Source organism: Eumetopias jubatus, unplaced genomic scaffold, assembly GCF_037043125.1.
Source record: "Eumetopias jubatus isolate StellerSeaLion01/CBP00866 unplaced genomic scaffold, mEumJub1_p1.0 scaffold_4, whole genome shotgun sequence".
NCBI classification, from domain to species: Eukaryota; Metazoa; Chordata; class Mammalia; order Carnivora; family Otariidae; genus Eumetopias; species Eumetopias jubatus.
The window spans coordinates 122,702,367-122,774,455 of NW_028274810.1; the positions used below are offsets into that span (position 1 = coordinate 122,702,367).

General features: G+C 40.1%; 2 long non-coding RNA genes across 8 annotated transcripts; one reads left to right on the forward strand and one right to left on the reverse strand.

Annotated features, from left to right (window-relative positions):
- Window positions 1-15,214: 15,214 nt before the first annotated feature.
- On the reverse strand, window positions 15,215-51,200 carry LOC114211139 (uncharacterized). 7 transcript variants are annotated; one of them, XR_003609665.2, is made up of 7 exons: window positions 51,078-51,200; window positions 49,949-50,078; window positions 48,441-48,581; window positions 27,059-27,204; window positions 19,756-19,878; window positions 18,979-19,121; window positions 15,215-18,834 (listed from the first exon to the last, which is right to left on the reverse strand). It is a non-coding gene; the product is annotated as an uncharacterized LOC114211139 (long non-coding RNA). The 7 variants fall into 7 exon arrangements; XR_015768085.1 differs by lacking the exon at window positions 51,078-51,200 and adding an exon at window positions 29,110-29,335 and having other exon boundaries at window positions 49,949-51,066; XR_015768084.1 differs by lacking the exon at window positions 51,078-51,200 and adding an exon at window positions 50,907-51,064.
- LOC114211140 (uncharacterized) lies at window positions 30,495-50,172 on the forward strand. Its single transcript, XR_003609669.2, has 3 exons — window positions 30,495-30,710; window positions 41,538-46,170; window positions 47,929-50,172. It is a non-coding gene; the product is annotated as an uncharacterized LOC114211140 (long non-coding RNA).
- Window positions 51,201-72,089: the final 20,889 nt, after the last annotated feature.

Genomic DNA, 72,089 nt, shown 5'->3' on the forward strand with positions numbered 1-72,089 from the left:
CACCAGAACAGAAACAATGAAGCCAGCCATAGTCTCTAGTTTCTGCAAGAATTCCCCCCTTTAGAAATATTCAGTCCAAAATTTAGATTTAAAGGAGGGTGTGTGTCATCCAGATTTGTTTGCTATACACAAACCTAGACAACCAGGCACATTCTACTAAAAGCATTCCTTAGATAAGGATTCTCCTGTTTGATTGACAGGAGGTCTAGTATTTGTGGGTTAAAAGGCAATTAGATCAGGTCACAAGGTTTCTTTCTCAGGAGTGTCTCTTCCCAGTTGCCACTCCACCACCACCTCCATAAGAGGAGTAAGTGGGTTAAGGACTTGATGCTCTTCTCCTCTCTTCCCAGCAGTCAACATGAAATAAATTTTATCTCATGAGGGCCACGATCCCATTCAGTTCTAATTCAGCAGGTGTAGAAAGAAACTAAATTGTTACTGTTTTTTTTAATTCTTTCCTTTAATTTTAAAATTCAAATACAAACCACAGAAATAGAGCGGTTGTTGAGAATCATTCTTTATCTACAAAGGACATATTTTTCTTTAGTTCACCTTTTTTAAAATATGTTTTGCTAAGTATCTAGTTGGCTACTCCCTCCCAACATACTATGCCATTAAACGCATGGGATCTTAATTATTATAATTTCACTCTCAAAAATTAAGGTTTCAGTGTTTAGTAAGTAGCACATTTACACAGAGAAAAACTGGTAATTCTCATATGGTTTCATTCATATGTGGAACATAAGCAATAGCACGGAGGACCATAGGGGAAGGGAGGGAAATCCAAAGGGGGAGAAATCAGAGAGGGAGATGAGCCATGAGAGACTATGGACCCCGAGAAACAAACTGAGGGGAGGGGTTGGGGGGAGGGGGTAACAGGGTGATGGGTATTAAGGAGGGCACGTGCTGTGATGAGCACTTGGTGTTATACATAACTAATGAATCATTGAACACTACATCAAAAACTAATGATGTACTATACAGCGGCTAACTGAACATAATACAAAAAAACCCTGGTAATTCTCAAAGTCAGATGTAGAAAAGTTTCCATATTGTTTGTCAAGTCCTGTCCTTTGATAGTGCCTACCTGGGAACACTCTTGAGAAGAATTCTAAAGTTAGTTATAGATTTAACATCAACCAAAAATCTCTATGGTTTATTAGTAATTTTGGTCGTGGGAATGGATCTTACTAGTCATGATCTATGCTATCATTAGACATAGCAATTTATAATTCAGTTGGAGTGAAGAATCTGAGAACAGTTTTGATACGGACTGATAACATGATGCTTTTTGCCTGGGACAGTTGCAGTCTTTGTCTGCTATCCAGTATAAGTTTTCATAGTAATTTTTAGTATCTTTCACTCTCAAAGGTGTCCTATGAAGAGACTATGTTGCATGGTTGCCCTGGTGATAGAACACAAGAAACTTAATGAGGCGGCCTTAGACTGAGGGTCCCGTTAGGAATCTAAATAACAGGTTACAGAAAATAAGATTTAATAAGGGACCTGAGGGACAGTCAAATGTGGAGAGATACAAGGATTATTGTGGTAAAGGATAGCCTGCATGAGTCTTAGGTCCCCTCAAACTTCAGATCCTCGTTTAAATATCTTATTTCTTTCTGATTGGGTTACCAAAATCTAGAGAATGAGAGTTTAATTGAATTACTCAGTTGCACAACTTGTTTTTGGCACATCTACTGATTCCCAGATCAATGTCTCTTTCACATACAGCATGCTTGTAAGGCGATTTTTTTTATCATTTATCTTAGAACAGCTGTGGTGGGTTGATGAGTATCCCCCGGAAGTTTGTGTTCACCCAGAACCACACAGGATGACCTTATTTGAAATAGGGTCTCTACATACAGATAGTTAACACACACATGAAAAGATGCTCAACATCACTCATCATCAGTGAATTATAAATCAAAACTACAATGAGATGTCACCTTGCACCCGTCAGAAAGGCTAAAATTAACAACACAGGAAACAACAGATGTTGGCAAGGATGCTAAGAAAGGGGAACCCTCATGCACTGTTGGTGGGAATGCAAATTGGTACAGCCACCCTAGAAAACAGTATGAAGCTTCCTCAAAAGTTAAAAATAGAGCTACCCTACAATCCAGCAATTGCACTATTAGGTATTTACCCAAAGAATACAAAAATATTGATTCAAAGGGATACATGCACCCCAATGTTTATAGCATCATTATCAACAATAGCCAAGATATGGAAAGAGCCAAAATGTCCATCGACTGATGAATGGTTAGAGAAAATGTGGTATGTATATACAATGCAATATTACTCAGCCATAAAAAAGAATGAAATCTTGCCATTTGTAACGACATGGATGGAGCTTGAGTTATTATGCTAAGTGAAATAAGTCAGTCAGAGAAAGACAAATACCAGGATTTCACTCATATGTGGAATTTAGGAAATGAACAGAAGAACATATGGGGAAAAAAGAGAGAAAGAGAGAGACAAGCCATGAAACAGACTCTTAACTATAAAGAACAAACTGAGGGTTGCTGGAGGGGAGGTAAGTGGGGGGGTGGGCTAACTCGGTGATGGGTATTAGGAGGGCACTGGTGGTGAGTACTAGATATTGTTAATTAACTGGAGTGTAAATAAAAACTTGAAACTAAAGCAAGCAAACAAACAAAAGAAATAGGGTCTTTCCAGATGTAATTAATCTCAAAATTAAATCAGCCTGAGTTTAGAGTGGATCCTCAATCTAATGACTAGTGTTAGAAGAGAGAACACAGAAAGACACAGACATAACGGGACAATGCCACGCGACACCCAAGTGAAGATCAGGATGGTGCATCTACAGCTGAGGAATGCCAAGAGGGGCAGGCAACCAGAAATTAGGAGAAAGGCATGGAACTTATTCTCCCTCACCAGCCCCAGAAGGAACTGGTCCTTTTAATGCCTTGATTTTAGACTTCGGGCCTCCTAAACTGTGAGGGAATACGTTTCTGTTGTTTTAAGCTATCTGGGCTGTGGTGCTATTACTGCTTATTACAGCAGCCTTAGGAAACTAATATACCAGCTCTCCTCATTCACATAGATTTCATAAGGTCATTAAATTGTAATTTTTAGAGGGCAGGGATAAGATTATGTTGGTTCATGTGTCTTTTCTATTATAGAGGAATGAATTTCAGTAGTTTCTTGATGGTATGGCTAGAAACCCAGTAAAGCCCAAATCCTGCTGCCTTATTTATCTCCACTTTCTCCATCCCCTCTCCAGCCTCAAAAACCTCCACTCCGACCAAAACCAATTTCTTGGAGAGCTATATATAAGGAGCCATGGTCACATAGAAAACAAAGCACTACTTTATTTAGTGGCATAGCACTGTGTAATTCTTAGAGCAAAGCTCTGGTAAAAATTAGACTAAAGTGTATATATCAAGTTTGAGGCTTAGGTGGGACCTTCTGGTTCCTTCCTTAGTTTAAGTCTTGGGATGGAAAGAAGGCAGACAAATTATAGACTGTAATTGAAGGAACACTTCAATCAGAAGGGGAATTAAGTGGAAAGAGATAGAAGCTTCCTATCATGGAAAAGAATACAACAGTGTTTTTTTTTTCCCTCTGTTCTCCAAATTGAACCAGTGTCTTGCATGTAGTGGGGAACTCAATAAGTGTCTTTTGAAATGCCAAAATCAGCTCAAATGATGCAAATAGATTATGTTACTGTTATCAATTTAACGAACCTGGTGTTGAGAAATCCCAATGTGTTTTTATGTCTGTTTATTCATTTAAGCATATATAAAGAGACTATTAAATTGTAAGAGTTTTTTTATGGGCCCTGGATATCCAATGTAATTATCCAAGATTAATGTAAAAATAGTTTATGGAGGTCAGAATCCAATGGAGATTTGTATAGAAAAATAAGCAAAGGACTCTGATACTTGTGATAGATGCTATCATATGGATATATTCAGACTTCCACAAAGGCACAGGGGGAGATATATCTAACTCTGAATGTCCAGGGAAAGAAGACTGGGAAAGGTGAAATCTGAGATAAGTCTTGAATGATAAATACAAAGTTTGATCAGAAGAATAAAGGACATAACGTAGAATATTTGAAGCACAGAAGAGAGTTTGCATAAAGTCTCGTGGAGATGAAACAGGGTTGGGTAGAGAGAGGAGCCACACACAGTGTAGACTTTCTGTAGCACTGGGTGTGGGTAATAGACAAAGTTAGAATGGCAATCAGGGGTGCTGCCGTGGAGAGTCAGGGGAGGCTGAACTGCGTATCTAAAACGAAGATTCATGATATCCGTGGTGATGATGGCTCTTCAAGCAAAGGCTAGATGAAATCATGTTTAGCATATTCTGATGGAAGAAGATTCACTTAAAAAGTACAGTGTTACTCAGAAAGTTAATTTATAATAAATTTTTATTACAAACAAACTATACAGAAATAATTCATCTATTTTATTAATTAAATTTATATTAAAACTGATATGTATGACTAATGTTTGAAACACATTTAACAAAATATTCTCTCTCATAAAACAGTAATCCTCCAAGGTAAAAACCATTATTGTCTCCATTTTACAGATGGGGAAGCTGAGGCATGGAGAGGTTACATATCTTGCTCAAAGTGATACACCTGGTCAGGCCAGAATTCTAACTCAAGCTGTTAAATCAGGAGTGTGTTCATTTATACCAGTGCATTACCACTTAATTAATGACAGACCGCCAAGACATGCATGATGTGGGTGCCCCACAGATTTTGGGTTCAATTAGGGCTGAAACCCAGGATATAAAATCAGGGGCGGTTCTACCTGGGTGCGAGAAGTCCTAAGTGAAAGTCACACATGAAATAACTTGTTTTCCTCTGCCTCTACTTGTTCTGTTTTCTGCATAGCCTAATCCAAATACCCTGCTCTTGTCATATTCCTTGTCACTTGCAGACAATTTGGTGGTAGGTATAAAAACCTCATCTTGGTAGTCACTAGATGAATGGTTCCTTGCTTTTTCAACCAGTTTACATTGCTTATGAATTGCCGTATCATCTTGAACTGGAGTCTGAGTTCTCATGCCTCTCATAAACAAACTACTCCAAGTGTGTGACTCATGAATGAACAGAGTCTAGCCGAGTTCTGATTGGCTGAAATCACTTGTGGCATGATAGATCTAAGCATATGGATATCACATGCTCTGTAGAGCATATAACAGCTTTTATGTGCTCTATGTGAATACCTGGCAATACATCTTTTAAGAGATTCTGCAGATGCCATACCCCCATGTGCAATGTCTTCCCTTACAAACGGCCCAGGCAGTCACAGAGAAATTGAGGCTGAGGTCTTGTTAAAGGCTGCTCAGCTTCAAATTTTGGCTCCACTGTGTTAGCTATTAGCTCTGACAAGTCACTAATGTTCCTAAGCCTCAGTTGCCTCCTCTGAGGATGATAATTGTGCCTAGGGATTTTTTGAGGATCAAATCTAATAATGCATGCAAAATACTTACTGTAGTCCCTGGCTTATCTAAGCACTTCACCAACATTGGTTACTATCATCATCGTTATTATTATAAGTGGCTGAAATCCAAATACATTTATAGTATGTTGATTATTAGTCTGCACTTAGGGCTGAAACAAGAACATAAAGTTTTGCAACGATGGAGTGTGAAAAATTTCCAAGTAAGCCAGTGGGCGTTTATTATAGTTTGGTTTGCAAAACTGGACATGCAGCGGTTGGCTCTCACATGGTGGCAAATCTTGTAGGTTAGTTTACTTAACATCTATTCCCGACTATACCCTCTTCCATCATAGAAGGTGAGGGGACTAATACTTTATTTTCTTAGCCCAGTGTTGAGATTGAAATAAGAGTCTTCTGGAAAGAACTTCCCTTCCTAAATGAAAAGACAAAGCCCACTTAGTGCCCAGATCTTGGTTTCTAATGCCATTCTCCAATAAAAGAGACCAAGGCTCCTGAGAGAAATGGCCTATTCTAGGATTGGAACAGGAAGAATACAAGAAAAACATGAAGAATCTTGTACCAAAAAGTAAGGAAGTGCTCAAAACAACAACAATGAGGGCATATCAAAAGGGACACAGGAGCGAATTGAAGAAGCTCCCAATCGTCAAAGCTAAAACAATTTGAGCAAAAAGAATATGTAAGGTAATATTGGATTATAACCCAAAGCATAGAATAAATGTCAATAAATGTATATGAACATAAATAAAGGACTGGTTATATAAATGAGTGGGAGAGGAGAGACAAATCTTTTGTGTAGAATCTAAATAATGCCATTGTGCCTTCAGCGATAGGCTTTCATTCCATAACTATTTATGCATTATTATTCATGACAATCATGGTGCGATGCTAAAATTGGTCCCTGTGTCAGCCCAGTTCTCATGTTGAATCAGCTCATACCCACCAAAGCACAGTTGCAGACATATTTCTTTCCATACATCCTCCATTCATCAATGACCAGGGCTCACCCTCTCTCGTGCATTTAGGAGAACTCAAGGACAGTGAGGGTGGTTGTTCCATAGGGTAAATCAGTCCAGGACCAATCAAAGGGTAAGACAGACGTGGGTATCTGTCCACAGGCCGTTCTGGCTGTGCTTTGGACACTAATGACAGCATCATGAGTGTAGCCCCTCCTCGGAACAAGGACGGTGCTCACTCAAGAGAAACCGAGCCTTCCTGAAATGCTGATTCTACTCCTCCTATACAACCCTTCCTGTTCTGGTACCCTCATCAGGGGCCACACAGTTCCCTCCCCCTTTGCACATGGTCTGTGTCCCCTTCCTCTCAACAAAGCCTGGGGAAATTATTTTCTCATGTCGTGGATGGAAGCCTTGCTCCTCTCTTCATATTTTCCTCAGTGTATGCCTTGAGTTATTTCTATTGATCATGTCTTAGGACTTTGAATCTCAAAACCATCTTTCTGCTACTAACTCCTTTATTCAAGACACTCAATGAACAGCCTAGCTTAAAGAGAACCAAAGGATGACAGGGCTGGAAACAAAAAAAAAAACAGCTATTTCAAAAACATTCCACTTCAATCTCTCTTTCCTCCTTCTCCGCCCCAAGCCCTTGAAACATCCACATATCCTCATAAACATAATACAAGGTAGAAAACCCCCAGGGCCTTATGGCAGGCACAGATGAAGTGGAGATACAGAAGAAGGAGAGAACAATGTCAGATAAACCTCGAAGGATGGGGAGTTGGACACACAGGACTTAGGAAAGGGCCCTCCAGGCAGGAAGCAGGGGAACGTCCATTCACAGCAACTGTAGTTATGTATGGTCAATGTGTCTGGGCGCAGGCCAGAAATTTGGACTTTGCTGGCAATGTGAGGACCTGCTGAAGGTATCAGAGCAGAGGAGGGGTGATAGAACGATGCTTTGTAAAAATGAACCATTAAGTATCTGCAGGACAGACAGGTGGATGAAAACTGAATATGGAAACAGCAAGACTGGTCCAAAAACTGTGTTACCACATGAGAGGTGACAAAGGGCCTAAGCCAGGGCTATGGCCATGGAAATGGAGAATAGTGTGATCAACCTGAGGCTCCCTAACAGCTGGACCTTCTTGCCCATTCACTGTGTGCCAGACACAAGCTTCAGGTCTTACCTGGACTATTTTGTTTAATCCTCATTACAAGCCAGACTTACATTATTATTACCCTATGTTACAGATAAGGAGACTGAGGTTGGATGACAAGCCTTAGAACAGTCCTGGGCTCTATCTCTTCTCCTACTGTAATTATTGAGATAGATTCTCTCTGAGAGGGCCACCCACTGTCATTCATTTCCTCCTGAATATAAGTGTCACTTTCCTACCAAGAGGTAGAGTCTATTCATCTAGCCCCTTAGCTCCAGGCTATGCTAGGACTCCTTTGGTCACCGAACATTGTGGATGTAGCACCCTGCCATTCTAGGCATCACCTTTGTGCAGACTTGCAGTTGCCACCTGTGTCTCTTAGAACAGTTGTTTGTATGGATGCCCCTTCTCAGAACCCGGCTCCTATACTATGAGAAACCCATGCCACGTGAAGAGGCCTGATGTGCTCAGGTTGACAACCCAGTGGAGGTCCCAGTCAATAGCCAGCATCAACTGCCAGTCATATGAGGCGTCATCTTGGCCATCCAGCCCAGTCAGGCCTTCAGATGACACCACCCCAGCCAAAAACCATAGGAAAGACTACAAGTGCAAACAACCCTGCCAAGCTTGGTCAACAGGAGAATGGTGAGAGATACTAATAATCCCTGTTGTAAGCCACTAAGTTTTAGGGTAGCACGTTCCACAGCAGTAGATAACAAAAGCAATTACTGATGGCACCCCTTTTGTCTCTCAGAAGTGCTCTGCTGTGTACAACATATTTCATGGGTAACCTGCATTAACTGGGAAACCAGACTCAAACCCAGGTCTGTTTGTGCATCAGTTCACTATGTAAGAGAGTAAATGGTGTGTGGGTTTTCAACTCTCTGAGAAAATAAGATATTTTATTAATCTCTTCACACATCAGATTACCAGGTGCTCTGTAAGTATGGAATTTTAAAATGTCTGTTAAGTGAATCATTAAATAAATGAATGGGTTAAAGAATGGATGAGAATCAACAGCCTTTAGTTAGTTGATAAGACAGCTGGGAGAACATCATACACTTTTTTTTTTTAAGATTTTACTTACTTATTTATTTATTTGACAGAGAGACCCAGCGAGAGAGGGAACACAAGCGGGGGGAGAGGGAGAGGGAGAAGCAGGCTTCCCGCCGAGCAGGGAGCCCGATGCGGGGCTCGATCCCAGGACCCCGGGATCATGACCCGAGCCGAAGGCAGATGCTTAATGACTGAGCCACCCAGGCGCCCCCATCATACACTTTTTTTGCAGAAAAATAAACCAGTGAATACATTTATCAGCTCACAACATGGTCCCACTGTCTGTTCTTCAGCCTAAGCTTTGACCATTGTGGCGAGGAAGGGGTGGGGGAAAATAATCTAGAATAAAACCTAATATGAAGTTTTAGTAAACTCTAGGGTAGACCTTTTTAAAAGAATGATCTGATTTTTTTTTTCTAAAACAGAAATTATGCCTAGCTTTTATAATGGCTCAGACCTTCCTCAAGCACTTTTCTCATAAATTTTAACATTAGCATCCTTGGTGCTGCTAACTGCAGGTAATGTGTTTTTTCCACCATACTCTTCGCCTAGCGCTCATTAAAAGCTCTCACTCCTCTAATGATTTCTGGGCTTCCAGTCAGACTTATTAGTGCAAAAGGAGCAATAGATGCCTAAATGTCAGGTCTATTTACCAGCTGAAAGGGCTGTTACTGGAGAGGCATTTGTCTTCTGTGGGACGTGCTGACTGTGGCTAGTTAATTCCAGCCTTCCTGATGGGAAACGGTCCTCCTGAATCCAAAACTATTTAGCCCAACCAGGCTCCCGCATGGAGAACTGCACTCCGCGTCATACAACTTCTCAGTGTGTTTTTAACTGAAGGGGTGATTACTGATGTTGCCTCAGAAACTTCCCAGCAGGCCAGGAATGCCTCCTGGGCAGGCACTAAACCTGCATTTAGCATTTATCCCCCAATATAAATATGTATGGTGCTGAGGGTAGCACCAAGAAGCAACATAGTTCCTTGTACGACTGAGGTCCTGCAGCAGATCCCATTGCCAAAACAAAAGTTGAATGAAACATCGTAGATGTAGGAAAAAGTACAGTATAAAAGTATATAAAAATCTGTGCACTCAGCACCCAGTTTAAGACATAAATAACTACATATACCTAAAATAGATTTTTTTTAAGGGTCGAAAGAGTCTATACATTCAAAATGTTGCCTGGCTGTTAAGAATTTCATTAAAAAGCACAACACACGGCTTAATGCAATAAACATCCATTCCTTTCTCTTCCCCTCCTTGCAAAATATGTAAACAAGCTCTCTGGCAGTGAGACTTCCAGATGGAAAAATGTGTTTGTGGGTACGTTTGGGATGGTGAAATTGTTACAAGTGAATAAAGCAATTACTACTGTTGTACTTTGCAAATGAACTAATGTATTCTTACGGGAGACTTATTTTCCCCTTTTATAAGTAAAGATTTTGTACTTAAAATGCTTTAGAAAGCTCCCAGGGATAATTCCACTATTCAAGTACAGTTTTACAGATTCTGAGGGCGGAGAATGAATGATAATTAATTCCGTTCATTGTGGAGGTTTTTTGTAATCTCATGTTTTCGTTTAAGCATGGGGGGAACTTATGTCCTTGTGAATCTAGAGAAATTAGCCAAATGTGTAAAATCAACAAAACCAGGCAAGATAAATAAAAAGAGCATAAAAGGACATAACAATAATAAGCTACTTTTACTGACCAACTCTCTGGTGAGAGTCATTGTGCTAAGAACTTTACAGATATCAATTTGTTTAGGCTTTGTAACAACTTGGGGTGTTAGGGATTGAGACCCATTTTTTTTTCAGCCAAAGAAATCAATCACAAGAGAGATTGAGAAATGTCTGGGATCACGGAATTGGGGATTTCCTATAGCAGGGTTCAAATCCCTGTTTTTAACCACTGTGCCATACCATGCACCGCTCAGAATATATTGCCAAAGACACTCATCTAGGGAACAGCTGCCTAAGAGATTGTCCCTCCACTCCAACCTTTTCATTTTACAGGTGAGCAAACTGAGGCTAAATGGGGCAGCACTTCTGCAAGATTGCAGAGCTGAGGCAAGGATTCTGATCCTTGAATCTGACTCAGTTCAGGACGGTGTCATTTCTTCTTTTTCGTATGTCTGAAATGGAACGGATCTTTTTTGCTTCTGAAAGCTGCTTCCAGACCCCATGAAGTCCCAGTAGTCTCAACCCTGGCTGCCCTGGAGCGTCATCTGGAGAAGATTTAAAGCAAAACAGAATAGAAGTAAAACCAGAGTATCACCCAGGAGATTTTTATATAATCTGCAGGCACACCGCGGCTCTCTTCGTTTCTATGTCCTCCAACGTGGATCCGACACTTCTGCATCTCAGAAAATGGCACAGCCAAGTTGTTCAGGGTAGAAACCTGGAATCTACCCTTGATTCCTCTCTTTCTCTTTCATCTACAACCAAACCGTCGGCTTGCGTCAGGCGTTGGGTAAATGTTTGTTAAATGAAGCAATCAGACCATTTATTGTGTGGGTCTTTGTTTGGAAGGGCAAAATTTTTAAAATTATATATGTCTGTGGAGGTATACACAACACCTTTTCCAGACTGCCTATGCATCTCCTCTCTGAGAGGATCCTCTCTGAGAGGATCAGAGGGGAGATGCATAGGCCCTGTCAAGGCAGAGCTGGTCCTCTGGGTGACACCCTGACTCCATGGCTTGGGGCACTTTTGAGCTCTGACGTTTCTTAGTTTTATTTTTCTTACCCATCACTCCTGCCATTTTCATCACTGGCATATACACAGGTAACGTGTGTGGCCCTGAGCATTCTCTCCTCTGCAAAGAGCTGACAAAGGTTCTTTAAAGCAATAGTCTCCACCATGTTTTAGTCAAGCAAGCAATAAAGTGTTGCCAAGATTGATTAAGCAGAGAAGTCAAGCAGAGGCCTCTCATCAGTCATGAGGGCTGTCTGTCTGGAAGATATGCTACAGAGAAACAGTGATCACTTCCTACCCTAGACCTGCCCTCACAGACCCTAGGCTCTGACGACGCACATTACGGAGAGTCAGTGACAGCTAACAGGGTAAAAGTCAGAAAGCCAAAGAAGGATATTTTTCTCTTTTGGTGTTCATGCGAGCACATTGCAACTACAGTGTATCGAAGTTTGTGCCTGAGAAATAAAAAATTACCAGGGCAGTACTGTCAAATAGAAGCAAATATGAGCAACATATGGAATTTTAATAAATATATTAAAATATTAAGAAATAATATTTAATAATAAAATAAAATATAAGATATATTTTATTCATCTTAATATATAAAAATTATCATTTTCTCAGGTAATAAATATAAAGGATTATTAATGAAATATTTTATAATCTTTCCTTATAATACGTCCTCTTTTCCACATGTCCAAAATGGAATGGATTTTTTTTTGCTTCTAAAATCTGTTTGTCCAGGGGCGCCTGGGTGGCTCAGTTGGTTAAGTGTCTGTCTTTGGTTCCGGTCATGATCTCAGGGTCCTGGGATTGAGCCCCATGTTGGGCTCTCTGCTCAGCAGGGAGCCTGCTTCTCCCTCTGCCTCTGCCATTGCCTCCCTGCTTCTGCTCTTTCTCTCTCTCTCTCTCCATCAAATAAATGAATCAAATCTTTTTTTAATTTAAAAAATAAATAATTAAAATAAAATCTGTCCAACCATATTCCAGATTCAGTGTGTATCTTATGCTTGTAGCACATCTCAATTTGGATGTTAAATTTTCAAGACTCTACGTGAAATAGAATCCTACTGAAACAATAGTTATATTTAATGGAAAAATATTTTAACTTTTAAACAAAATTAATTAAAATTAAATAAAATTTGAAATTTAGTTCCTTGGTTACACTATCCACATTTTAGGTGCTTAAAGCCACAGGTGGCTTATAGCCATTGTATTAGACAACACATGTCTGGAGACTAGAATATGGTTTTTACTCTTCTATGGTATTCACAGGACCTTTTAAAGTATTCAGTCCTCTTTAAATGTTACTGACTGGTTATTAGCTAATAAAAATATAACAGATCACTGAAAGAAAGAGAGAGAAAAGAAAAGAGAAAAAGAAAGAGAAAGGAAACAGAGAAATAAAACTCAGAATACGAAAGAAGAGCAAGTGTATTTTATATCTCATAAATTCGATTTCTGCGTCTGTGAATGATAAGTGCCATGGCACCTTCCACAATTCATCTGTGGACAAATGATTCCAGAGCAAGCGAGTTTGGAAATGCCGCGTAGCGCATACTAATCCATTTTACTGGAGATTCACAAGGCAGGTTACCATTCTTGTTTTCATTCATGGATCAGATATATAAAGAACAATCCTTGTTTCATACTACACTTACGTCTTTGGTTTACAACTATCTGTTTCCCTTTCTCTCTTTCTCTGAGCAATATAATAGGCATGTATGAGCCTACCACCCAATCACAAATCCAGAGCTTTTGTGGTAGCTGACCTCCCTCATCTAAGATAGTCATCATCCCGAACTCTGTGCTCATTATTCCCTTGTTTTCACTTGATATAGTTTATATCACATACTATGTATGATTAGAAATGTTATATATAATTTACTTATACATATAATCATGGTATAGTGTATACATACAATGGTATAGGTATACATACAATAATTTACATACACATATAATCATGGTATAGTGAGTTACATATACATATAATCATGGTATAGTGAGTTGCCATGCTATATAAAATCTAGACACTTGCCTAACACTGAGTCCGATTTTAAAGTCTACAAGCCATCCCCTCCAACGTCTGTTCAAGCCCTTATCATCTCCAAAGGGGTGATTTCATTATTTTTCTAAATACATTTTGCCGAACTTCTCTTTCCTCTCTTCTATCTTCACACTGCCCTCAATCATCTTTCTAAAACACAAACTGATCATATAATTCCCTCCTATTAATACATTTCAGAGATGCCCCAAGCACTAAAGGATAAAGTCCAAAATCCTTGTAAGGACTGCGGTAGATTGTTTAATGTCCCTAACCCCTCCTATCTCAGTAAAACACTGTACTACAATATGACTTTGCCTTCTCCCTTGTCCAGCTCCGGAGTCTGTTTCTCCAACCTCTCAAATCGAGGCTAGCCTATAACTTGCTTTGCCCAGTGGAATATGGTGGAAATGACATAATGTAACTTTTGGGGTTAAGCTTTAAAAGGCCTTGTGTCTTCTATTTCTCTTCTCTCAGAAAACTTCCCTGAGACAGTTAGGGAAGGCAGCTGAACTAGCCTACTGGCAGATGAGAGGCCACATAGAGAAAAACTGAAGAATCTCAGCCAAAAGCCAGAACCAATGGCCAAACATGTGAGTGAGGTCATTTTGCACCTTCCAGTCCAGCTAAATCTCTAGCTGAAACAACACATATGCAAATCCGGGCAGAATCAGCATGGGACTCTCCAAACTAATGATCAGACATATTACAAATCATGATTGTTTTAATTCACTGGATGTTGGTATGGTTTGTCGTATTGCAAAGGGTAACCGTAAAACCTTTATTAAGATCTCATGTAATACTGAAGGTGGTGCATAGTAGATGCTCTCAGGAAGATAAAAGGTCTGACCCTCTGCATCCTCTTAGGGAGTCAGAATTAGAAGATCTGACTCGAAAATAATTACGGATGCAGCTGTTGTATCGTAGAGTGAAACTTTCATCAACTCCATAAAAATCCCATGAAATTTTTAAAATTTTATTTTATTTAAACTCAATCAATTATACAGTGTATCATTAGTTTCAGAGGTAGAGTTCAGTTACTCATCAGTTGCAGATAACACACAGTGCTCATTATATCACGTGACCTCCTTAATGCCCATTACCCAGTTACCCCATCCCCCACCCACCTCCCCTCCAGCAACCCTCAGTTAGTTTCCTAGAGTTAAGAGTCTCTTGTGGTTTGCCTCCCTCTCTGATTTCATCTTATTTTATTTTTCCCTCCATTCTTCAATGATCCTCTTTTGTTTCTTAAATTTCACCTATGAGTGAAATCATATGACAATTGTCTTTCTCTGATTGACTAATTTCACTCTGCATAATACCCTCTCATTCCATTCACATCGTGCAAATGGTAAGATTTCATTTTTGATGGCTGAGTAATATTCCATTATATATATATATATCTCACATCTTCTTTATCCATTCGTCTTGTCAGTGAACATCTGGTCTCTTTCCATAGTCTGCCTATCGTGGACATTGCTGATATAAACATTGGGGTGTAGGTGCCCTTCGAATCACTACGTTTGTATTCTTTGAGTAAATACCTAGTAGTGCAATTGCTGGGTTGTAGGGTAGCTCTATTTTTAACTTTTTAAGGAAACTCCATACTGTTTTCCAGAGTGACTGTACTAGTTTGCACTCCCACCAACAATGTAAACCCACAAAATTTTTGAGACTCATATTAGTGAAAATGCTGGCAATTTGAATTAAAAGGGATTTTGTCAAAATGGCCTCCCAGCTTCCTATATTCAGGAAACAGGCTACAAAGAGCTAAACATCTGCAAACATGGGCCAGTTGTCTTCTTTTGTTTTAACAGCTCTCTTGAGACATAATTCACATACCATAAAATTGACTCATTTAAAATGTACAATTATTTTTATTTACAAATCTGAAACCATCATTACAATTTTAGAATATTTTTATCACCTCAATTGAATAAAAACATGTGATTTAGCTATTACCTCCCATACCTTCCCCCCTACCATCCTTTCCAGCCCTAAGCAACCATTAACCTATTTTCTGTCTTTTAAGGTTTTATTATTACAGACATTTCGTATAAGTGGATAATACAATATGTGGTCTTCTGTCACTGGCATTTTTTACTTAGCATAATGTGCTGAAGGTTTGTCCATGTTGTAGCCTATGTCAGTACTTCATTCTTTTTTATGGCCAAATAATACTCCATTGTATGGACAGGTCATATTTTGTTTATCCAAATATACAATTGATGGGCTCTGGGTTAATTCTACCTTTTGGCTCTTATGAATATTGTGGAGTAACATTTGTGTTCAAGTTTTTGTGTAGACTTAAGTTTTCATTTCTGTTGGCTATATCGCTAGGAGTGGAATATCTGGATCATATGGTAAATCTACATTTAATCATTTGAAGGAACTGTCAGATTGTTTTCCAACGTAGTGATTTGGCTTTCCCACCAGCAGTCCACACGCGTTCTTGTTTCTCCCCATCTTTGCCAACACTCGTTATTATCTTACATTTTGATTCTAACCTAGTGGGTATGAAGTAGTAGCTCATTGTGGATTTGATTTGCATTTACTTGATGACTAATCAGCAGCAGCATATCTTCATATGCTTATCAGCCATTTGTATGTCTTCCTTGGAAAAATGTCTATTCAGATCCTTTGCCCTTTTGAGTTAGATTATTTGTCATTTTTATTCCTAAATTGTAAGAATTCTTTATATATTCTAGATATAATTTCCTTATCAGATATACAGTTTTCAAGTATATCTAGTCTTTAGGCTGTCTTGCCACTTTCTTGATAGTATTCTTTGAAGCACAAAAAATTTTTTTATTTAAATTCAGTTAACCAACATATAGTACATCATTAGTTTCAGATGTAGAGTTCAGTTATTCATCAACAGCATATAACACCCAGTGCTCATGACATCACGTGCCCTCCTTAATGCCCATCACCTAGTTACCCTACCCCCCACCCACCTCCCCTCCACAGCCCTCAGTTTGTTTCCCAGAGTCAAAAGCCTCTCATGGTTTGTATCCTTCTCTGATCTCTTCCCATTAGTTTTCTCTCCATTTCCCTATGATCCTCTGCACTCTTTCTTATAATCCACCTATATGTGAAACCATATTTGATAATTTTCTTTCTCTAATTGACTTATTCACTTAGCATAATACCATCCAGTTCCATCCATGTTGATGTAAATGGTAGGTATTCATCCTTTCTGATGGCTGAGTAATATTCCATTGTATATATAAACCACATCTTCTTTATCCATCCCTCTGTTGAAGGACATCTTGGCTCCTTCCACAGTTTGGTTATTGTGGACACTGCTGCTGTGAACACTGGGGTGCAGGTGCCCCTTCTTTTCACTACATCTGTATCTTTGAGGCAAATACCCAGTAGTTCAATTGCTGAGTCATAGGGTAGCTCTATTTTCAACTTTTTGAGGAACCTCCATACTGTTGTCCAGAGTGGCTATACCAGCTTGCATTCCCACCAACAGTGTGGGAGGGTTCCCTTTTCTCCACCCTCTCGCCAATATTTGTTGTTCTCTGTCTTATTAATTTTAGCCATTCTAACTGGTGTAAAGTGGTATCTCATTGTGGATTTAATTTGTGTTTCCCTAATGACATTAGGAGCATTAGCATTCCCTAATGATATTAGGAGCATTTTTTCATGTGTCTGTTGACTATTCGTACGTCTTCTTTGGAGAAATGTCTGTTCACGTCTTCTGCCGATTTCTTGACTGGATTATTTGTTTTTTGGGTGTTGAGTTTGATAAGTTCTTTATAGATCTTGGACGCCAGTCCTTTATCTGATATGTCATTTGCAAATATCTTTTCCCATTCTGTAGGTTGCCTTTTAGTTTTGTTGACTGTTTCCTTTGTTGTGCAGAAGCTTTTTATCTTGAAAAGGTCCCAATAGTTCATTTTTGCTTTTGTTTCCTTTGTTTTTATAGACATGTCTTGCAAGAAGTTGCTGTGGCCGAGGTTGAAGAGGTTGCTTCCTATGTTCTCCTCTAGGACTTTTATGGATTCCTGTCTCACATTTAGGTCTTTCATCCATTTTGAGTTTATCTTTGTGTATGGTGTAAGAAAATGGTCCAGTTTCATTCTTCTGCATGTGACTGTCCAATTTTCCCAACACCATTTATTGGATATTGGATATTCTTTCCTGCTTTGTCAAAGATTAGTTGACCATGGAGTTGAGGGTCCGTTTCTGGGCTCTGTATTCTGTTCCATTGCTCTACGTGTCTTTTTTTGTGCCAGTACCAGGCTGTTCTTGATCATCACAGCTTTCTAATATAGTCGGGCATTGTGATGCCCCCAGCTTTGGTTTTCTTTTTTAACATTCCCCTGGCTATCTGGAGTCCTTTCTGGTTCCATACAAATTTTAGAATTGTTTGTTCCAGCTCTGTGAACAACCTTGATGGTATTTTTGATAGGGATTGCATTGAATTTGCAGATTGCTCTGGGTAGGATAGACATTTTAACAATATTTATTCTCCCAATTCATGAGCATGGAATGTTTTTCCATCTCCTTGTGTCTTCCTCAATTTCTTTCCTAAACGTTTTGTAGCTTTTAGAGTACAGATCTTTTACTTCTTTGGTTAGGTTCATTCCTAGGTATCTTATGGTTTTTGGTGCAATTGGAAATGGGATTGAGTCCTTAATTTCTCTTTCTTCATTCACGTTGTTAGTGTACAGAAATGCAACTGATTTCTGTGCATTGATTTTGTATCCTCCTACATTGCTGAATTTCTGTATGAATTCTAGCAATTTGGGGGTGGGGAGTTTTATGTGTTTTCCACATTAAGTATCATGTCATCTGTGAAGAGTGAGAGTTTGACTTCTTCTTTGCCAATTTGAATGCCTTTTATTTCTTTATTTTGATGAAGCTCAATTTATCTGTTTTTCCTCTTGTTGCTTAAGTTTTGGGGACATATCTAAAAACCCATTGCCACTTCTGAAATCATAAAGATTTACCTCTGTTTTCTTCTAAGAATTCCATAGTTTTAGCTCTTACACATAGATTTTTTTATCCATTTTGAGTTAATTTTTTTAAACATTTTACTTTTTTTTTAAAGATTTTATTTATTTATTCATGAGAGACAGAGAGAGAGAGAGAAGCAGGCTCCCAAGGAGCAGGGAGCCCGATGCAGGACTCAATCCCAGGACCCTGGGATCATGACCTGAGCAGAAGGCAGACACTTCCAACCATCTGAGCCACCCAGGCACCCTGAGTTAATTTTTATATAGTGTGAGATAAGGATCCAATTTCATTCTTCTGCATGTGACTATATCCAGTTGTCCCAGAGTCATTTGTTGAAAACACTATTCTTTTCCCATTGAATGGTCTTGGCATCTTTGTCAAAAACTAATTGTCCACAGACACCTAGACACACAACTCTTATTGGAGTCATGAGAAGGAATGGACTGGGAGTCTTATATAAATTGTATGGAGAAGAGTGATGCCTCTTTTCAGTAAGTCCTTTCCTGAAACACAAAAGATGGGGGGGACTGATTAACCATCACTGTTTTCCAGGAATACCGAGCTCAGGTAAAGTCCAACATTGTCAATCCCTCCTTTTGCTCAATATGAAGGAATATAGTAGGTTTCTGAACAACTAAAGTACAAACCTCCTGAGTGAGACAAGGCAGGATCTCTCTAGGACTTTTGTTGGTGTTGTTCCTATAAAATAAGTTGAACCGTCAGCTGAGAGGTTATAGCTAAGGTCAATTGTTTCAGAATCTTGAAGTCCAGACCTTTTAAACAGGGATACCTGAAATGAAAAAGAGAAAATATTAATATAAAAAATTGAATTAAAGCAAATAACTAGGAGTCGACCCTGTGAGTCACAGGTTTAATGGATTCCAAGAGGCTGGTGGAAGAAAATCTTTCGATTAAGCAGTACTGATGTGGAAATACATGAAGGCCACCCAAATGAGAATGAGCAAAGACTATTTATTCAGAGCTTGCTATTGTATGGGAGTCAGCCACCATCACTTACACTTGGCAGAGACTCAACACAGGGAGATTAGTGGGCGAGCCGTATAGTAGACTAAAAGGGAAGAAGGACTTTAGGTATGCCCTGATAGGAAGCTGTTGGCATGAAGAAGTCGGAATGAGACTAACTAGAATTAGGGCATGCTATGTAACAAATTAGGGGAGCATTTTTGGCTTTTTATAGTTGGTCTTAAATTGGAAATGAGAGATAAAAATTTGGGAAGCAGGCAGTTATTAACCAAGATCTGACCATTGGGTCAGTTGCTGCAGAGATGGTGATTTGGCTACCAGGTTAATTGCTACTGAGGCTGTGGATCAGAACTCTATTTTTATAGATAGTCTGGTTATTGCCTATTTGCATATTCAGTCACCTAGTTCAACCATTTCTTACTTTTCAGCCATTAACTTACTTGCAATAAGTTGACCAGTTCAGGGAAAGCTAGTGATCCAGATCTTCACTGCTCAGAGATTGTTAGTTGCCTCCATCGTCAGCCACATGAAAGATCTTCCTGATCTTTCTTCATTGGGATTATCTGATGAAAGAGCAGCTGTGTGAGAACATTCAAGGTTCTGGATGGAATGCAACAGATCAGCATAATGGCCAGATGACAAAAACAAGAACAATTAATAATCCCTTATAAAATGCTTCAAAACAAATCCCAGTTGCCCAACCCAAGCCAAGAAAACAAATACCATCAGCCATGAGGACTGACTTTAGAAAGCCAAATAGCTTTCTCCCTAAAGCAATGTATAGCCTGTTCCACCCTGACTGCTTTGTTAATCCTAGTACAGCAAGAACTATTAGCAATAGCACAAGTACCACTATTACTAGCCAAAAAGAAATTTATAGCAATGCAATTGTCCATCACGCCAATGAGTTGAAACTGATCTGTGTTCCATCTAAGCAAGAGATGGTATCATTAATAAGTTCTGCAAATTAGTGCTAAGTTTCTTTTTTTTTTAAAGATTTTATTTATTTATTTGAGAGAGAGAATGAGATGGAGAGAGAGAGCATGAGATGGGGGAGGGTCAGAGGGAGAAGCAGACTCCCTGCTGACAGCAGGGAGCCTGACGCGGGACTCGATCCTGGGACTCCAGGATCATGACCTGAGCCGAAGGCAGTCGCTTAACCAACTGAGCCACTCAGGCGCCCCTAGTGCTAAGTTTCTTACACCTTTTTCTATTTGTGTGATTCCCACTGATGGGAATATTATCATGAACAATGATTCAGTAATTCCTACAGCCATGTCCTGAATAATCAAAAGTGGCTTCATTTTGAAGGTTTTGTCCGAGTTGGAATTTCTAGCTGCAGTGATTTATAGAATTAGGGTTTCTCTTTATAGACACATATTGGACTACTATTCTTAAAGGCGTTAGTGTGAAACAGAGTCAGGTTTCCTGGTCACAAACAATGTAGCACCAGTAGGGACACATGAGATCTAGGGGAAAAATGACTTATACATGTCACAAGGTCAAAACAAAGGCCTTATATCATTTGGGTTACATATTTGGATCCCTGTTAATTTCATCCCTCTGGCAAGCATTTGGTCCATTGCCCTGAGAAGATTGTGGGAAATAAAGTTTAAAATTATGTACGGTCTGGTTAATACATTGTAATAGTTGGTGCTTTTTCACACATAGACACTGATAAAGTCACAGGCTTATTTGTTTAAGGTCATTTTTCCATGTAGGTGGAAATAGAAACATCATTCTGTATAGTCTCGTTAGACCGTTCCTCATGGTCCCATTTGGTGAGACTGGAATTGCCCAGAGGTTTTATAATGGAATGCAGCGATAGATGGCATATCCAGCTGTCAATAAGACTGAAGGCAGTGGCTACTGTTTGAGATAGTCTGATGATGGCATTAGAATGAATATGTTCTGACCTAACAATTACATAAGGAGAGGAAAAAAGGAGAGAAAAGGCCATTATGTGGGAATGACAACCAAGACTCTATAGGATAAAGATAATGATGATTAGCAGACAGATAAAACAGGAATCAGACAGGTCTCGGGCCAACACTCTAGGCAGAAACTACTCATTGTCTGAAGCCACCTGCTTGTTCCAAAGGTATTCTGCGAGCTGTATCCTTCCCAAGATCATTTGGTCTACAAGATCTCTGAGTGTCCTCAATTTGAAATCCCCAGTTAGAGTAACCTTCCAATGGTGTGGAATTCTTAATTGCTTCTTTAATTGTTAAACATGAAACCAAGCATTGACTCTCTGGCATTTCACTGTTTAATTTGTTGTTAATAGTATCCGATAAAGTTCCTTCCACTGAGATCAATGGCAGTGGTTTTCCTCTGATGTATCTTCCAATAGAAAAAATAGCCTAGTTGAACATCACGAAGATTTGGAAAAATGTTTTGGGGAGGTACTCTTAACCACTGGTGATAGAACTGGGTATCATATAAGAGTCCTCGTAAATCTTTTGCCATTTCACCATGCAGTAGGGTGGAATCTAATATCGGAGGTAAAATTCTCAAATGTGTTTATCTTGCAGTTACCAATTCACATGGGGATAACTGATGTGTCCCTAAAGGAGTGAATTGTATGGCCATAAGAGCTGCTAGTGAGAGTACTTTTGGCCAAGAGAGCTCAAGGATTTCTGAAAGTTTCGTTAATTAAATTTAAGGATTTCCACCAGTCTTTTCAACCTTTTCAGAAGATTTGTGGGTGATAAGAACGGTATGGTTTGTTTTTTTTTAATTAAAAAAAATTTTTTTATTATGTTAATCACCATACATTACATCATTAGTTTTTGATGTAGTGTTCCATGATTCATTGTTTTCGCATAACACCCAGTGCTCCATTCAGTACGTACCCATCACCAGGCTAACCCTAACTTTTAAGCTAGGGTAACATCTTATAGAATTTTCTCACAAGGTTGTCAGTTAAGTGTGCATCCTGATCACTTGATATAAAAGTCGAGATGCTCCAGGTTGAAAACACAAAAATCAAGCAGTTTTTTAGTAACCATAAGGCCTGTAGCTTTTCAGCGAAGAAATGCTGCAGCTCATCCTGAATATAGATATACTAAACCATATTCAAATCCCATATAGGCTGAAGCTAGTTAAAATCCATCTGAAGGTGTTCAAAGTGCCATTGAGGGTCCCGGCTGGGTCTCCCCTTTACCATTTTTCCAGGATTAAGTCGTTGACAGGTGACTCATGACCTGAAAATAACCTCAGCTGTCTTTTTAAAGTTTTCTCACCGGTATTAAGATAATAATCAATTCATTTATTCCATGATGAGTAGTTTCATGAAGAAATTTAATTAATATCCATTTGAACTTATCTGATTTAACCAGGTGGCCATCTTGAGAGTGCCAGAGATTATCTGAGTAAAAGATGCAACCAGATCCTTCCTTTTCAAAATCAGATACTATATATTGATATTTTTAATGGCCTTTTGGAAACCCTCCAGAGATATATCCTTTGACGGTTTAGGTAGGATCATAATCTTGGTTAAGGCAGCATTTTTAGCATAATGAGATGCTAGAGCATTTTCTTTAGCTTCTGTTTTTATCTCTTTTTTACATGGGCCTCAATCTTTATAACAGCCATCCCTCTAGGAACCTAAAATTTCCTTAACTTGTTGTCCATTTTTAGGAGGATACCAGCAGAGCTGAGAACCCCCTTTGTTATGATTAAAGGATCCCAGAGTCTTGTGCTACTCCAAAAGCAGATCTGCTATCTGTATATACGTCTATTCTCTGACCATTAGCTAGGTGAAAAGCTCTAGGAAGTGCAGTAAGTTTTGCCATCTGGGCTGATTTTACTTGAGGTAAAGGACTATATTCTAAAGAACAATCTTCTTAAGTCACTGATAGCTTATCCTGCTTGATAACCTCGTCTCAGTTGAGGAATAGTCCCTCAACAAATAATATTAGGTCAGATTTCTCAATGGGATCTCTAATACATTGCACATCTGCAAAGTACAGAAAGATCCCTAACTGAAGTAAGACAATTATCTTGTCGCCATTCTTTTAGAAGCAGGAGAGTGGCAGGTTTCAGGTTGTTTCAGGGATGAAGAGTAATGTGAGAGGAGAGAGTAACAGAATCTCTTAAGACGTTAACCAGTTGGCTGAAAAGTGCTGCGTGTTCTCAGTCAATAGTAATGTCTGTGTTGCATGAGGAACCATGAGGTTAAGTAGAGAGCCTAGAACTAGTTCAGCAGAAGCATCGACAAGTTTTGCCATGACACTGATTACCTGAAGTCAAGGGGTAAAAGCCTTTACAACTGGGTCAAGGGTGAGTCAATAGTAAGAAACTGGTTTTTGATGATTCCTATGAAATTGAGATGAAACCCAAAGGGCTTGTTCAAATTGTTCCTGCATAATTCGATGAAATGGCTTTTGTAGTTAGGAGTGCCTAAGGAAGGAGGTTATTATAGGGCCTTCTTTAGGTTACAGAAGACCTGTTGAATTGGCTCCCAGATCAGAGTCTCTTACTGAAGACTCAGACAATTTATAAAGAAGTGTTGCAATCACAGAAAAGTTTGGTACCCGTTGCCTTCAATTTCCAGTTAAGCCTAGAAATCCTCCCAGTTGTCACCTTGAAAGAGGTCCAGAATAAGTTTGGATAGTCTTTAATCTATCAGGAGAGTGTTTCCCTTCCTTAGCTGGGTCATTTCCAAATAAAGGACTGTGTTGTGGAACATTTGTAATTTATCTTTTGAAGCATCATGTTCCTTTCCTGTTAAGGCTGACAATAAGCAAATGATCCTTTTTACAAGCTTCCTTGTTCCCTGAACAAAGTAAGAGATTTATATTAATTATATTATATATTATATTGTGTCAGAACTGAATCACAAAGGAAATTTGGATCTTATAAATCCTGATTAAGGACCTGAGAAAAATAGTGGAGGGCTTCAGTGCACCCCTGAGGCATGACTGCCCAGGGATGTCGTTGCCCTCCTTGGTGGAAGGCAAAAAGGTGTTGACTCTCTTGATCTAGAGACATGCTGAAAAAGGCAAAGCAAAGATCCACCACAGTGAAGAAAGTGACTGTAGGCATAATAGATGACAGTATGCTATCTGAATTACATACTACACAGAAACAAAAGATAAAAATTTTGTTGATGGTCTTGAAGTCTTGAACAATTTATATCTTCATCCATTTGGTTTCTTTTTTGGCAGGATAAGAGTGTTACAAGGGCTACTACAGACCATAAGAAGATTTTTGAATATATGGTTTTTAAATATAGGTTTGAGCTCTTCCTTTTTGTTTGGCCTTAAAGAATATTGGGAAAGTTTGGGTGACGGTTTGGTAAGATCTATTTGAATTTTAATATGTTCTCTTCCAATTCCATTCCAATTCCGATGCTGGAATTTTTATCCCATAAAGTGTCAGGTATGGTGTCAATATCTTTATCAGAGGAATGCATTAAATATTATTTAGAAGGTAAAGGTATATCCAGAGCAAAAACAACTTGATTATGAATAGAGGAGTCCTCTCAAATCCCAAGAAATAGTTCCTCTCATGTGCATTTGCAAAGCCCATTTGCAAAATATATATCTACTTATTAACTACTTATTAACTCTGCAAGGGTGGCATCACAGAACAAAACAAGGAATGTTTTTCAGTCAAGGATACAAGGGTTACAGTTAAGGGCTGTGGATTATTTAAAATACCTTCTCCTGTGTGCTACGTTTTCTCTGAGGAAGAGTTTGAATAATGGTGGTAGTATTTAACATAGAAAGAGTAGTACCCATTATCTACCAGGAATTAGTGAGGTTGGCCATTTATATTTGTAATTCACTTTGTTTGCTTAAAAGTAATCCAGAATATTGAATGCATTTTCCTTCCTTATTGATCTAAATTGAAGGGGGGTTTTTTTGTTTGTTTGTTTTGGTTTTTTCTTTTGTTAAGATGAGACGATTTTTTCCAGTGCCCCTTCTTTTTACAAAATCTACAAGTGTCCCTATCAATAGGTGCCTGGTTGGGAAGTGATCTACTTAGCTATTTGATCTTTAGGGCCACAAGTTTAAGTATTGCCTCATTTTTATCCTAAAGCCATTTCAAAATGTTATGTCAGGTGTTTTAGTTCAGATAACAGGGATATTTCCTATTCTAATTTCTTTCTTTGAATTAGGTGCCCAGTTTCAGGTTCAGCTCCATTGACAAAATGAGACGAAAGGGCTGCTGTTCAATCAGCATCTTCTTTCACACCCACATGGTTTTGGAAGATATGTGTTTTAGTCTATCCTAAAAAATATCCCATAGTTTCGTCTTAACTTTTATTGCATGATTAAATGATGGCCCAATCAATGTTTATTAAGAATGTTTCATGTATGGTGTTCAGGAGATTTTGCCCTGCTTTTGGAGCTCCTTTTTGACTCTCAAGCTTATTGTGGAAAGAGGGATCCTGTAGGTCACATTCTGGGTAGGTCCAATCAGTTTTGCCATATAGGATTCAGCATCTGAGCTTCCAACCGACATGTGTACAAGTTAATATAGGTCAAGTAACTCTGGGTTATATGCACCAAAAAGAATTCTAAGTTCTTTTATGAGTATTTACTGGTCTTGTCTAGGTTTAGAGAAATCGTTATAGCTCTTAATTCAGCTTGAATCCAAGGTTTAGATTCCATAGTTCTCTGCATACCTAACATATGGGAAGGATGCATTTTTAGAGGCAACTGGCTTTGTTGGTTTTAGAAGAGTTGGGGAAAGGTAAAGGGTCTGGATGAGGGGAAGCAGATAGAGGGTTTGACAGAGCTGTGGAAGGAAAGAGATTGGAAGGATAAGAGGGAAGAGGGAGAATAGAATATAGGGAAGCAGCTAAAGGACAAGGAAGAAGAGGGCTTACTAGGGAAATTACTTTGTTGCTTAAATTTGTCAAATTCCTCATAGCTTTGGTCAAAGAATGAAGTAATACTATTTAAACTTTCTTTGGAGGCCTCTGCATACCAATCAAAAAATGCTGCCCATGTGAACTGAGAAATTGTATTCCTTCCTTTTCTAAGGAACCTTTCAAAAGAACAATTTTGTGGAAGCCAAATGCCCCCCTCACCCCAAGTGCCCACTAAAGGTTTAAATCGTACTTGGGAAAATAATGTCATTTGGAAAGATAAGTACTAGAGTAAGCACTGTCATGAGAGTAGATACATGAAGCAACAGTTTCCCCAGGAGAAAACTGAGATTTTAGATGATCCCATGAAAGCTGGCAGTGCTGGTAGAAATGAAATAAATGTTTATGCAGCGCACATCTCAAACCCCAAACTCATGATTGGTCACCTCCAAACATAGACTCAACAATCTGTGCCTCCTGGCACATGGAATACCATAGAGAATGCTCTCTCTGAATCAAAAAAGGAAAAAAAAAAAAAAGCCCTCAGGACCAAAACTTGATATGGAAAGAGAACCTCATCCAATTTTACTGGTAACTTACAACAAAGTTTGTCCAAATGGGCAGTTGTGGTAAGAACAGCAAACTCATTGGTCTGTGAGGCTGCCATGAACAATAGGCTTTGAAGGCATATCTGTGTTCTATCATATGATTCTCCTTCTTATGACATGGCACTTTTAGGCAGCACTCCACAGAGCAGTCACACAAATGCAACAAAAAGGGATGAAAAGAATGGCTTGATTCCACCAATGATGCTAAACAAATGGGTGGGCACTGATAACAAAACCTGGATACCAAACTCAGAAGAAACGACCAAAGAACTCAACCGGAAGAGAGTGGAGTTCAGGTCTCTGCTGACTTACCACTCACTGTGGACTTGACAAGCAGCGAGCAATAAAACACAATGGGTTCTGGGTGCCCAGTTGAAAACTGGAGGCCATGGTGATGGTCAATGCAAACTGTGTGTTGATGGAAACTCTGAAAAAGCTGTGGTAATAAATGAAGATCACTGAAATGAAAACAAACAAATGTTATTCAGACCTGAGATGAGCAGAAACTCAAATGCAGGTAAAGTAGTGGAAAGCTCTAGAGTGGAAAAAGGGAAGGCTTCAGGTGTGCCCTAATTGGAGATGTTGGCTTGCAGAAGCTAGAGGACTAACTAGAAGTGGGCCATCCTATGTGATTGGTCAGGAGTACATATTTGGCTTTCTATGGTTCATCCTAAGTTAGAAGTCTGGGCAAAAATTACGGAAGTTGGCAATTATTAACCAGGTCCTGATTTGGGACTGATGTTGAACAGGTTGTATTTGTCTTCTTAGACTAATTGCTATAGAGCCTGTGGGTCAGAGCTCTATTTTTGCATATGGTCTGGCCATTGCTTGCTTATATATTCAGTCCCTTACCACTCATTGAGTTTTTTGAAGCTGAGATGTCAATTGTATCAGTGGTGTTGTCCATGGCATTGGTTACTACCCCAATAAGGATGGATGACTTGAGAATTCCACCAGATGTGCTTGGTAGTCCAAACAGTGGCCTATCTGGGGAAATATCTAGACCATGAATGGTCAGCTGGGATGATTAGTCCTTCTAGTTTTATAAAAAGTTCTTAGGCTTGAGCTTGCGATAACTTTTCAGATCTTGGAGGCAAAAACGAGTTACAAGGCAACTTTAGAGTCCCAATAAAAACCTGGCAATCAATTTGTAGTTCTCAGTAACTCCAAGTCAAGAAGGAGGCAGAAAAATTGGAAAGCTTGTTTAGAGGCTAAGATTAGTTCGTAGCCAAATATCGAAGGAAACTGGAAGAACTGAAAATTTGGTAAGGGTTGACAAGCTGTGCAAGGTGAGAAAATGCAGTCTAATTTAGAAGTAAACACCAAAAGGGTTTTTCCACAGGAAATGAGAAAGCTTGGTTACCAGACAAGACTAAGTTTGCATATCGACCAGTTACCTGCAATTTACAGAGGTGCAAAAGAACTCAAAGATAATGAATAGGGTCAGAATCTGATGATCCAGAAGAGCATGCTTAGGTTCCCACTGAAACACAAAATGCTCTTACAGTCCCTTTTCCCCTTTTGATCAAAGACAATCTCAAAGAAAGATTATTCTTGATCACAAAACAAGGCTGGTCTCATTAGACATGTTTACACAGATGCAGCAAGGATAAGTCAACACCTGAGTCTTCTATTTGCTTTGCTGGACATTTTCATAAAGAACCTCAGATTGGATTTTTCCAAAGCCTCTTGAGGATAGGAAGCCAAGCCAAAACTTCACCATCATTTTTCACCTGCAGTACCTAGTGATTTGGTGGGAAGTCCTCTCTTCCTGAGGTCCCCAAAACATCCTAAGATTCTTGAGCCTGCCTTGCTCACCTATAAGGCTGGGAACCCTGTAAAGCCAGTTACCAGGCCAGCTTCCCTAAGAGGGACTTTGTAAGCATTGGCCCCATACAGTCTACCATAATTCCTAAAAAGTGTCTGGTCACATCTGATGAAACGAGCATCCTTCTCAACTATGACATTCTAGGCAATGCCAGCCTTGATTGCATAACCAGTGTTTCCAATTCTGTCCTATTAACAAGGTGGACAGACTCCTACTGAATCTATGCAAATAACCAGGGTGCCACGAAAACAGGAATCCTCAATAAGAGTTCCCCAAATTTTACCGGGTGAGTCAGGGCAGAAAAGATCAATGTTTCCCTTCTGCTTTACAAGAGCACAGTCTAATAAATTGTTATGAGGGATAGATAGCTTGAGAGAAAAGAGAGAGTGGTTCCTTACATCCAGAAAACAGAGCATTAAAGCATCAGCACAGTTCCAAGCAAAGCCCATGTCCATCTAGTTTATTCAGTTCATTCAGTGCTTTGTAATTAATTCTTGCTCCACTTGATCTGGGGTTAGTCATCTCATGAACACACCTGCTTCTTGACTAAAGTCTGGAACTCCTGACTCAGTCCACTGGTATGATCTCATAATTATTGAAGCAATGCCATCAGCAGTCTGTACCCAAGAGTACCGCTTCACCAGGCTCTTAGACAGGGATCTGATCTGAGAATATTTGTTGAAGATGGAACACTCTGCCTTATAACCGATTCCAGGTGATTTCATGGAAGCATCAGGAGTAAAACAAAACATACAGGCTCTCTGTAGATGACAAAAGACTAGAAATGTCTATTGTTTGCTCACTGTTGATATTTTTCAAAAGAGAATGATCCGAAGAGGGTTCATTACAAGAATAATGCAATTGACAAGCATTTCTGATCGTTTCCGTGGCATGCAAAACAAACAAAGTCAATTCAAAAAAGTTTTTGACAAAATATGTGTAAGCACAAAGATTTATGCCTATTTTCAAAGAAGAGTAGAGATTACATCTAATTTATGAAAATAGATAAACATACACTTCACAAAGAAAATATACCATATAAAAATCCTGAAATGTTAGATAACATAGATACCTAGCCCAAAGTTAGAATATACCAAGAATATATCAAGATTATCAAGTAAATAGATTCAGTACATCTAAAGTAGTTTCTAAATATCAATAGATTAATAAAATCGATAGATAGATGATGTGAATCCCCAGTATAACACTACCGCCTGAGGTACACTAGATTTGAGTTAAAAAGTAAAGTTGCAACCAAGTTAATGTTTTTTAAAAATAACTGAAATTATGAGTGCTAATACAATACTGCTTTTGTCTTGTGGGCTAAGCAACATCAAGACTCTGATAAATAGAAACATATCATGAACAGCAAAAACATTGACCATTGTCTAGAACCTTCCCATACAGAACACAATTGTTTAAATATTTATGTTAATAACATTTTAACCATACAAATTTAACCTAGGGAAGTCTAGGCATTTCTTCTGATTTGAGAACATTTCCCATGTAACTCATCAGCAGTGACATATCAAATAACCGTCATTATTCCTAACATTTCTCTTTTTACAAAAGAGATTTTTCAGAAACCCTCCGGGAAATCTCAAAAACAATTTTAGGTGCTGACAAGGCTAATCAAACTTTGAGCTTAACATAACTCTAAGATGGCAAGGCCCTCAAACCCATGTACATTTTCTGTACCTTAACTTGTTTGCTTGTCTCAAGTGCAGACCCCGCCCCATGTGCTTAACCACAAACCAATACTTCCTGCCTTGTCTTCCCTGTAGTACAATATTTGATGAAGGCTAAGTTTCAAGAACCCCCTCCCACACCAGCTTTCATCTCCCCTCCTCCTTTCCCAGGCATCTCTGCATTTAAAAGCTTTGCCCACCCATCCCTCCCCTGAGACATTTCTGACTTAGTCTTCGAGCATCTTCCTATTATGATACTCTTCTCCTTCTATTGCAATAACCCCCTTAAAGAAATCCTTCATACTAATGTCCAGATTGCATTTTTTTTTCTTTGACACTGATGATGCTGTAACTCTGCCCCCAGGACATTGCTTTCTTCACCCAGGGGTCAATGCCATCTCAGCGGATGCTGAGTCCTTTCCTGGCTGGGAGGTCGGGATCCACAGCGGTGAGTCTAACTCCCGGTACAGTGTTCCAAACATGTGTCTGTTGTAGCATGGTAAAGATTTGGCTTTATTCTTCATTTTTGTCTTTTTCTTTCCTTCTATTTCTCTGCCTTCTTCTGGCTTTCCTGGGTGTGAGTAAAGCCTCTGATTCTCTCCTGGGATATGACATCTTGGGTTAAGATCCTTAGAGCCAACAGGTATTCCTTTCATTATCATGGGAAACTGCCAATCTAACCATTGTTCCACACACTTTTCCCTGTGGGGGATGTGCATTCGAACCAATTTCACCCAATCTCTTCGAAATGACAAAATTTCACTAGGAAAAAAAAAAAAAACTTAAAATTTCAATGGCTTCTTTGGGGAACTTAGGATCTTTGCGAATTGGCTCATTCTGAGCAAGGATCTGGAATCCCATGACTCCAAAATTGCATCCAAACAGTGGACTGCTTTTATTGTTTGGCACAAAGAAACAGAACAATATCTGTTCCACAAAAACTCTCAGAGACCACTGCTTCCTTCAAAGACCAATTCCCTTCCTCAGTGTCTTCTAAGACCTATGCCTTCCCATCACCATCCCCTAACTTCTGCCTCCTTTTTTCCATCCTCAACGTTCCCTTCAGCTCCCTAGAGTCCTTTGTTCTTCCCCCTTCAATACCTCTACCTCCTCCTCTCCACTATCCACCCCTGCCAGGCCTTCCCTTTCTCACTCAGGCTCCTCAACTCCCTGTAGACACCTGAGGCTTAAGTCCCCCTACACTGTTGGGGCTCTGAGGAGCTCAGTGACACCAAGAGCAAAAGTCTGTGGCTGAAAAAGCTGATTGGAAACAGGTTGCATGTTTACTCCACTCAGATGGACTTTGGAGACCCCAGATGGCCACTTGGTTTCTCCTCCGTTCCTCTCCCAAAATGCAGTCCACAGCCTCCATAGAATTACATGTGAGGGCAAAGAACATCTTAAGGGTCTCCTCCACAAATACTGAGGAAACTCCTTCAGCATTTGCATTGAGCAAGTTACTTCAATTTGCCCCATCTGCCACAAATATAATCTTTGTAAAAATATAAAAGTGAGGCAAGGAGTAGAGTCAGCTCTTTTCTATGAACCAGTGAGTTTTGAGTTTTTGTGTTTATGCCTGAACAAGAGTTAAAATTTTTTAATTAAAAATTAAAGCTAGAAGCTCTCTGTGCCTATCTATATGTGTGTATGTATGTATGTACGTTCTATTACGCGTGTGTAGTAGTTTCCTACCTCCAAATATTATTACCACATTAAACTCTAAAATCCCTTAAAGGAGCGCTTTTTGGATTGGCTAAGAGATAAATAAGAGTTTATATAATTTTAATATTCCTGAAATTCCCAGAAATTAAGACAATTAAATCTCTAATATATTCAATATGGGGGAAAAAGTATTCTTATAGAAACTTACCAAAATGTTTTTTAAAATTCAAGGTCACATGATTAGGTACATCTTTGACAAATGAGACTATTTTAATGTTGTTGGTTTAATAACTACAGTTACACCTTTTGAGTTATCAGCCTTGCAAGAATACACTTTTATTTTAATCAAGTATGTTCTTCCTAAACTCAATCAGGTTAAGTTTACTTTTTGCTTGGTAACAAGTATATTCTAACAATATGCTTGAACTGTTCATGGCATATCATGTCTCAGAGTTATGTTGTATCTGATATTTTTTTCTCTGTAAAGATTATGCTTATCCATTTCCACAAATAAGATATAATATCCAGTGTTCTTTGAAAATAGGATTCATCATTCTGTTTGGCATGTTTCATCTAAAACTTTTTGAACTGACTTTTTTAAGTGTCACATGAACAATCATGTTTCCTTATCAATTGTACTATTTTAATAGTGAACTCTGATCAGATCTTTTACCTTTGAAAATTATAAAAAAATACATTAACACTGGGGGCGGAGCAAGATAGCGGAGGAGTAGGAGACCTGGATTTCGTCTGGTCTCAGGAATTCAGCTGAATAGGGATCAAACCATTCTGAACACCTACGAACTCAACAGGAGATCGAAGAAGAGAGTAGCAACAACTCTCTGAACAGAGAAGCGACCACTTTCTGGAAGGGAGGACGTGCGGAGAAGTGAATCCGAGGCGATATTTGGGAGGATAGACGGCGGGGGAGGGGGCCTCTGCCGGCCGCTTCTGGCAAGTGATAGAGCCGCGGAGCACAAAATCGGAACTTTTAGAAGTCGGCTCCGCTGAGGGACGTCGCTCCAGTGGCTAAGCGGGAGGTGGAACCCTCGCAGGACAGTGTGGTCTCAGGACCCTCAGGGTCACAGAAAGACCGGGGGTGTCTGAGTGCGGCAGAGCTCCCAGGTATCGGAGCGGGGAAGCTGACTGCAGAGACGGAGCCGAGGCGCGGGCTCTCAGCTCGGGGTGGCCATAAACTGTGATCCGCGGCCCAGTCGGGCCACTGCTCCTCCAGCAGGGACCCAACAAGCAGCAGAGCCAGGGAGACTCCCTTTCCTCCCCCAGGAGGAGCGGCACGGGAGTCCACCGCAGGGATCTGCTGGTTTTGGAGACTCCACACGGGGTCGGGTGCCAGAGATAGAAACGCTCGGTCACAGGCTGGGTGAGCACGGAGTGCGGCCGGAGACCAGGGAGACGGGAGTGATTGACTGCTTTTCTCTGGGGGCGCACTGAGGAGCGGGACCCCGAGTTCTCAGCTCCTCTGAGCGGAGAGTGGGAGTCCACCATTTTCACCCTGGTCCTCCAAAGCTGTACTGAGTGCTTGCAGGGAACAAAAGCTCCTGAGAGCAAACCCCAGCAGCTTGCTTAGCCTGGACCGACAAGGGCTGGGCAATTCCGCCTCCGGCAAAGACATTTGGGAACCACGGCAACAGGCCCCTCCCCCAGAAGATCAGCATGAACAGCCAGCCAGCCAAGACCAAGTTTACCGATCAAGGAGAACAGGAGAACTCCAGCGCTAGGGGAACACTGCACATAGAATTCATGGCTTTTTTACCATGATTCACTAGTTTTTCAAAGTTAATTTTTAACTGTTTTTTTTTTAATTTTTCAACCAACATCTTATCAATCCCTTTTTAAAAAAACATTTTTTATTTTTCATTTTTAGAGTCATATTTTATCCCTTCATAGTAGTTACCCTTATTTTTGGCATATATATATAAGTTGTTCTCTCTTTAAAATTTTGAGATACAATTTCTTCTAACAGATCAAAATATACCCTAAATCACTAGTGTATGGCTTTGTTCTAGTCTCCTGCCTGAGCACATTCTCTTTTTTTTTTCTTTTTTTTTTAAACTTCTTTCTTTTTTCAAACAACTTCTTATCTTATCAATTCCTTTTATAAAATCTTTATAATTTTCATCTTTACAGTCATCTTCCATCCCTTCATTGTATCAACACTTATGTTGTACATATAGGAGTCTTTCTTCCTTTAAAATTTTAGGAGGAACTTTCTTCTAACACACCAAAATACAGCCAAAATCTAATGTGTGGCACTGATCTATGCACTAGCCTGATCATATTTGATCATATTCTGGTTTTTTTGTTTTGTTCTGTTTTTGTTTGTTTTTATCTTTTCTTTTTCTTTCTTTTTTTTTCCCCCCCTCTTTCTTTTTTCTTTCTTTCCCTTTCTTTTCCCCCAGTTTCAGGTCTTTTCTGATTCATATAGAGTATATTTGCGGGGGATATCGTTAACCTGTTAGCATTTTGTTCTCTCATTCATCTATTCTCCTCTGGACAAAATGACGAGACGAAAAAAATCACCTCAGCAAGAAGAACAAGAGGTAGTACCGTCTGCCAGGGACCTACTCAATACGGACATTAGTATGATGTCGGACCTAGAGTTCAGAATCATGACTTTAAAGATACTAGCTGGGCTTGAAAAAAGCGTGGAAGTTATTAGAGAAACCCTTTCTGGAGAAATAAAAGAACTAAAATCTAACCAAGTCAAAATCAAAAAGGCTATTAATGAGGTGCAATAAAAAATGGGGGCACTAAGTGCTAGGATAAAGGAGGCAGAAGAGAGAATCAGCGATATAGAAGACCAAATGATGAAAAATAAAGAGGCTGAGAGAAAGAGAGATAAACAACTACAGGACCACGAGGGCAGAATTCGAGGGATAAACGATATGATAAGACGAAACAACCTTAGAATAATTGGGATCCCAGAAGAAGAAGAAAGAGAGAGAGGGGCAGAAGGTATATTGGAGCAAATAATAGCAGAGAACTTCCCTAATGTGGGGAAGGAAACAGGCATCAAAATCCAGAAGGCACAGAGAACCCCTCTCAAAATCAATAAAAATAGGTCAACACCCTGACATCTAACAGTAAAACTGACGAGTCTCAGAGACAAAGAGAAAATCCTGAAAGCAGCTCGGGAGAAGAGATCTCTAACCTACAATGGTAGAAACATTAGATTGGCAACAGACCTATCCACAGAGACCTGGAAGGCCAGAAAGGACTGGCAAGATATTTTCAGAGCACTAAATGAGAAAAATATGCAGCCAAGAATACTATATCCAGCTAGGCTGTCACTGAAAATAGAAGGAGAGATAAAAAGCTTCCAGGACAAACAAAAACTAAAGGAATTTGCAAACACGAAATGAGCCCTACAAGAAATATTGAAAGGGGTCCTCTAAGCAAAGAGAGAGCCTAAAAGCAGCCTAGATCAGAAAGGAACACAGACAATATACAGTAACAATCACCTTACAGGCAATACAATGACACTAAATTCATATCTTTCAATAGTTACCCTGAATGTAAATGGGCTCAATGCCCCAATCAAAAGACACAGACTATCAGATTGGATTAAAAAACAAGACCCATCAATATGCTGTCTGCAAGAGACTCATTTTAGACCCAAAGACACCCCCACATTGAAAGTGAGGAGTGGAAACCATTTACCATGTTAATGGACACCAAAAGAAAGCTGGGGTGGCAATCCTTATATCAGACAAATTAGATTTTAAAACAAAGACTGTAATAAGAGATGAAGAAGGACACTATATCCTACTTAAAGGGTCTATCCAACAAGAAGATCTAACAATTGTAAATATCTATGCCCCTAACATGGGAGCAGCCAATTATATAAGGAAATTAATAACAAAAGCAAAGAAACACATTGACAACAATACAATAATAGTGGGGGACTTTAACACCCCCCTGACTGAAATGGACAGACCATCTAAGCAAAAAAATCAACAAGGAAATAAAGACTTTAAATGACACACTGGACCAAATGGACTTCACAGACATATTCAGAACATTCCATCCCAAAGCAACGGAATACACATTCTTCTCGAGTGCCCATGGAACATTCTCCAGAAATGATCACATTCTAGGTCACAAATCAGGTCTCAACCGGTACCAAAAGATTGGGAATAGTCCCTGCATATTTTCAGACCAAAATGCATTGAAACTAGAACTCAATCACAAGAGGAAGTCGGAAAGAACTCAAATACATGGAGGCTAAAGAGCATCCTACTAAAAGAATGAATGGGTCAACCAGGAAATTAAAGAAGAATTTAAAAAATTCATGGAAACCAATGAAAGTGAAAACACAACTGTTCAAAATCTTTGGGATACAGCAAAGACAGTCCTGAGAGGAAAGTATATAGCAATACAAGCCTTTCTCAAGAAACAAGAAAGGTCTCAAATACACAACCTAACCCTACACCTAAAGGAGCTAGAGAAAAAACAGCAAATAAAGCCTAAAGCCAGCAGGAGAAGAGAAATAATAAAGATCAGAGCAGAAATCATTGAACTAGAAACCAAAAGAATAGTAGAACAGATCAACGAAACTAGGAGCTGGTTCTTTGAAAGAATTAACAAGATTGATAAACCCCTGGCAAGCCTTATCGAAAAGAAAAGCAAATGACCCAAATCAACAAAATCATGAATGAAAGAAGAGAGATCAGAACTAACACCAAAGAAATACAAACAATTATAAGAACATATTATGAGCAACTCTATGCCAGCAAATTAGATAACCTGGAAGAAATGGGTGCATTCCTAGAGATGTATCAACTACCAAAATTGAACCAAGAAGAAATAGAAAACCTGAACAGGCCTTTAACCACTAAGGAAATTGAAGCAGTCATCAAAAATCTCCCAACAAACAAAAGCCCAGGGCCAGATGGCCTCCCAGGGGAATTCTACCAAACATTTCAAGAAGAATTAATACCTATTCTCCTGAAACTGTTCCAAAAAATAGAAATGGAAGGAAAACTTCCAAAGTCATTTTATGAGGCCACCATTACCTTGATCCCAAAACCAGACAAAGACCCCATCAAAAAGGAGAATTACAGACCAATATCCTTGATGAACATGGGTGCAAATATTCTCACGAAAACACTAGCCAATAGGATCATACAGTACATTGAAAGGATTATTCACCATGACCAAGTGGGATTTATCCCTGGGCTGCAAGGCTGATTCAACATCCGCAAATCAATCAACATGATACAATACATTAACCAAAGAAAGAACAAGAATCATATGATCCTCTCAATAGATGCAGAAAAAGCATTTGACAAAGTACAGCATCCTTTCTTGATCAAAACTCTTCAGAGTATAGGGATAGAGGGTACATACCTCAATATCATAAAGCCATCTATGAAAAACCTACAGCGAATATCATTCTCAATGGGGAAAAGCTGAGAGCTTTTCCCCTAAGGTCAGGAACGCGGCAGGGACATCCACTCTCACCACTGCTATTCAACATAGTATTAGAAGTCCTAGCCACAGCAATCAGATAACAAAAAGAAATCAAAGGCATCCAAATCGGCAAAGAGGAAGTCAAACTCTCACTCTTTGCAGATGATATGGTACTGTATGTGGAAAACCCAAAAGACTCCACCCCAAAACTGCTAGAACTCATACAGGAATTCAGTCAAGTAGCAGGATATAAAATCAATGCACAGAAATCAGTGGCATTCCTATACACCACCACCAAGACAGAAGAGAGACAAATTAAGGAGTCGATCCCATTTACAACTGCACCCAAAACCATAAGATACCTAGGAATAAATTTAACCAAAGAGGCAAAGGATCTGTACTCAGAAAACCATAAAATACTCATGAAAGAAATTGAAGAAGACACAAAGAAATGGAAAAACGTTCCATGCTCATGGATTGGAAGAACAAACACTGTGAAGATGTCAATGCTACCTAGAGCAATCTACACATTCAATGCAATCCCCATCAAAATACCCTCCACGTTTTTCAAAGAAATGGAACAAATAATCCTCAAATTTGTATGGAACCAGAAGAGACCCCGAATAGCCAGAGGAATGTTGAAAAAGAAAAGCAAAGCTGGCGGCATCACAATTCCGGACTTCCAGCTCTAATACAAAGCTGTCATCATCAAGACAGTATGGTACTGGCACAAAAACAGACACATCGATCAATGGAACAGAATAGAGAGCCCAGAAATGGACCCTCAACTCTATGGTCAACTCATCTTTGACAAAGCAGGAAAGAATGTCCAATGGCAAAAAGACAGTCTCTTCAACAAATGGTGTTGGGAAAATTGGACAGCCACATGCAGAAGAATGAAACTGGACCATTTCCTTACACCACACACAAAAATAGACTCCAAATGGTTGAAAGACCTAAACGTGAGACAGGAGTCCATCCAAATCCTAAAGGAGAACACAGGCAGCAACCTCTTCGGCCTCAGCCGCAGCAACTTCTTCCTAGAAACATCGCCAAAGGCAAGGGAAGCTAGGGCAAAAATGAACTGTTGGGATTTCATCAAGATAAAAAGCTTTTGCACAGCAAAAGAAACAGTCCACAAAACCAAAAGGCAACCGACAGAATGGGAGAAAATATTTGCAAATGACATATCAGATAAAGGGCTAGTGTCCAAAATCTATAAAGAACTTATCAAACTCAACACCAAAGAACAAATAATCCAATCAAGAAATGGGCAGAAGACATGAACAGACATTTTTCCAAAGAAGACATCCAAATGGCCAACACACACATGAAAAAGTGCTCAACATCGCTTGGCATCAGGGAAATTGAAATCAAAACCTCAATGAGATACCACCTCACACCAATCAGAATGGCTAAAATTAACAAGTCAGGAAACGACAGATGTTGGTGGGGTTGCGGAGAAAGGGGAACCCTCCTACACTGTTGGTGGGAATGCAAGCTGATGCAACCCCTCTGGAAAACAGTATGGAGGTTCCTCAAACAGTTGAAAATAGAGCTACCATACTATCCAGCAATTGCCCTACTGGGTATTTACCACAAAGATACAAATGTAGGGATCCGAAGGGGTACGTGCACCCCAATGTTTATAGCAGCAATGTCCACAATAGCCAAACTGTGGAAAGAGCCAAGATGTCCATCGACAGATGAATGGATAAAGAAGATGTGGCATATATACACAATGGAATATTATGCAGCCATCAAAAGGAATGAGATCTTGCCTTTTGCAACAACGTGGATGGAACTGGAGGGTGTTATGCTGAGTGAAATAAGTCAATCAGAGAAAGACATGTATCATACGACCTCACTGATATGAGGAATTCTTAATCTCAGGAAACAAACTGAGGGTTCCTGGAGTGGTGGGGGTGTGGGAGGGATGGGGTGGCTGGGTGATAGGCATTGGGGAGGGTATGTGCTATGGTGAGTGCTGTGAATTGTGCAAGACTGTCGAATCACAGATCTCTACTTCTGAAACAAATAATGCAATATATGTTAAGAAAAAAAAAGAAGTTAGCAGGAGGGGAAGAATGAAGGGGAGTAAGTCGGAGGGGGAGACGAACCATGAGAGACGATGGACTCTGAAAAACAAACTGAGGGTTCTAGAGGGGAGGGGGGGTGGGGATGGGTTAGCCTGGTGATGGGTATTAAAGAGGGCATGTTCTGCATGGAACACTGGGTGTTATGCACAAACAATGAATCATGAAACACTACATCAAAAACTAATGATGTAATATATGGTGATTAACATAACAATAAAAAATAAAAAAAAATACATTAACCCCGGCTATTTTAAGTTTTCTTTCATTTACAGGTGGTTTTGTGTTTTACTCTGATGCTTCCCGAAGAACCTTTGCAAAAGCTGAGTGCTTTGTCTTTAACATAAAGGACTATCCTAGAGACTCATGGAAGTGGACCATGCCAAGTACTCTTGGGTACAGACTGCTGATGGCATTGCTTCAATAATTATGAGATCATACCAGTGGACTGAGTCAGGAGTCCCAGACTTCTAGTCAAGAAGCAGATGTGTTCATGAGATGACTAACCCAGATCAAGTGGAGCAAGAATTAATTACAAAGCACTGAATAAACTAGATGGACATGGGCTTTGCTTGGAACTGTGCTGATGCTTTAATGCTCTGTTTTCTGGATGTAAGGAACCACTCTCTCTTTTCTCTCAAGCTATCTATCCCTCATAACAATTTATTAGACTGTGCTCTTGTAAAGCAGAAGGGAAACATTGATCTTTTCTGCCCTGACTCATCCGGTAAAATTTGGGGAACTCTTATTGAGGATTCCTGTTTTCGTGGCACCCTGGTTATTTGCATAGATTCAGTAGGAGTCTGTCCACCTTGTTAATAGGACAGAATTGGAAACACTGGTTATGCAATCAAGGCTGGCATTGCCTAGAATATCATAGTTGAGAAGGATGCTCGTTTCATCAGATGTGACCAGACACTTTTTAGGAATTAAGGTAGACTGTATGGGGCCAATGCTTACAAAGTCCCTCTTAGGGAAGCTGGCCTGGTAACTGGCTTTACAGGGTTCCCAGCCTTATAGGTGAGCAAGGCAGGCTCAGGAATCTTAGGATGTTTTGGGGACCTCAGGAAGAGAGGACTTCCCACCAAATCACTAGGTACTGCAGGTGAAAAATGATGGTGAAGTTTTGGCTTGGCTTCCTATCCTCAAGAGGCTTTGGAAAAATCCAATCTGATGTTCTTTATGAAAATGTCCAGCAAAGCAAATAGAAGACTCATGTGTTGACTTATCCTTGCTGCATCTGTGTAAACATGTCTAATGAGACCAGCCTTGTTTTGTGATCAAGAATAATCTTTCTTTGAGATTGTCTTTGATCAAAAGGGGAAAAGGGACTGTAAGAGCATTTTGTGTTTCAGTGGGAACCTAAGCATGCTCTTCTGGATCATCAGATTCTGACCCTATTCATTATCTTTGAGTTCTTTTGCACCTCTGTAAATTGCAGGTAACTGGTCGATATGCAAACTTTGTCTTGTCTGATAGACACTAATTAGCTTCCTTTCCCACTATGGATAAAGTAGTGTTGATATCTACTCATAAATCAGATTTGGATCTGTTACTTTACAGAGATTGTCAACCCTTACCAAATTTTCAATTCTTCCAGTTTCCTTCAATATCTGCCTACAGCCTTTCAAACTAACCCGTCCAACTTTTCTCCCTTCCTCCTGACTTCAACTAAACATGATTGCTACGATTGCAACTGCAACTGCTCATGATTGCATGAACATGATTGCCCAGATCCTTATTAGGACTCTAAGTTGCCTTGTAACTGGTCTCCCCCCTCCAGGATCTAAAGAAACATTGCATCAGTCCTTGCATGGAGCAGATTTTTCCCTGGACAAGCTGCTGAGTGACTAAGAAAGTCTGGTGAAATGCTCAGGTCATGCATGCCTTCATAAGGGAAGTAACCCAGACTCTGGGCAACATAATTAAGAGCATAATACAACTCAGGGAACTGTGCTGCACAATCAAACTATTTCATCCACTGATCTCCTAGATTTCACTGGGCTGGAGAGTCTTAGGGTTCAACTTCTGGCTCTTTACTTTAATATATTCCTTTATATTAACATTTATCTTTTTCATTTTAGGCATCCCATTGAAGGACACTGAAACAACTGACCTTCGCCTGCACAGCAAACAGATAGTAAACTAGCCTTCTACTAGGGCTATCACTGAGAAAATGCTGACCCTGAGGTCTGTTTCACTCAGCCATCTCCTGTTTGAGTTATTCCTTACCTCTGAATTATTCCTGGAGAGTCTCTCTGAGCCTGCCTTGAACAAGGAGAGGGACTGACAAGGCTGATGAAACTTTGTGCTTCACACGAGTTCAGGCTGCTTTGCTGAAGACCACTAGGTCCCAACTCTATGTACACTTTAGCTTGTTTACTTCCTCTGAGACCCAGAACCCCAAGCCCATGTGCCTGAGCACAAACCAACTTTTCTGCCTCAACTTTTCTATTAGTACAATATTTGATGCAGTTCATTAAGTTCCAAGGCCCCTCCCACACACCAGCTATTAGCATGACATCATTCTTGTGCTTTCCACAAACACCTATCCCAGGGTCTCTGCTTACAGAAGCTTTGCTCCCACTCCCCTTGCCTGAAACTGTTTTGGCTCGGGCTTTGAGCATCTCTCTGTAATAGTCTTGTTCAATAACGTCTTTCTTTACTCGGGTCCAGACTTAACTTTTTTTTTTTCCTTGACAATTTCCTTGGCAAAAGATATCTAGGATTTGATTTCTGGAAGGTAAAATATAAAAAGCAGTCAAGTTTGAACACTTGATTAAATAGGATCATGGATTACTAAGAAATAAGAGCTGGTTATCTAGTTAACCAAAATGACAGTATAAATTTTAAAGTAGACATAGGTGGTATGTGACTATAAAGAACTTAAGTTCTTTTTAAGTGAAAAGACTTTGTTCTCTCAAATAATTAAAGATATGACAAAATCAACAAGTGTAGGAATTATTCTAATAAGACCCTGAATAGTTATTTTCTAGGCAGATTATTCTCAAGGTAGAGAAAAGTATTTTACAAGCACTTATTAAGAGAACTCCAGTAATCCAAGAAAAAATTGTCATTTTAACAGAGAGAAAACCAAATGCTAGTTTTGAAACAGCATATTTGGTACTAACACTCTTACTAAAAATCTTATAAATAAACTCGCAAACCTCAGCCAGCTTTGACTACAAGAAGTAAAATTCCTGTTCCGTGAACCATCTGCAACTTTGTCTATCCAAACAAGTTTTATCATACACTTATCTCTCTCTCTCTCTCTCATTTTGGAATGAGTTGTTTTACTTTGGAACAAAGCTTCTCTTGTTTTCCTTAACAAAATACCTCCTGCACACTTTGCATGCAAAGTTGTTCCTCTCTGCTGCTCTCACTCCTAATAGAGCCTCATTCACGTATATTGATTCTAAGTTTTCACTACAGCCACTTCTATTGCATAGAGAAGACTAGGCAGTGGTGTAAGAGAAGAAGTATTTCCAGGGCATGTGTCAAAATGGCGAGGCAAATCTTATTAGAGCTACTGCAGTAGAGGAGCGAGGCTTCAGTGTAGCCCTGAGTCCCATTCTACACAGCACGGACAACTGGAGATCTACAGCCAAGGAGCTGAGTGAGGGGGTGAGTGGATAGAAAATTATTGAGAGGAACTTGTTTAGATACCAAAGTAAGGAGATTCTTGCCAAACTAGCTTAACAAGATTCTTACCAAAAGCAGGCCAGTGACTTAGATATCCAGGGCAGGGGATGAGGAGCTCGATCAAATATCAAGGATGATGAGATATAAAGGGGAGCAGTTGTCAATTAACTAGCTTAGGATTCTTTGGTAAAATGGGGCTCAGCAGGCCAAGGTCGAGGCTCATCTAGAAGAAGACTCACGGGAGCCTGACTAAAGTATGGTCAAGGAAGGAGTGCCTGTTAGTAAATAACTATAAGCTGTCTTTCATATACCAGTATTTTCTAGCCGACTAGCAGAGCTTTTCAATATACGTCTCATAATTTTTTATAGCCACGAACATCCCTCACAGTATAGTGTCTCAATGTGGCAAAAATGAACATGTCCATTAACAGACCCAAATATATAGCCTCTCTGTATTATATAAAAACAAGAGGCAAAAAGTATATAAAAATGAAATTGTATTTAGCAATTAAGGCTTCAGTATTTTATCTTACTTAGATCCGATGTAGGTATCTAATGATTCATGAATTAGCTCAATTTAGCATCAGTCCAAGGGTTTAAGTTACCAGATGATTTTGGAAACTGTCTTCAAGCTGACATTCTACAAAACAGAATTATTTTTGAAATAAAGTTTGTCCAAATAATGAATTAATTTGACTAAATACAAATTTACATTTTTTATAATCTTAAAATATAGTAACTGAAATGATAGCATATTAAACCAGCACACCTTTACAAGTTGAGGAGAAACATGCCCAAGTAAAATAAAAATGTATGTTTGTATTACACTTAATGCTGACAACTCAGAAGATAAAGCTGTTCTTATTAAACCAACAATATTAAATTAGTCTCATTTGCCAAAGTAACCTAAATTATGTAAACTTGAATTCTTTGAACATTTGAGTAACTGCCTATAAGGAAGTATTTTGAGTATATTGAAAGTATTCAAAATTTAATTTTTTCAATATTTGAGAATTTTTAGGAATAGGCTCGTTTGTTTAAGACCTTAGTTAGCTCTGGGAATTAGAGTAGAGTTCTATTTAAAAATTTTGTGATCTAATTAATAATACCATCTGGAGGTAGGAAAATATTACATACCTATAGACACATAAACATACATCTAGATCTAGAAAACTTATAGCTTCAATTCCAAAATTTCAGTCCATACATCAGGGGTAAACCCAGAAATACAAAACTCCTTTCATATAAAAAGAAAATATGGCAAACTTCTGAGAGCACAGAGTTTTAATCTCTGTTAATCAACCATGAGATAAAGAACAAGAAGCTGAAGTGTCTGTTTTGCCTTGTCAGCAGATTCAGACCAAAAGAGGGAGTTTGCTGGGTTTTGTCACACGTGATCAGACCTTGTAGAAAAGAGTTTCAAGTGGAAGAAACAACAAAAGGAATGAAATTTCTAGTCACCCCTGAAGGTAGGCTAAGTCATGTCTCCTTCCTCAGCCCAGCACCCCCTTCTGCATGAAGTGCACTTACTTTGCATGCCCACCCCCCCACACACACCTCCTTACATGTAGCCTCTCTTCCTCTCTTAACACTTCTACTGACATCTCTCCATCTCCACTGATGCCAGCCCAATCACTCTATCCCCTGATCCTTCAAGGCCACTTACTACCTCCTAAATGGTCTCCTGCCTTCCAGTCTTTTCTCCCACAATTCAGTTTCCATGGAGCAGTCAAAGCAAACTAAAGTGGAAATCTGATTTTTCACTAATCTGTTAAAGAAATTTCAATCTCTCCCAGTTGCCCTTCCAAAATGGTCTATACTGCAGAGCAGAGCATTCAAGCTCCTCAGGTTCTGACTCACTTCCTTTCTTTTGCCAACCCTGAGCAGACTCTACACTCCAGCTCTAGTGAACACTCCTAGTTCCCAAACACACCATGCTCTCCTCCATGTCTAGGTGCTTGCTTGTGTTTTCCCTTCAGCCTCCAGTGCCCTCTATCTAGCTAAGTCCTTAAAGCACATACACATGAGGTTTAGATGACACATACTCTGGGTTTGTCCCTGACCCCACTTGTTCTCTCGGCCTTCCCAAATCTGAATGAACTGGAATTCCTCCGTCCCCTACTCTCTTCTTTCTTAGCACTTACCATACCATTTTGAAAATTCCCCTTTCTTTGCCTGTTTCTGCAAATGAACCAGAAACTCCCTGTAAGTTGAGACCATGTGTTCTCTATTGCTTTTTCATGGCAAGGGGAGATGGGGGTTGTGGTAGTGAGTGGGCATCAGTGCCCAGAAGGCAGTGCCTGGGACACTACAATCATGCAGTGAACACTTGTAACATTAATAAGTGGGTGAACTTATCATGTGTCTTTATAGTTATACAATATAGTGGGATGATATGACACATCTCACAATTGTGTTGTGGAGACAAAACAAGCTTATGGAAAGCAATTAGAAAAAGCTAAAGACTATATGAGGTGGAATATGAAATAGAGTGATTTATTTTTTAAAAACTGTGTCGCATTTCACAAAACCTAATGAACGTTAGCACCCACTAACCAGCCACCTCAGGGACCTGGATATGCACTGCTTTGGCAATTGCCTATCTTCACTCAAAAAAACAGGAAGGAATTCCTCCCAAGATCCTGATTCCTTCCATAGACAGTATCTGAGCAAGTTGCATGCTTACAAATCTGTTTCATTCCTTTCTAGTTAACCAAAATGAATATCCTCCTGGCTTTCCTGACAATGGGATGCATTCTCCAAAATCAAATTTACAATTACAATGATCTTGGCACCACACAGTGCCCTGTGCATACACAAGACTTGATAAATACTTGCTGAATCAGTGACTTGCAGAAGAGCTTCCCACCACTTTGGGAATGATTGTGATTTCCCTAATTTCCTTGTTTTTCTTCTGCTGAAACATTCTGCTTGCAATACCACTCATGATTATTCAGACCAGTCAAAAGGAAAAAAAATTTTTTATCCTGACTAACCATATTCATAAACATGAGTTACAGTGGCTGAAACATGTTCCAGAGGAGTGTGCTCTGAACCTGCCAAGCAGCACCACAGGTAAATAGCCTTTTAAAGGAACTGCATCTCGGCGGAGAACATTCATGGGAATATGAAAATGCTGAGGTTCAAACTGTCTGTCTTCATTTGGGTTCCCCCAGAAGCAGACCCTGACCCAAAGATTTATTGCAAAGAGACTTGGAATAAGATCCCAGGAAATATCTGTAGGGGGATGGAGAATGGGGACAGGCCTGAAGCTGGAGCCAAGAGAACACCTTTGTGGGAGACTGTGTTTCAGCCTCCAGGGGGCAGTGTGGTACACATCTCAGAGATGACTGAAGAACTGAGAAATCTGGGCTGTTTCAAGCACTAATTCCCATTAGATGAGAACTGCTCTGAGGATATTAATTCCCCAGCATTTATAGCCTACCTGACATCAGGCCAAGCATGTTAGCTTGCCAGAGGAAGCCCTTAGAAAACCACAAGTTCTTGTAGCATGAAGTAGTTTCCTGAACCACCAAGTCCTCAGGGTAAGGGACATGGGTAGTGTCTCTAACTACACTTAGTATAGTATACACAAGTTCTGAATTGCAAGATGCATTCACGGAACTTAGACTCAGTCACATTTCAGCTGAGCCAAAGCAACTGCACCTGTAATAGGCTGTCTCAGCCAATACACCGCAAAAAAGAATTATGAATTTCTTGAGCTTCATTAAATGTCTGCAGTGCGCCCATACAACAGCGGGATTTCTGAACACTTCTCCAGATTTTCATTCACCCCTTTTGTACATAAGTGAGACTAGTTCCCTCAAGCAAATGAAACATGCTTATCCTCTCTTGAAACCTTGATTCCATCCACCCTTTCAGAAGCAGGCCCTGCATTGAGGAATCCAGTGCAAGGGATGGGTTGAGGAAGTGCTCCCCCGAGGAACCAGGAACGGGGAGGAGGAAGCCAAGTAAGGGTGTGATGTCTGTGCAACCCCTGTCTGCAGCCTGAACCTGCAGAGAGTTCTGGAGTATAAATTACACTCTGGAGGTGCTCTTAAGACAAAGGAGGAGGGCTCTTGCATTCCTATAGTCACCCGGGATTGGCAACGGACTGGTCTGAGGGGGTGCCAGCCTCCAGTGCCCAGGCACAGTCCTCTGTGGCAAACAGGAAGAGGTTGGGAGCTGGTAAAAGGGACCCGAGGTGCTCTGGGGGGGGGGGGGCACATTAAGTTCACTCCTCTGTCAGATTCTTCCATTTTCTGGACGGCCACAATTCCTGGGGACAAATTTATGACAGGAAAGTTAACAGAATAAGCTAATCTCCTGTGCTGCCTTTGGACCTCAGACCACAGGTGCTGCTCATCATCTCCCTTCCCTATCACTCTTTTAGATTCCCCTTGAGCTCTGGTGGGTACTTCTTACCCTCATCTCTAAGGAGTCTGGGCCCCCAGTTGCCATGTTTTACGAGGCCGTAGCACAGGAGTACTAAGAGATGCCCCAGGGGGCTTCCTGCGTGCCAAATGTATCCTTGCCTGCTCCCATTATACAGCAGCAACCCTTGCTTATGCCCCAGGAACTCATCTCTTTCACACCTCTCCTGACGCTATACTCCCACTGAGTTTCAGCCCAGGATCTCACCTCTTCCATGAAACCTTCCAGATGCTTGTAGACCACAGAGCTTTCTTCTCCCCCTAACTCACAGAACTTCCTGCTTATGCCTCTCCTCAGGGCTGCGTCACATTCTACGCTGTGATTCCTCATTACGGGATTTTTATTGACTTTGGACAGTGTCATTGGGTTGACGTCTGAGTGTATGTCTTGTCTTTCCAGTGGGAACCTGACCAGTGGTTACTGGTACCTCCAGTGCCCTGTACAGACTGTGTGCCACCCCCGTGCTTAGTGAACACAGGTTGGATCTGCAGCTGAACAGCTTAAAGAATGGCACCTCTGCACTCTAGAACTGGAGCATGATCTTCTCATCAGAAGCCTTGCTTCTCACGGTTCCCTAATTCACTTGGCATTCAATGACACTCTCTGTCACTTAGTTCACAATTATCTTTCAAACAAGAACAACAACACAAAAAAGATAGCTTTGATAAATCTAACTTTTTCACATTTTGAAACTGGCCCAAACTCTTAAAAGCATATATTTTTACATAATTTATTACAAATGACTCACAGATGAGGCCATAAATTTCCCCCACCCAGAGAAATGTTCTCTTTTTTTGGCACTCTTTCAACCTTGAAGGTGACAAACCTAGTTTGTTTGGGGATAGTAAGTATTTGTGAAGAAGGCATAGAAAACATTTTCAATAATCACATAAAAAGTCAGTTTAACTTACAGTGAACACGTTTTTGGTGCCAAGAATTGCCCTAGGTATTTTATATAGACTGGTTGTCCAGAAATCTTTTTTTTTTCTCTTCTCCTTTCTGAAGCTCATATGTTGCAGTGTTTTGAGGTACAGCATAGCCTCTTGTGGAAGCTTAAAGAGAAAGGGGAAAACCCAAGTCACTTCATTTTGCAATTAATTACTTCTTCTGGGAACACTTTGCCTTGCAATTGTAGTATTTCTCTCTCTCTATTTATTATTTCTGATTGTTTCTGTCTTGTATACTCCACCCAGAAACAAAAAAAATGTATACAAAAATAGAACTAATCTTGACTATGTGACTCCAAGTACGTAATCTGTCCTCCATAAGCAGTACTGGAATGAAATAAAATATTTATATGACTATTAACAAAAGGCAAGATATATTGAATGCTTGCTGTGAGCCAGGCATTCTGTAAAGCACTTTATACACACTATCTCATTCAATACTAACAACAAGTTCCAGAAATAGGTACTGTTATTAGCCCTGTTTTACAGATACGGCCTGAGTCACTTCCCAAAGTTCGCACAGCAAGTAAGGACAGAGGCTGAGATAAAGCTGCAGAGGGTAAAGAGCCCTGGTTCTCTCCTTGGAGATGGCTCACTAAGTCATAGTCTCAGCCCCGGTCTTGCTAGCCAAGGGATCAAAAGTAAATCCCAAACTCCTTACGTCTCTGTTTCTTCGCTTATTGACTATAACCACTGACACCCACACTGTCCATTCACTTCTGTCCACCCATCTATTTGTCTGTCTTAGAACACTTAACTCTCATTGTTTTATATTTTGTTTATAAGAGTTACTGGTGGCTCTCAAAGAGCAGAAAATAGGTCATACCCATCTTCATAGTCATAGCTTCCAGGCAAAGACGATTCTATAAATGATGTCAGATGATCTGAACCTAGGTCGTCTGGCTCCAGAATTTGTGCTCTTAAGGACTATGGCATCCAAGACAGGAATCTGCTTTTCTTTTTAAACCCACGTCTAGTTCGGAGTAGGTCTTTAAATTGTTTCTATCTCCCGTTTCTCTTGAGTCTTTCACTCCTGTTTTTACTCTGTGATCTGTATTTAGTTTTGTGTAATCAGAGATGTGATTTTCATTGCACTCTGTTTTAAAAAGTCCAGGTATTAAATCTCATATATGCGTTAATATTACTTTCTCATTGATCTTTCTTAGGAGCAACAGGGAAAGAAAAAACGCCTTCCTCTAATTTTCAAGTTTTATTGCCTTAAATGTGAAGAGTAACAAAGTTTGACCACTCCAAAATATGCCAGTTTGGCACATGGATTATTTCAGACTGAAGGCAATTAAGAATGAGCAGACACAAAAATGCTCTCTGCTCTCCTCCTATTTGCCTAAAAGCAAGACATAAATTTACCAAAGTGTCTCCTTCCCCCTCTGTACCAGAAAGGACAAAAGCTAATCACCAGAGACAATTTTAGTCCCTTATCCAGCCTGGAGGCACAGGAGAAATCTACATACCAAACTGAGGTAAGGGAGACTTCGTTTCCCTCATAGTTGCTTTCACACAATTTGTTGCCGGTGGAGACCCAAAGTCCTTTTCCTTTGCCTTGTCACTTCCCCAAAAATGTCTTTCCTTGTGAAGACCAGGCTGTAAATAAAACTTGGAGTCACTCATCCCCAAGTTTCTCCAATGCATAAATAAGATAAACATGTTAATAAAACTTGTTTGTTTTTCTCTTGTTGATCTGCCTTTTGTTACAGAGCCCTGATGTGGGGCCGTGAGCTAGCTAAGGATCAAGAAAGAATTCTTGAGCAGTTTTCAGTGCAAAATGGTGCTTTTATTACAGCAGGGGGACGGAACCCCTGGGCAGAAAGACCAGCACTGGGCTTGTGAGGAGTAACTGATTATATACTTTTTTAGTTAGTGGGGGTCAGGGATAATGTTAAGTCTCTAAGGAATTTGGAAGCAAGGTTTCCAGGACCTTGAGGGGCTAGCTATCGTTAAGATAAGGTTATTTACTACTGTCTAGTGAAACATTAGTCATGAGACCCTTCTGATGTATATCAGTGGGCCATACGTTTGAAGGATGACTGCTAACATATATGGGACCGGGGGATATTTACAGTTACCAGAACAAAGTAACGCTAACCAGAGCAAAGCTGGTAAAACATTAAAGGAAGTGCTTGCAGTACCTGTAGGAGAATCCTGCCTGGGGACTACGAGCCACAGAAAAGTCTGGTCTTTGTTCCATTTTCTCCCATCAAGCCCTAGCTGAAAATCTAGAAGGGTAGAAATAAAAATATCTTCTTCCTCCCCTAAAAATGCAAGGTCATAATCTTACACAGTTCCAGGAGGAATGTAAGTAACGTAAAAGATACAAGAATATGAACGACTATAGATTTTGCCTCTTAGACTATGAGAAGTCCAAGCTTTAGATAAAAATCAACACAAATCTAAAATAAACAAAACACTCACCATGAGCATTAGGTCCCAGATATGCTAATTTTGTCCTAGCCAGACACAGAAGACATATAATACATCGGACTGAAAAAGATTGTTAACACCTTAAAAAGATAAAAGTAATAAATAGTTCAAGAATAAAACTAAGTGAGCTAACATCTTAAAAAATAAGCACTCTTGGGGCACCTGGGTGGCTCAGTCGATTAAGCGTCTGACTTCGGCTCAGGTCATGATCCCGGGGTCCTGGGATCGAGTCCCACATCGGGCTCCCTGCTCAGTGGGGAGCCTGCTTCTCCCTCTCCCTCTGCCGCTCCCCCTGCTTGTGCTCTCTCTCTCTGTCAAATAAATAAAATCTTTTTTTTTAAAAAAAAAGCACTCTTAATTTTTTTTTAAAGGAAGTGGTAAAGTATCTGAAGAAAACTAGTCAATTAAGCATTTCCTTGTGAAATCTTAAGGTATAACCAAAGAATTTCCAAAAGAATTTCTGACAATCAAAACAACCCCCAAAGATTTCTATCAAGAAACAAAGGAGTCCAAACCTAAAATAGAAACAGATTCACTTTTTAAGGTAATCTTTTATCATTTACTTAAAAAACTGCATTAGGAAATATGAAAAGGACATTCACCAGTCACCAAGTGACTACTTACCCACAAATTCTTAACATATTATGGTTCACTGTTAGGGGTGTTATTACCAAAATCGTATACACATACCTTCTACCCAATTGTTTTGGGATCTGCTAGAAAGAGATGCTCTTGTGGCCACAAGCTAAACAAATTCAGAATGGAATGGAGTGGTTACAAAGTAAAATGGAACAGAGTAGAGAAGAACAGAACATAAATCAAGCATATAGCTTGAAACTACAGGAGCAATAATATACAAGGTAAAAGATAAAGGATACATGTACATAGATAATAGATAATAGAGAAAGAAAAAAGAAAGGAGAGAAGGAAGGAAGGAAGGAAAGAAAGAAAGAAAAGAAAGGAAGGAAAGGAAAGAAAGATGGAAAGAGAGAGAAATGTGGAGAGATTTCAATAAATGTGTGTTTAAAAATGGTAATCACAGTACTCTCTCGGGATGTTTAACTTTGGAAAGGGGTACTCCAAGGCTGTCCACAACCCAGAGCAAGTCAGCAAACCGTTTATCACCCATCTGTGACAAGCCGAGTACTGAAATTGAGATTAAGTCTGGCAGAGACATTTCATGCCTGTTGAATCTAATTATGCCCTTTAATTTTTCCAGTAATTCATTTTTATGATATTTTATAAAAGAATCAGGCTGTGATGGATTAGAAACTTAAAAAACAGAACTGTCCCTTTTCCACAGGTAGCCTGAGAAGCAGGGAATAAAGTTCCATTGGTCGAGGGGACACTATGGATTCCTCCCCTCTCTGTGGTTGTACAGACCCCCACTTTCACCTTTCCGTGAATTGTGAATTGTCATTGTTCCCTCGCACCGTGGGAGAAATGAGAGGAGGTGGGTAAGCTGAGCGAAAGGGGAATGTGGCCGTCCTGTTGAGCAGCTATAAGCTAGAACTGTAAGAAGCGAGGTGCACCCTCAGAATTCCGGGGGGCAGCACGAGGCCTGTAGTTTGTCCATTTACACCAACGGTGCTGATATTATTTTTCTCACCTCTCCACACAGTTCTTCAAAACGTTGTCCTGGACTTCATTCAATCACTCACAGACACCACAAGACAACCTCTCCCTTTAACTTCAAGGCTAATGGGCAGTGAATATACAGGGACTCTTTCTGGCTTTGGGGAGTTAAAGCGGTTTCTATGATTTGCATCCTTATTTGGTGGCATTCATTCTAGGGAGGTGGTTTGCTGTCTCTGTAGGGCAGAGCCGACTCTCAGCCATGTATGGGTGTACTGGAGGTGCTCAGGAGTGTGAAGAGCTAAGGTCTTCCTGCAAAAACAGAGCCGAAAGTCTCAAGTTTATACCACGCTCCCCTCCAATATATCCTGCTTTGCTCCAAACCACAAAAGTACAAAATGTACTTTCTCGGATGTATTGCCTTCTTTGTCAGATTTTCTGAGAAGACACAAGGGTTAACCCTCCAAGTCACGTCTCAGAGAACTGATAACAACAGTTCACTGGCCTTAGAGAGCATGTGCCTGCCCCCCCCTCCCCCAGCACATAGCCCTGCTGCTCGGTCCACTTGTCTCAGGACCCATAGGACCTCGAACACATCAGGTCTCTGCTAATTGCCGAATGTCAGCACCATTTCACTTCTAGACTGACCCTCCTTCTAGTAGCAAAGAAAGCCTTTTCTTTTCTCACCTCTCTATCCTTCACTGCTGGGCAGTGTTTTCTGCAAAATGCCTTTATGTACACACTGTGAGCTGGAATGTTGAGCTCAATGCTGCAGAGGACACTGATGTTGAAAAGGACCCGGGGATAGAAGAGATGCTAGTGTGTCCTCCAAGTGGGAGGTAGAACAGTTGGAAGAGATTAAATGATCACTGGCTGAGCCCCACCTTCCAGTGATCTGTAGCCCCTGGGTCTGTGGGGAGGGTTGGAAGGCCCCCAAGGGCACTTGCAGCCACTTTAGTTAAAATCAACAAGGTCTACTGACAGAGGTTTAGGCCAGAAGGCTGCCTCAGAGAGTGGAGAAGTGGTTTCTCAGAGAGTAGAGAAATAGTATGCTAATTTAAAAACAGGGGGAAAAAAATAGGAGGGAAAATAGAGTTCTAAAAACTCATGTTAATATTTTAAAATGGAAGGAAAATGAGATGAGCTAGAGTTATCTTCCAAATGAGTTTAAAAGAGGAAGAGTTTAAAAGCACATAATATAAATATGTGAAAAGAAAACTCTGGGAACAGGAACAGTAAATTTGTAGGATAAAAGAGAAAATCCAAAATGTGTCTGATATATACCTTTTACTGTAAGCATCCTTGTGGTTTCTGTTAAAAAGAGCCTCTTCTAAATTTCAAAATAAAACACAATTGCAGCCTCTGTAGAGGAGGAAAAATCCCTCCTCTGTCCTTCAAGCTCTTCCAGCTGGACTAAAACTTAAATTAACATGAGACAGATTAACGGGAGGAAAAAAAAAAAATACCCAGTTTTATTATGTGCCCATGGAGATCCATTATTGAAACTGAGACCTAAAGAAATGACCAAGGCAGGTAGTTTTTATACTTTTTAGACAAATAGGCAATAAATCTATAAGGAATTGACAGAACAAAGAAAACTTAACTTTGGGAGCTTTAATTAGTGAGGAATTGTAAACAGAATTTGGGCTGGGGTAGTAAATTAATAAAAAGTAACAAAAGTTTATTCAGCCTTCTCTGCACTAAATTTCCCATCTCTGGTGATAAGGATGCCTCTTTACTTCCTGGTTCAGAGAGGACACCTTTTTCATGGGAGATTTATTTCCTGCTTTCGAGGGGACAAAGTGTGCGGCAGAGTGTCCTTCTTACACCAGCTGACTCTTAAGTAAGTTTAATGCAAAATAACCAATATAGCAAAGTGGCACATTTTGGGGTGGCCTGCCCTTGGCTCATAAACCTACAAAGATATGTTTAATAGTAACAAAATGAAGACATGCATTCAAAGTATAGTTAATAGTGCCAAAAGAGTAATTAGCCAGCAAAAATGTAGTAAGTCATGTTATTACTACCACTAACTAACATAAAAACTTACCCTCAAATATGTATTAAATAAGTAAATATTTAAAAGCCATAAAAAGGGGAAAGGAAGATAACAACACAAAATCATGAGTAGCAAAAAAATTAAAAGTAAAAAAAAATGAAACCATGACTAAAACAATGAAAAGATCAAATTTATATAATAAGATGATAGCAATATTAATAGTGCTTTGGAAAAAATTCATAGAGTTTATATATTTGAATTTAGCCATTGTATAAAAAACTGAAAAATGTAACAATAAAATTTGGAATAAGAAATGAGAAATCTAGTAATTTTCTTGTACCTGTATAAGATCTATTATTTTACTGTATCTACAGTGATTTAATTCTGTGTCTGACTGCCCTACTAGACTGAGACCTTCATGGGGATGGGTGGTAGGTTATGTTCAGATTCTGGTTTCCCACATAAGAAATGCTTGGTAAATGTTTTTAAATGAATAAAAATGGGAAGAAAAAGATTTTTAAGACATAAGACAAAATCAAGATATTTAAAACAACATAAAATGTTACAGCAACTTAAAAATAAAAGCACCTAAGTCTGACATATTTACTGGACAATGTTTCCACACATCTGAAAAACAAAGAGAGAGAAAAGGAATATAAGAATGGATGGTTATTTTGGAGATCATATGCGCCGGGCACCATGCTCAGACTTTACATTTTATAAAAGAGGAGTGAGAATCAAACCAGAAGTTTTGAAATATCAGAGTTTATGGGTGAGATAATTGCATAACTAGAACCCAAGAGAAAAATAAATCCAAAGACAAACTAAGCTCTTTTTGCTGTAGCATAGAAGGAAACCCCAAGCATTGCAATTAAACTCTTAAGCACTAGTGATAGCTAGAATGTGAAAGAAAGGGAGCCCATTGCTGGCATCAAAAACTGAATACATAGGAAGGAACACTTTAAGAAATAGATGTTCATCTGACACACACACACACACACACACACACACACACACACACCCTCCACACATACACCACACACACGCACACACACCCCACCCTAAATGCATAAGAACACACACATCTATAAAGAGGGAAATTCTCCACAAGGTTGAAAAGACTTTTTAAAATACCTGTCTTATTCTAAGTAGCAGTCCATTTCAGTGAAACTAGGTCTGAATCCTGTCATCCCTCAGCTACACCCCATCCTAACTTTCACCACCAGATCAATGACCCTAAAACAGAAATTTATGACGCACCCACTGGTCCAAAACCTCCTCATCCGCCAGACCCCCAACCCTGCCATAGCACAGAAAAAGGTCAGAAGCCAAAGTCATGAACAATGACCCCAATTTTTCTTGAGGTATTTCCACTTACTTTTTTCAATTCATAATTATTTTTTAAAGATTTTATTTATTTATTTTAGAGAGAGAGCATGCACACATGAGCAGGGGCAGAGGCAGAGCGAGAGGGAGAAAATCTCAATCAGACTCCACCCTAAGTACAGAGCCGGGCACGGGGCTCGAGCCCATGACCCCAAGACCATGACCTGAGCCGAAATCAAGAGTCAGAAGCCTAACTGAGCCACCTGGGCACCCCTTTCTGATGTTTTTTAAGTTGTAGAACATTCAGAATGAAATCTACTCTTTTAACACATTCTTAGGTGTACAATACAGTATTGTTAACGGTAGGCACAAGATTGTGCAGCAGATGTTTAGAACTTAACTCATCTAGTGTAATGGAAACTCAATGCCCATTAAATAGCAACTCCCTATTTCCTTTCCCCAGCCGCTGGTGGCCACCATTCTTCTACAAGTTTGACTATTTTAGGTTCTTTCTGAAAGTGGAATCACACAGTATTTGTCCTTCTGTGACTGGCTAACTTCACTTAGAATAATGTCTTCCAGGTTCATCCACGGTGTCACCCTTAGTTTTTTATTCATTTTCTGACTTCTCCACAGTTGCCTATTAACTGACCTCCAATGCCCATGCCACGTGCTCGCCTCTGAATTTTTCTATTCATGTGCCTTCATGAAGCTTTTCCAGATTTTTCCAACTTAGGCAACCTATCCCTCCATCATAAAATATACGCCACCATTTACTGAAAACTTACACTTCATTAGCACATTTTCTATGGGCTTTACTTGTACTGCAATGTCCCAGTCTGTGTGTTTCTGTCTAGATTTCCAATTAGGTTAAACATGTATCCTATTCAACATTTACATCCTTCATAGTATTTAGCATAGTAATGTCACTTACACATAGTAATTATGTAGTAAATATTTTTTAATCAATTAGATGGTTGTAAACTCCTTAAGGGAACATTTAACTTACCTTAATATCCCCAAGTCTAAGACATACTTGACATACAATAAACACTCAATAACTATTGTGTTGTGTACGGGGAGAAGCAGAGAGAAAGTGAGATCATTTGCTGAGACCGCATTGCCAAACACAGAGGGCGATTCTCAGGTCTCCCCTTACTTGACATAGCAGCAGCATTGAGCCAGCTGCTGGCTCCTTCCGACTGGAAACACCTCCTTCGCCAGACTTGAGGACATCCACTTCCTTGGTTTTCCTCCTATGTCACTGCCTGCTCCTTCTCAGCCTGATTGTCTGTCCCTTTGTCCTGTCCCAGCCTCTTGACCTTGCAATGCCTCAGGGCTCAGCCTCTGGTCCCTTCCCTTCCCTACCCTTCCCTACACTCACTCCCTATCTCATTAGTTCATGGCTTCAAAGCACCCATGTGCTGAGAACTCCTATGTGTACAACTCCAGCCCTAACACCTTCACTATAACTCGGTGTTAGTGAACTATATATATATATAACTATAATGTCCTACGGCCTACCCTGTATTTCCACGGGGACGTCCATCCCGAGGTCCAGATGGAATATATCCTGAGCTGAGCTCTCAGTCTTCCTCCTTCTGCCCACTCCTCCAGTAGCATTCCTCATCTAAGAACAGGAACGTCGTTCTTCCAGTATTGCAGGCATTCTTGACACTTTCATTCTCTCACATCCCAATCCATCAGGAAACACTTTTGTGCTCTACCTCCAAAATACATACAGATGCCAACAACTGCTCACCTCCCATCCCTCCTCCAATGACCTGAGCCGCCATCATTGTTTGCCTGGAATGTTACAACAGTGGTTGTGGTTGATTCCACACACAGCAGCCAGGGAGATCCTTTCAGAATGTTACTCAGATCTTGTCACTGTGCTTTCACAACCATGCACCAGCCCTCCACTTCACTCGGAGCAAAACTCAAAAGTTTATATGAGGCAATATCCAACTGGACTTCCCATGTACCTTTCTGACTTCATCCCCCGGTGGCCCACTCCCCTCTCTCAACAATGTCCTTCTTGTTATTCATCTCAGTCATCTATTGTCCCATAACAAACTACCCCCCAATTAAGTGGCTTAATACAATTTGCTATCTCTGGGTTGCTCTGTAAGTTGATTGACTTCAGCTGGGCATTCTTGCTTAAGGTTTCTTGTGTGGATGCAGATGACAGTAAGCCAGATCTGAAGTGATCTACTGGCTCAAAAAGCTGGGCACCCAAGATGACTCATTCTCATGACTCACAGTTGATGCCTGGGTCTTAGCTGGGACTGCAAACCAGAGCGCCTCCCTATCGCCTCTCTGTGTACCTCGGCCTTCTGACAGTGTGGCACCAGGGGAGTCCATGTTCTGGGAGACACTGTCCCAAGACCAAGTGTGCCAGGAACCGGGAAGTAGATGTTTCCGGCCAGTTAAGAAAGGGCCACACCTAGAAACTGGCACGGTCACGCTTCTGCTATATTCTATCGGGGTTAGCAGTCACAGAGCCTGGCAGGATTTAAGGACACCAAGAAATAAACTCTCCCCATTCATGGGAATGTGGCAAGATTGCATTGCAAAAAAGCATATGGAATTCAAGAAATGATGGAGGCAATCTTTGGAAAATATAATCCGTTGTGCTATTTTTCAAACACAACAGCAATACTCCTACCTCAGTGCCTTGTGCTATCCTTCCCTCCCCCAGAAATGGTCTCTCAATATCAGCTATTGGTTCGGTCATTGCTCTGAAGCCTTTGCTTCTTCACGTACTTCAACTCTGACAATATGCCAAGGAGCCTACCCTTGACCACCTTAGTTGACATTATACATAAATGCTCTTCCCTATGACCAAGTGCACACAATTGCCCATGGCATATCCACTGAACTTTGCTTGACCAAACAAACTTGAGTTGGCCTCCTCTCCTCCACACAGGCGCCTAAACATTGGCTTGTCCTAAACACTGGCTTGCCTAAACATTTAGGCAAACATTAAACCCCTACAGTGCAGAACATCCACCCCTAAACAGCTCATTCTGAGAATCTGCTAACCATAAAAAAGAAAAAAAAATTTCACTGTGAAAATGCCCCAAAGATGCCACTTGCCCACCCCAACCACTTGCCCTACTCCCCTACAGACTCCTTGCTAGTTCTGCCCACCCCACCCTATAAAAGAAAAGCCTTTTATTTTTCTTTAATTTTGAGATACTCGCAGAGTTCTGGGGTCAGAACATTCTGCCTGTTGGAATAGTCTTTTTAAATTAAGTCTCTCTTTATCTAAGTCCATATTTACTTTGATTTGACACTCAGCACTCCCAAGCCTTTATACCCTGAACCGTTTTTTTCATATCACTTATTCCCTTCTAACATACTATATATTTATCTATTTATTGCATTTATTGCCTTTCTTCCTCTATTAGAATATAAGCTGTATGACAGCAGGATGTTTTTCTATTTTGGCTACTAAATTTCCATCGCCCAGTACCAACCTGTTGCAGGTGTTCAAAAAGTATTTGTCATTAAAAGCTTCCAGGACAAACAAAAACTAAAGGAATTTGCAAAAATGAAACCAGCCCTACAAGAAATATTGAAAGGGGTCCTCTAAGCAAAGAGAGAGCCTAAAAGCAACATAGACCAGAAAGGAACACAGACAATATAATGTAACAGTCACCTTACAGGCAATACAATGGCACTAAATTCATATCTTTCAATAGTTACCCCGAATGTAAATGGGCTAAATGTCCAATCAAAAGACATAGGCTATCAGAATAGATTAAAAAACAAGACCCGTCGATATGCTGTCTGCAAGAGACTCATTTTAGACCCAAAGACACCCCCACATTGAAAGTGAGGGGGTGGAAAACCATTTACCATGCTAATGGACACCAAAAGAAAGCTGGGGTGGCAATCCTTATATCAGACAAATTAGATTTTAAACCAAAGACTGTAATAAGAGATGAGGAAGGCCACTATATCCTACTTAAAGGGTCTATGCAACAAGAAGATGTAACAACTGTAAATATCTATGCCCCTAACATGGGAGCAGCCAATTATATAAGGCAATTAATAACAAAAGCAAAGAAACACATTGACAACAATACAATAATAGTGGGGGACTTTAACACCCTCCTGACTGAAATGGACAGATCATCTAAGCAAAAAATCAACAAGGAAATAAAGACTTTAAATGACACACTGGACCAAATGGACTTCACAGACATATTCAGAACATTCCATCCCAAAGCAACGGAATACACATTCTTCTCGAGTGCCCATGGAACCTTCTTCAGAATAGATCACATCCTAGGTCACAAGTCAGGTCTCAACCGGTACCAAAAGATTGGGATTAGTCCCTGCATATTTTCAGACCACAATGCTTTGAAACTAGAACTCAATCACAAGAGGAAAGTCGGAAAGAACTCAAATACATGGAGGCTAAAGAGCATCCTACTAAAAGAATGAATGGGTCAACCAGGAAATTAAAGAAGAATTTAAAAAATTCAGGGAAACCAATGAAAATGAAAACACAACTGTTCAAAATCTTTGGGATACAGCAAAGGCAGTCCTGAGAGGAAAGTATATAGCAATACAAGCCTTTCACAAGAAACAAGAAAGGTCTCAAATATACAGACTAACCTTACACCTAAAGGAGCTAGAGAAAAAAAGCAAATAAAGCCTAAGCCCAGCAGGAGAGGAGAAATAATAAAGATCAGAGCAGAAATCAATGAACTAGAAACCAAAAGAACAGTAGAACAGATCAACGAAACTAGGAGCTGGTTCTTTGAAAGAATTAACAAGATTGATAAACCCCTGGCCAGACTTATCAAAAAGAAATGAGAAATGACCCAAATCAACAAAATCATGAATGAAAGAGGAGAGATCACAACCAACACCAAAGAAATACAAACAATTATAAGAACATATTATGAGCAACTCTATGCCAGCAAATTAGATAACCTGGAAGAAATGGATGCATGCCTAGAGACGTATCAACTACCAAAACTGAAACAGGAAGAAATAGAAAACCTGAACAGATCTATAACCACTAAGGAAATTGAAGCAATCATCAAAAATCTCCCAACAAACAAAAGCCCAGGGCCAGATGGCTTCCCAGGGGAATTCTACCAAACATTTCAAGAAGAATTAATACCTATTCTCCTGAAACTGTTCCAAAAAATAGAAATGGAAGGAAAACTTCCAAAGTCATTTTATGAGGCCATTACCTTGATCCCAAAACCAGACAAAGACCCCAACCAAAAGGAGAATTACAGACCAATAACCTTGATGAACATGGATGCAAAAATTCTCACCAAAATACTAGCCAATAGGATCCAACAGTACATTAAAAGGATTACTCACCATGACCAAGTGGGATTTATCCCTGGGCTGCAAGATTGGTTCAACATCCACAAAATCAACGTGATACAATACATTAACAAAAGAAAGAACAAGAATCATATGATCCTCTCAATAGATGCAGAAAAAGCATTTGACAAAGTACAGTATCCTTTCTTGATCAAAACTCTTCAGAGTATAGGGATAGAGGGTACATACCTCAGTATCATAAAAGCCATCTATGAAAAACCTACAGCAAATATCATTCTCAATGGGGAAAAGCTGAGAGCTTTTCCCCTAAGGTCAGGAACGCGGCAGGGACGTCCACTCTCACCACTGCTATTCAACATAGTATTAGAAGTCCTAGCCACAACAATCAGACAACAAAAAGAAATCAAAGGCATCCAAATCAGCAAGGAGGAAATCAAACTCTCACTCTTTGCAGATGATATGATACTTTATGTGGAAAATCCAAAAGACTCCACCCCAAAACTGCTAGAACTCATACAGGAATTCAGTCAAGTGGCAGGATATAAAATCAATGCACAGAAATCAGTGGCATTCCTATACACCACCAACAAGACAGAAGAGAGACAAATTAAGGAGTCGATCCCATTTACAATTGCACCCAAAACCATAAGATACCTAGGAATAAATTTAACCAAAGAGGCAAAGGATCTGTACTCAGAAAACCATAAAATACTCATGAAAAAAATTGAGGAAGACACAAAGAAATGGAAAAACATTCCATGTTCATTGGATTGGAAGAACAAACATTGTGAAGATGTCAATGCTACCTACAGCAATCTACATATTCAATGCAATCCCCATCAAAATACCCTCCACATTTTTCAAAGAAATGGAACAAATAATCCTCAAATTTGTATGGAACCAGAAGAGACCCCGATTAGCCAGAGGGATATTGAAAAAGAAAAGCAAAGCTGGCGGCATCACAATTCCGGACTTCCAGCTCTAATACAAAGCCGTCATCATCAAGACAGTATGGTACTGGCACAAAAACAGACACATCGATCAATGGAACCGAATCGAGAGCCCAGAAATGGACCCTCAACTCTATGGTCAACTCATCTTTGAAAAAGCAGGAAAGAATGTCCAATGGAAAAAAGACAGTCTCTTCCACAAATGGTGTTGGGAAAATTGGACAGCCACATGCAGAAGAATGAAACTGGACCATTTCCTTACACCACACACAAAAATAGACTCCAAATGGTTGAAAGACCTAAACGTGAGACAGGAGTCCATCAAAATCCTAAAGGAGAACACAGGCAGCAACCTCTTCGGCCTCAGCCGCAGCAACTTCTTCCTAGAAACATTGCCAAAGGCAAGGGAAGCCAGGGCAAAAATGAACTGTTGGGATTTCATCAAGATAAAAAGCTTTTGCACAGCAAAAGAAACAGTCCACAAAACCAAAAGGCAACCGACAGAATGGGAGAAAATATTTGCAAATGACATAACAGATAAAGGGCTAGTGTCCAAAATCTATAAAGAACTTATCAAACTCAACCCCCAAAGAATAAATAATCCAATCAAGAAATGGGCAGAAGACATGAACAGACATTTTTCCAAAGAAGACATCCAAATGGCCAACACACACATGAAAAAGTGCTCAACATCGCTTGGCATCAGGGAAATCCAAATCAAAACCTCAATGAGTTACCACCTCACACCAGTCAGAATGGCTAAAATTAACAAGTCAGGAAACGACACATGTTGGCGGGGATGTGGAGAAAGGGGAACCCTCTTACGCTATTGGTGGGAATGCAAGCTTGTGCAACCCCTCTGGAAAACAGTATGGAGGTTCCTCAAACAGTTGAAAATAGAGCTGCCATACGATCCAGCAATTGCACTACTGGGTATTTACCAGAAAGATACAAATGCAGGGTTCTGAAGGGGTACGTGCACCCCAATATTTATAGCAGCAATGTCCACAATAGCCAAACTGTGGAAAGAACCAAGATGTCCATTGACAGATGAATGGATAAAGAAGATGTGGTATATATACACAATGGAATATTATGCAGCCATCAAAAGGAATGAGATCTTGCCATTTGCAACAACGTGGATGGAACTGGAGGGTGTTATGTTGAGTGAAATAAGTCAATCAGAGAAAGACATGTATCATATGACCTCACTGATATGAGGCATTCTTAATCTCAGGAAACAAACTGAGGGTTGCTGGAGTGGTGGGGGGTGGGAGGGATGGGGTGGCTGGGTGATAGACATTGGGGATGGTATGTGCTATGGTGAGTGCTGTGAATTGTGCAAGACTGTTGAATCACAGATCTGTACCTCTGAAACAATTAATGCAATATATGTTAAGAAAAAAAGAAGAAGAAGAAGAAGATAGCAGGAGGGGAAGAATGAAGGGGAGTAAATCAGAGGGCGAGACGAACCATGAGAGATGATGGACTCTGAAAAACAAACTGAGAGTTCTAGAGGGGAGGGGGGTGGGGGGATGGGTTAGTCTGGTGATGGGTATTAAAGAGGGCACGTTCTGCGTGGAGCACTGGGTGTTATGCACAAACAATGAATCATGGAACACTACATCAAAAATTAATGATGTAATGTATGGTGATTAACATAAATATAAAAAAATTAAAAAAACTTAAATATGAAAAAAAGCATTTGTTAATTTCGTGGATAAACTGTCACCTGTGATGTGATGAAAGCATATACATCTAATGCATATACAGAATAAAGAAATATTTGCTACTGATCTTCTAGAATCTTGTTCTCCACCCCCAGATAATTTAATCTCTGATATGTGCCTTGAGACAGTTTCTCATTTCAACCATGTGATCCCTGTAAAACACTTATTAGTGCTGTCATATTTTTCTTAGTCTCCCTGACTTCTTTCTCTGTTCTGGAACTTAGCTCAGAAACTGGAGCCTGGTTATATATGCGAGTCATTTTCTCTGATGCCATTAGCCACTGGATTTTCCAACATTTTTTTTTTTTGGCATACCCCTGCTAACTTATGTTAGCATGTTCCATTACATGTTCTCCAATACTGGTCTGGATGGTCTTTCCTCTTGTCCAGCTGATCTGTCCACCCAAGTTTGTCCGGGCTTACTGGGCAGGTACATGGCTGTTTCTGACACTCTTAGTCCACATCCTGCCTGAGTGATTTAAGTCCCTCATAGACACTTCCTGAGGCAAAAGAAAATGAAACATCTTTTCTTCGTGATCATGCATGGGGTAATATTTATGGAGTGAACTTTTGTCAAAAAGATCTCAGGGTACAAATGATTTTATGTTTCAAGTTATTCCTCCACTCCTAGGTTCTAGACAGAGAGAGAAAGAGGGAGAAAAAAATGATCATATGATCATAATGAGTTTCAGTTCGTGATCACATAATTCATCTTGTTATTACACACCGCTGCTCCTTTAAATAAAGTACCAGAGCCCGATTAAAATGGATACCAATGCCTCTGAACTTCATCCAAGCATTGCTAAGGAGTTGGTTTGTCTTATCTAATATATAAAATGTATCATTAGGCTAAAATAGTAATTCTCAACTGTGGGCAATTTTGTCTCCCAGAGGATATTTGCTAATGTCTTCGAGACAGTTTTGCTTGTTGCTACTGAGTTGCAGTGGGGGCAGGGCATCTAGGAGGGCAAAACCTAAGGTGCTGCTAAACTTCCCACAGTGCACAGGACTTCTCACCACAACAGAGAATTATCTGGCCCAATATGCCAGTAGTGCCAAGGTTAAGAAACTGAGCTAAGGGGTGCCTGGGTGGTTCAGTTGGTTAAGTGCCCACCTCTTGATTTCAGCTCAGGTCATGATCTCAGGGTCCTGATATCAAGCCCCACATGAGACTCTGCGCTGGGCATGGAGCTTGTTTAAGATTCTCTTTCTCAGGGATCCTGGGTGGCTCAGTCGGTTAAGCATCAGCCTTCAGCTCAGGTCATGATCCCAGCGTCCTGGTATGGAGCCCCGCATCCCGCTCCTTGCTGGGCAGGAAGCCTGCTTCTCCCTGTGCCCCTCCCCCTGCTTGTGTTCCCTCTCTCGCTGTGTCTCTCTCTGTCAAATAAGTAAATAAAATCTTAAAAAAAAAAAAAAGATTCTCTTTCTTCTACTCCCTCTGTCCACACTCCCCCCTAAAAAAAAAAAAAAAAAAAAGAAACCGAGTTTAAAATATCAAAACTATGGTTCAGGTATGAGGACTAATTAACAAACAATGGAATAATGGAAGAGGCTGGAAAGTCCAAGTACACTCTCAACTCTATATAAAAGCATTACATATTATAAAAATGTCTCACTCATTTGGTAAAGTATTCAATAAATGTGAGTGGACCAACTAACTAATGGGTTGCAAGGGATAGCATTAAAACCTTATTTTACACAAAAAGAGATTCAATTGTTTTATAAACAGAAGTAAAAGAAAAAAAATATAAGGTGAATAGTTATTTAACCTTAGGATAGACTAGCTATTTCTGAAAGTGGCATTTACTCTATTCATCCTTTAGGGTCCAGTTCGAGTTCCTGGACCATGTTTCTGGGAAGTGGCAAGAGGGAGGAAATATATTTCTATTGCCCAACAATGTAAGTTTCAGCTCTGGGGAGGCTGGCTTATGCCTGCAGATAAGCAAGAGGCCTGATTAAACAGAATTTTGTCAAAGGAGCTTAAGTTTCACTTCTCTGTCCATGCTTTCAAACAAGGATAAAGAGTATTCCCAAAAAGATATGGATGCTGGAGCATTAAGTCCTAACTCCAGGGTTCAGCTTCCACCTAGAGAACACAGCCATCCAGAAATGCACGCATTTCTTCCCCTACCGGTGATTTCATAATTACATTTTAGCCCTTATGCCTGGTCTGTTTACCCCCTTGAAAACCACATGGGTTGGCTCACCTTGAATGAGGAAAACAAAATCAATGGCTACAGTGTCATTTTCCAAGAGAAAGAGGGTTGTACTATATATGAGAGCTTAAAAGGACACAATTAGAACGTGATACCTCCAGCTAAAGACAAGGAAAACTTTTCTTTAATATGGCTGCAAGTCTTCCTCTTTGTTCGATGTTTCTTCTTTAACTGTTCCTGTGGGCATAGCTAGAGGGAAGATGCTCTGGTCTGGTCTCAAACCAGTAACATGCAGAGCTGTATCTGCAACTATTTTCTGCCAAGGGGCCAAGTACAATCCAATGACAGTTTTGGGTGTGTTCGGAGATGCTGTTCTTAGTCCATTGCTCCTCATTCACTTACAATCTGGGCAGAGAAGTCCATATTGGCCAATACCCTTGTTCAGAATCAGAATGGGGAGCCAATCCCATTACTGCTTGCATCACAAGTGAGGAGGCAATAACAGAAATGGAGCACTGGGGTTCTAGAAAGCAGATGGGGTTCCTTACAGAGAAAAAGAGAGCAGAGCCCAAGGGTGGTGAGTTACGTGTTAAATGAGGAGACAGAGTATCGAACTAAACAGCACATACCCTATTGCATTTCAAAGAACAAAGCGCTTTCCAAACCTTTGTATATAAACACAGTCATGGGGTTTAAGCATTGAAAATTTTTTTAGGCTACAGTAGGTATACGCTTGCAGTGTTCCTGGAAAAGATTTGTCAGCCCATTCCAGTCCTCAATTTGTCCACATTGCCTACTCCAATCATTTGTTTTTCACAAAATTTCCTATATGTCCTGTGTTTCAAAAATCTGGAATTGTCATTTAATTTTGCATGTAGCTGCACCTGGGTTTTCCACGTATGCCTTGAGCAACTTGAGGGCAGGGAGTTTGCTTCTCTTGTGTTCTCCAGGGTATAAAGCATCATTCTTTGCCCCCAAATCGTGGCATTTGTGATTTTAAACTATAACTGCTTAATGAAGTCACACAAATGAGTGGAAGATAGACTAATATCTCATCTACCCAGAATTCACTGTTCTACCTGTCTCATCTTTTTGAAGCATAAGAACCATAAGAAACAGAAAAGCTGATTCAAATATCCAAAATGGATGTTATTAAGTTCATTTGTACCATCCTAAATGAGCATAACATAACTAAAGGGAAAATCCCAAGATAATTACAACTGGGAATTATTTTTAACAATGTGACACAGGAATAGGTATAGGGTAAGTAACCTTTGACCCAGTGAAACAGATTTGTTTTTCAGATAGAATGAAACTGGATTATTATTTTTTTTCTTTTCATCAAAAGCCAACCAGCCTCTAGAACCCTCCCTTGCTGTACAGAGGAGACACTATTCCCAGATAACAAGGAGCTTTAGCACTGTGATTTTGCCAAATGTACTCTGGAGGGGAAAAGGAAACCCAAAACCTTATTTTTCAGCATTTTCATGGATATGTGCTGTAAGCAGTAGGAATAACAATGGCTAAGAAATGCAATAAATGAAGATTCTGTTCATAATGGGTATATTACAGGGAATTACAGAAAAAACCTTTAAAAATTCTCTGGAGCTAGATTTTCTTTCTTTTTTTTTTAATTTATTTATTTGAGAGAGCGAGAGAGAGAGCGCACATGAGCAGAGGGGAGGGGTAGAGGGAGAGGGAGAAGCGGGGTCCCCGCTAAGCAGGGAGCCCGATGCGGGACTTGATCCCAGGATGCTGAAATCATGACTTGAGCCAAAGGCAGACACTTCACTGACTGAGCCACCCAGGTGCCCTGGAGCTAGATTTTCAGTATAGGTATAAAGTCATGCTTTTATGAAACAGAATTATTTGTCATCTCTGGCAGAGACAAGTATGAAACAAGAAGAGAGTCGGGAAAACAGAAAGAATCGGACATGAATCAGTATGATCATCCAGGCAGGAGCAGGAGAGCGATATTACCTGCAATGTGTTACTAAAGGACTCGCCATCACCTGAGGGAGAAGGGAGGTGTCAACCAGTTATGTGGTCTGTGCCGTGAGATGGTAGCATTGTGCTGAAATAAACCATAGTTGGTCTTCTGTTGTGTTAAATTAGTCATTCTTAACTAGGTCTTTATGTTATCTTTAAAAAGCATCAAGTAAAAAAGCCCTGTTCAGGTATTGTTGGAAACAGGTTTTAGACAGCAGTTGAGGTTCAATTTAGTTGCTCAGAGTGATGGAAGTTCAGAAATCGAGAGAGAAAAACTGACTCAGTAATTTTCTCTTTGAATTTCATAAACAGTAATTTTTCTCTTTGCTATTAGAAATGCAAACAGGGCCACCCCAGGTGGCTCAGTCGGTTAAGTGTCTGCCTTCAGCTCAGGTCATGACCCTGGGGTCCTGGGATCGGGATTGAGCCCCACATCGGGCTCCCTGCTCAACAGGGAGTCTGCTTCTCCCTCTCCCTCTGCCCCTCCCCTGCTCATGTTCTCTCTCTCTCTCTCAAATTAATAAATACAATCTTTAAAAAAAGAAATACCAACAAAAATTAAGTTAAAACTGCTGATAAAAATAAATTCATTTTGTTAAATTTTTAAAAAGCATGCATTTTAAAACCTAACTTTCCAAAACCACTTTCTTCTGTTTACTGTTAGTAACCTAAATAGGAGTAAATTAAAAAGGAGTACTTTGGGTGTGGCCATGAAAGAGCATGGGTTCTAGACTGCTCCCTGTTCCCCCCTACTATAAACAACTTTAAAAGTGGACAAAATAAGCAATACATTTTTGAAGGAGAAATCGAGAGGAAGGGGGTGGAGTCAGGGCAGAACTGGGTGCTAGCCAAAAGCAGGCACCTGTGGTGAGCTCAATGTTTCCTCAACTTTCTGCCTTGGGGACCCTCAAGGTTCCCATATGTCACCAGGAAAAGAGCTCAAGGAGAGAACGGCACTCTTGCTAAGCTGAGGAGGCAGAGATCAGAGTCGAGGGCTCCTGAAACCACTGGAATTTGCAGGACAGTTTACTAAAGGGAACTCCTGTGCAGACAGGAGTTTCCAGAATGCCGCATGGGGAAATGGATTCCTGGCCCAGGGCTGGATTGTACATATGTAGGGAGCGTTTCTTCTAGAGCAGAAAGGAAACACCACTGTTCTTCTACACTGTGTCTCTGAGCACAAAGGAAAAAAAAAAAATGACAATTCATAACTAAAAATAAAACAAAAATATACAAACATTTGGAGATTAAACAACATACTCCTAAATGCTACATGGGTCAAAAAAGAAGTCACAAAGGACATTGATATATTTCTTATAATCATAATGAAAAGGCACCATGTCAATAATTTTAAGAAACATCTAAGGCTGTGCTAGAGGAAAACTTACAACTTTACTTATATACAGACTGAGAAAAAAAAGAGCTAAAAATGAGTGAATTGTGTTTCCACTATAAAAGGTAGAACAACAGCAAAATAAATCCAAAGTAAATAGAAGGAAGGAAATGGTAAATATGAAATCTAAATCAATAAAGTAGTGCATACACACACACACACACACACACACACACACACACACACAGAGGAAGTAAGAAAGCCAAAAGTTGGATCTTTAAAAAGAGCACCACATATTGACCTGGGTGAATGTTATGTGCCACACGTTATGCTATATGTTAATCAAGTTGAAAATAGAGCTACCCTATGACCCAGCAATTACACTACTGGGTATTTACCTCAAAGATACAAATGTAGGGATCCAAAGGGGCACATGCACCTCAATGTTTATAGCAGCAATGTCCACAATAGCCAAACTGTGGAAAGAGCCAAGATGTCCATCAACAGATGAATGGATAAAGAAGATGTGGTATATCACCGATATGAGGAATTCTTAATCTCAGGAAACGTTTAAACTGAGGGTTGCTGGAGTGGTGGGGGGTGGGAGGGATGGGGTGGCTGGGTGATAGACATTGGGGAGGGTGTGTGCTATGGTGAGTGCTGTGAATTGTGTAAGACTGATGAATCACCGACCTGTACCCCTGAAACAAAGAATACATAATATGTTAATTAAAAAACAAATAAATAATTAAAACAGCACAGTCCATCATGCTCCAGCTCCCCAGTTCAGCATATACAAGGTTTCGCAGATGGCCTTCACAGACGGTTCAGATATAAAACATCTACAAGCTCATCTAGTCCAGCAGTGTCTGAAACATAGCAGGATCTCAATAAATAGTGAATAGATGATTGAAGTGCTTCCTTTAACAGATGAGGAGGAGGAGAGGCGGGAAGGAACTCCCCCAAGGCCACCAAAGCCATAAGTGTTGGCACCTGGGTGCAAGTCACAACTCTGGACTGTGGTTTTTGTCCTGCCCACAACCAATGTTTTTGGCCTTAGCTAGATCAGACTTTAAAGTTTCAACGCTCTATAACTTTAGTGAACCTTAATAACTAATTACGTTTTTGAATTGCCCTGGCAGACCGTCTCACAAAGGCATTTCATGAACATTCTTTTTCTTTCCTCATCAGCTTGCTAGCCAGGAGTCCAATAAGAGGTGAGAAAGGGGAGCGGTAATGCACGCGAAAGCAAACACTGGAACTTAGGCAGCCCCACTTAGCTCAGTGGAACTGAACTGCATCCCCCCACGCCGGCCATCTTTCTCAAGCTTGCTCACCTCCCAACACTGTTCCTTCCAGTTGATTAAATCCACTGAACCAAATTTTCTTGGGACAGAACTGAGGTTTAGGTGGGACTACAAGTCCATTTTCTACCAGTGGAGAAATTTCAAAGAAAATCATATTGAGGGCCCCTGGGTGGCTCAGTAGGTTAAGCGTCTGCCTTCGGCTCAGGTCATGGTTCCAGGGTCCTGGGATTGAGTCCCGCATCGGGCTCCATGATCAGCAGGGAGCCTGCTTCTCCCTCTCCCTCTGCCCCTCCCTGATGCTCATGCTTTCTCTCGCTCGCTCGCTCTCACTCTCTCTCTCAAATAAATAAACAAAATTTTTTTAAAAAATCACATTGAGGGCACCTGGGTGGCTCAGTCGTTAAGCGTCTGCCTTTGGCTCAGATCATGATCCCGGGGTCCTGGGATGGAGCCCCGCATCAGGCTCACTGCTCTGCGGGAAGTCTGCTTCTCCCTCTCCCACTCCCCCTGCTTGTGTTCCCTGTCTCACTGGTCTCTCTCTGTCAAATAAATAAAGTCTTTTAAAAAAATCACATTGAAATTGAAATTGAATTTGACATTGAAATTTAGTTTTGAAGTTGAAATCAAAATTGGAAGGAAATTTTCTTTTTCTCTTGAAATCACAGAGAAAAAAAATTTATCACCATCAGCTAGGCTCAGGAAATGATCAGATTTTAGCAACTCAAGTCAGAAGGGAGGCAGAAGCAGGAAGGAAGTGGCTAGAAGGGCTAGCACCCAAGAAGACATAACATGATCTACCTCTTAAACAAATAAAACAACAGCTAGCACTTAGATAGCATGTACCCTGTGTCAGGAGCTATTCTAAAAACGTCACAAAACAAATATTAAAATACCCAGTCCTCACAACAACCCTACAACATAAGTACTATTATTAACCCATTTTATAGATGGCAAAACTGACTCAAAGGTGGGTTAAGTAACTCACTTAAATTCATGTAGCTAGTAAGTGGTGGAGTCAGGCTTTAGATCCAGGCAGTCTGATTCCAAAGTCTAGGCCCCCTGCCCCAACGTTACACAAAGAATTGCTTTTACTATGGACACCAGCTCCTGGTTGGATACGCAGACCAGCCCTCAAATTCTCCTCCAAAGGTTAAATCCCCACAACATAGTAACAGGTGTGCATTGCAGTGCAAGCCTTGCAAACAGTTGAATGCATGATAGGTCCCAACGACACCCAGTCCTTCCTTCTCCCATTCATTCCTTATTAGTCATTTGACCCATTAAGGAATATACAGATAGGAACTGAATTCATGTTCTGAAAGAATGGAAGACAGTGTTTTGAGAGTGAACCACAAATATTTACTTAACACCTACCATACACTAATTTCACAGACTGGAGACCGACTGGGATTTAGAGAGCGTTCACATGGTAGGTGGTCTGTGGTCAGAAGGTCTGCACCAGCCATGTTAGACTGCCCCTGCTCTTCTGG